The 56,465-nt window shown below is 37.8% G+C and overlaps 6 protein-coding genes across 13 annotated transcripts; 3 read left to right on the top strand and 3 right to left on the bottom strand.

Annotated features, from left to right (window-relative positions):
* Nucleotides 1–11,853: 11,853 nt before the first annotated feature.
* On the top strand, nucleotides 11,854–15,811 carry LOC106348454 (probable GTP diphosphokinase RSH3, chloroplastic). Its single transcript, XM_022704818.2, has 6 exons — nucleotides 11,854–12,771; nucleotides 13,193–13,378; nucleotides 13,715–14,175; nucleotides 14,656–14,814; nucleotides 14,896–15,229; nucleotides 15,306–15,811. The coding sequence occupies exons 1-6, from the start codon at nucleotides 12,115–12,117 to the stop codon at nucleotides 15,615–15,617; spliced, it is 2,109 nt and encodes a 702-aa protein (XP_022560539.2). The 5' UTR covers nucleotides 11,854–12,114; the 3' UTR covers nucleotides 15,618–15,811.
* Nucleotides 15,812–15,908: 97 nt separating this feature from the next.
* LOC125588337 (transcription initiation factor TFIID subunit 9-like) lies at nucleotides 15,909–16,412 on the bottom strand. The gene is made up of 2 exons (XM_048759634.1): nucleotides 16,314–16,412; nucleotides 15,909–16,160 (listed from the first exon to the last, which is right to left on the bottom strand). The coding sequence occupies exons 1-2, from the start codon at nucleotides 16,410–16,412 to the stop codon at nucleotides 15,909–15,911; spliced, it is 351 nt and encodes a 116-aa protein (XP_048615591.1).
* A 3,831-nt stretch (nucleotides 16,413–20,243) lies between these two features.
* Nucleotides 20,244–22,445, top strand: LOC106348455 (E3 ubiquitin-protein ligase SPL2). 2 transcript variants are annotated; one of them, XM_013788198.3, is made up of 6 exons: nucleotides 20,244–20,656; nucleotides 21,142–21,243; nucleotides 21,336–21,431; nucleotides 21,582–21,703; nucleotides 21,833–21,952; nucleotides 22,022–22,445. In XM_013788198.3, exons 1-6 carry the CDS (start codon nucleotides 20,288–20,290, stop codon nucleotides 22,311–22,313), a joined length of 1,101 nt encoding a protein of 366 aa, XP_013643652.1. In that variant the 5' UTR covers nucleotides 20,244–20,287; the 3' UTR covers nucleotides 22,314–22,445. The 2 variants fall into 2 exon arrangements, with proteins under 2 accessions (XP_013643652.1, XP_013643651.1); XM_013788197.3 differs by having other exon boundaries at nucleotides 20,246–20,656; nucleotides 21,336–21,506.
* LOC106348456 (nuclear transcription factor Y subunit A-5) lies at nucleotides 22,377–24,428 on the bottom strand. Of its 2 annotated transcripts, none has more exons than XM_022704960.2 (5): nucleotides 24,200–24,428; nucleotides 23,395–23,680; nucleotides 23,159–23,310; nucleotides 22,900–23,070; nucleotides 22,377–22,821 (listed from the first exon to the last, which is right to left on the bottom strand). In XM_022704960.2, exons 2-5 carry the CDS (start codon nucleotides 23,663–23,665, stop codon nucleotides 22,549–22,551), a joined length of 867 nt encoding a protein of 288 aa, XP_022560681.1. In that variant the 5' UTR covers nucleotides 23,666–23,680; nucleotides 24,200–24,428; the 3' UTR covers nucleotides 22,377–22,548. The 2 variants fall into 2 exon arrangements, with proteins under 2 accessions (XP_022560681.1, XP_013643654.1); XM_013788200.3 differs by having other exon boundaries at nucleotides 23,395–23,704; nucleotides 24,200–24,408.
* A 3,229-nt stretch (nucleotides 24,429–27,657) lies between these two features.
* On the bottom strand, nucleotides 27,658–32,080 carry LOC106348457 (polyadenylate-binding protein-interacting protein 3). Of its 6 annotated transcripts, none has more exons than XM_013788205.3 (15): nucleotides 31,864–32,080; nucleotides 31,202–31,326; nucleotides 30,957–31,112; nucleotides 30,744–30,868; nucleotides 30,419–30,609; nucleotides 29,820–29,997; nucleotides 29,508–29,729; nucleotides 29,318–29,433; nucleotides 29,169–29,232; nucleotides 29,029–29,059; nucleotides 28,675–28,928; nucleotides 28,432–28,566; nucleotides 28,265–28,360; nucleotides 28,114–28,185; nucleotides 27,658–28,017 (listed from the first exon to the last, which is right to left on the bottom strand). In XM_013788205.3, exons 2-15 carry the CDS (start codon nucleotides 31,302–31,304, stop codon nucleotides 27,985–27,987), a joined length of 1,776 nt encoding a protein of 591 aa, XP_013643659.1. In that variant the 5' UTR covers nucleotides 31,305–31,326; nucleotides 31,864–32,080; the 3' UTR covers nucleotides 27,658–27,984. The 6 variants fall into 6 exon arrangements, with proteins under 6 accessions (XP_013643659.1, XP_013643658.1, XP_013643656.1 ...); XM_013788204.3 differs by having other exon boundaries at nucleotides 28,441–28,566; nucleotides 30,732–30,868; XM_013788202.3 differs by having other exon boundaries at nucleotides 30,732–30,868.
* Nucleotides 32,081–33,286: 1,206 nt separating this feature from the next.
* On the top strand, nucleotides 33,287–35,937 carry LOC106348458 (protein Brevis radix-like 2). The gene is made up of 5 exons (XM_013788206.3): nucleotides 33,287–33,738; nucleotides 33,888–34,264; nucleotides 34,970–35,102; nucleotides 35,183–35,553; nucleotides 35,631–35,937. The coding sequence occupies exons 1-5, from the start codon at nucleotides 33,607–33,609 to the stop codon at nucleotides 35,707–35,709; spliced, it is 1,092 nt and encodes a 363-aa protein (XP_013643660.1). The 5' UTR covers nucleotides 33,287–33,606; the 3' UTR covers nucleotides 35,710–35,937.
* The last annotated feature ends 20,528 nt before the right edge of the window (nucleotides 35,938–56,465 follow it).

The raw sequence follows: 56,465 nt of genomic DNA on the forward strand, positions 1-56,465 counted from the left end.
CACACAAACTTTCTGGGAGCAGATACATCAATTTAAAATAAATACATTAAATAGTTATCTCTTATTTTGTGTTTTCTGATAAATAAATAATGTTAGGTGAATTTTTTTCTGTTTAGATATATATCTTGTGTAAAATAGTAAAAAGAAAAAGAATCTCCAAGCTTAAACAGCAAAGCGTGTACTCGTAAAGTAAATTAATATTTAGACAGTTACAGTTTCAATAGATGATATATTCTTGTTGATATATATTAATATCTTGTAATGAAAGTGTTTTGAAAAGACTATTTGATAAAATGTAGTTATGTCCGAGCATGATTAACCTCGGTCTTTTAACCGGAGTTTTTAACTCATGATTTGACATTTTTTGTTTTTTTTTTTTGTTTTTCTTTTACACGTTTCGGCCAAGAGACGGTGTTTATATTTTTTATTTAAGAGACGATTCTTAGTTTTTTTTAAAAAAAAATCTAAAAAAAACTAAGAATCGTCTCTTAATCGAAGCTAAAAACCTCAGTTAAGAGACCGAGGTTAATCAAGGTATCATGGATCTTATAAAATCTGCTAGATTAATAATAGATCAACATATGAGTAGTAAGCAACGGGCCTTAACCATATCAGTAGACATGATTAGTCTCTGATCATAAACCCATTAAAGGCCCAGAAATATTTCACCTGATTGTAAGAGATATTCGAGCGTTGATTTGATTCAACGTATTACTTGACGGTAAGATTTACCGGTCGTTTCCCAAGAAAGTAACAATATAATAAAGTTAGATTTTATTTCAACAATACTTTACTTTAAAGTAAAAAATAAACATAAAATAGAATGTCATTAGAAAATTTTTATTCTAAATTTTATTTTATTGAAAATAGACCGAGATCTAATTCCGACTGCTCCATTATTTACGAATTACGAATAGTGGAATTTTGACAGAATGTTTAATTAAAGGCCAGTTGTAATTCTCTTTGTTCTTCGTCTTCAACACAAAGAAGAGAGTATCTCATAGATAGTGCAATAGATATTTTTTCAATTCTTTGATTTAGCATGGATTAGAAAATTCCAGAAATAAACTTTCTTGAATTTAGCATGGACTTTGCATTTTGACAACGTCCAACAACTTCGAAGCTTCATCACATGGAGTATTGTATATGCTGATTGAGATTGCTGCTGGCTGTTGCATAACATTGGTGGTTCAAGGGTTTAAGAATGTATTGGTTGTACTCAAATGAATAAATAAACATAAAATTATGAGATTAAGTATACTCACGTTTCGCATGTACGTTACCTATTACGTCGTTGCGTAAAGGAGAAGGTTAAAGTTCAACGTGTCTTGGGTCATGGGTGGTGGTTCAAGTTTGCACGCTGACTCTAATCACTTTTGCTTCTAACTATTTCATTTTAGTATGAGAAAAATCCCTCCTTTACACATTTTCACGAAATGATACACTTCTTTTTACATTTAACCAAAACTATATTTGAAGAAGAGAGATCCGATACTCGTCGGCTTCTTATTTACACGTGTACATATGACCCCATGAATGGAATATCACATGTGTGCAATAAGAATACGACTTTTGTGTTTCTTAATTGATGTATTTACAAAAGTTTTGTTTTGTTTTCGACCGAAAGTCAAATACAAAAAACCAGGTGTTGATATTGTTGAGTTGCAACCGTAAGAACAGTATATTGTCCGTATATCTATTAGACGGCGATGCGTTTAATCACAAAATTCAGGCACGGCCGTTGATTTATGTAGTAGGTAAACGATTCCCAATTTCCCACAAGTCACGGAGTCCGAGTGTAGCGACTGTGTTCCGAAGATCGATGTTATGATGATCTGAGGACTGACTGGCCGGACTGTGAGAACGTACTGAATGAATTGGATGATGCTAGAAAGAGTTGATCAGAGTTCGAAAGACTTTCCGTGGGTGGATGGGAGAACTTGGATCGGCGCCTGATTAGTAGCGACTAGAGCGGAACCATGTACCCGATTAAATCTAGGAACATATCTGTTTTTGAGCCAAACAAAGCTCCATCAGTCGGTCTTACGCTCGGGTTATTGGACAGGCCGTTCGGTTTGTGGAACTCAGGATGTTCGGACAACTGGATGAAAATCCAGGCAAAGCGGAATTTTCGGACAGCGATGGTCGGATCCGGACAAGTGTTGTTGGATTCAGACAAGACGGTTGAACTGGTCAGCTAGACAGCGATTGTCGGAAATCAGACAAGGCGGTTAAGACTGTCGGCTAAGCTGAGATGAGCTGATTTAGGAGTATCAGTCTGATTTGGACAAGGTGATTAGAGTTGTCGACTGGATCAGTCAGCTCTAGCTCGAGTTTCGTCTAAGTAAAACTGGCAGGAACAATTAAAGTCCGAAAAAAGAGAAAAACTCGCGCTGGAACGCTTTGGAGCGCGGGTGGCGGTTACGGATTAAGAGCCGCATGTAAAATAAGCGGGAATGGTTAACTTGGCAGTTTCTCGGGCCTAAACCGCCCAACTGCCCATTTTAATCGTCTCCTTTGTCTTATTCCGCCATTTCTGTACGGGAAACGGGAAGAAAGAACCAGAGAGAAACTCAGAGAGAAAAATCCGATTAAGAGAGAGCTTTCGATATTTGGCAGGATTGATCAAGTCCGAGTCAAGAACGATCGTCTGTGAGGTGAATCCGACTGTCTGAACGTTTGAAGATCCGACGGAAACCGCTCAAGAGGTGTCAGAAGAGACCGAATCAAACAGAACAAACCGACTCTAAGACAAAGGTGAGTGCGTGACTGTGGCCTATCGTACTGAATCGTAGTCTGTAAATAGGAATGTTCTATGTACTGATTGCTTGTCTAATTCGAATTATCTGCTAAGTTCTGGCTTGGTCCGAACAGTCGGTTCCTTCCATCGACGCATCTGGATCAGATCATGCGCCTAGAGCCGTATTGGCCTGCTAGGGCTTGACTGAATCTGATGGCGCGCTGGCATGGAACGATTGGGTCGGCTAAGTAACTGACTGATGATAAGCATGTCCGTTTATTGACTGATTGACTCGATTGCTTTACTTGGCTGAGTGGGACGGAATGATCGCTCTCACTAAGCATACTAATTGCTTGTGCCTCCTTGTTTGGATGCAGATTAGGACTAGACCCGAAAGCGTAAAGACATAGCTTGAACGCGAGACAAAGGCAGGAAGGAAGGATGGTGGGTTTGGGTAGATATAGGATGAGATTAACATGTAATTGCCTATAGCGAACTGACTTGTTAACTCGAACCTCAGGTTATCTATTCAAATCGTATTATGCTTTACTTGACTGGCTCAAAAAGAACTAACACTCTGAAATAATTCTAAGTAAGGAAAAATATGAAAACGGCCAAAGTCTGATCGAGGAAGTCGAGCCAGACTCGTACTGATGTTACGAAAAAATGGGTCGGGTCCTTTCAAGTGGTATCAGAGCGGAGTCGAGTTCTAGGACAATCTAAGTATAGTGGGTTATTGGGGCAAACCATCCTTCCAAACCTGGCGTCTCGCTGTAAATTTTGTGTTCCGAGTCCTGATCCCAAGTTTGTTTTGACTAACTTGCCTGTGAACTTGTTGCAGATGGCAAAAAGTAACCGTAACACAAGAAAGACTGTGAATGAGACCGCTGAGGGGTATGCGAGAAACGTGGCCAGGAATGAAGCTGGTACGAAAGAGGCTCAGAATGCTGCTCAGAATGCAGCGAATTTGAACAATGCTGCAGCGGCTGGTGCTGCAGCGGCTGGTGATGCTGCTGGAGCTGCTGCTGCTCCAGTTGGATTGGAAGCCGTTTTGGCTTAATTTGTTGGCGCAAGTCTTGGCAAGATTGCATGCTGCGGCGGCACCTACAGTGGCTCCACCTGTTGCGGAGGAAGTGGAGAACGTGGTGCCTGTTGGAGAAGAGGCACACGTTGTTAGGAATCCATCTTACCTCAAGGTTATGGACCACATGCAGAAACTGGGAACAAAGTTTTTTTCGGGTGTTTCCAAACCAAAAGAAGCAGATCAATGGATTGACAGGATATGGCAAAACTTTAAGTCGATCTGTTGTCCTCTTGCTTACAAGAAGGACATTGTTGTCCACTACTTGGATGGTGATGCGCACCTCTGGTGGCGAGGAGTACCGGCTCGGATTGGTGCTGAGCATTGCACGTGGGCCAACTTTAAGACCGAATTCTGTGGGAAGTATTTTCCGCCGGAAGCATTTGACCAGCTCGAGGGAGCTTTTCTCAGACTGGAACATGGATCTATGACTGTAAAGGAGTATGAAGCGGAATTCAACAGCCTCAAGAAGTATGTTGGGTGTGAGGCTGAGTCGAAAATATCCTTGGTCCGCAAATTCAAGCGCGGACTCAGGGTTGATCTCCGAACTCGTTGTAAGATTCGCAACTATGATATTGTGGCCGAACTGGTGGAAAAGGCCGCAGAACAGGAAGCTGGAATCAGTGAGGAAGCCAAGGTGTTTGGCACAGTGGCGCATGTCCATCCTGGTAAGCATGCGGGAAAGAATCAAAAGCCGGTGAAGGCTGGCTCTTCCAGCAAGTCGAATGCAACAGGTCGCAGTGCGTGTTCGACTTGCGGGAAGATGCACTCTGGTGTCTGCCGTGCTGCTACGGGAGCTTGTCACTGTTGCAGAAGTATGGATCACAAGGTGCGTGATTGCCCTGAGGAAGATCTAAGGCCGAAGAGCCAGAACAAGGGTGCTGGGGAACGTGTGTGCTACAACTGCGGCGAAACAGGGCACTACAAAAATCAGTGTCCGAAGGACGCACAATCTGCTGGGAAGCGTCCGAGCGATGGGCCTCTGCCGGCGGCAAAGAGGCAGGCCATCATGCCGCGGGTGTACACAATCGGTGATGAGTCAATGGACCCAAGCACGTCTCGCCCGATCACTGGTGAGTCATCCTATCTCTCACCTTTACCTTAAGAATTTTTGTGTGAAATTGCTTTCTGTAGAGTAGGTCCTTAGTGTTCCAGGTGAATATGTAGGGACCTTAGTCATGGGTGGAGTGGCAACCCATGTTCTGTTTGATTCCGGTGCATCTCACTGCTTTATGGAACCCGAGATGATTGGAATTGGGGAATTCCAGAAAGAACCAGAAGAAGAAGTACGACTGGTTCGGGCGGCTGGTGGTCAGATCATGTACACTTCAGGGAAAATCCGAAACATCTCTGTGATGATCAGAGGAGTGAACATGCCAGCCGACATGGTCGTTTGCCCAGTGAAATCATACGATGTGATCCTTGGAATGGAGTGGCTGAGTAAATACAAGGCACATCTTGATTGTCATCGTGGCCGAGTTCAGTTTGAAATCGGCAATGGAAAGCTTGCCTATCAAGGGGTCAGACCGATCAATGGGAGTCTGATCATTTCAGCACTTCAAGCAAAAAGAATGCTGGAAAAAGGATGTGAGGCTTATCTAGCTGCAATCACAACTGTGGAAGTCGGACCTGATACTGAGTTGGAAGGGATTCCGATTGTAAAGGAGTATGATGAGGTGTTCGAATCCTTAACATGATTACCACCAGACCGTTCTGATCCTTTCACGATTGAACTTAAGCCGGGCACAAAGCCAATCTCAAAAGCTCCGTACCGGATGGCTCCGCTGAAATGGCAGAACTTAAGAAACAGTTAGATGAACTAATGGAGAAAGGGTTTGTGCGCCCAAGCAGTTCACCTTGGGGCGCACCGGTTCTGTTCGTGAAGAAGAAAGATGGTAGCTTCAGGCTATGCATTGACTACAGGGGGATTAACGGAGTCACAGTGAAGAACAAGTACCCTCTTCCAAGGATAGACGAGTTATTGGACCAACTCCGAGGTGCTACTTGTTTCTCCAAGATTGATTTAGCTTCGGGATACCATCAGATTCCGATTGCTGAAGAGGATGTCCGTAAGACAGCCTTCAGATCGAGATACGGACACTACGAGTTTGTGGTCATGCCCATCGGATTGACCAACGCCCCTGCAGCCTTTATGAAGATGATGAATAACGTTTTCAGAGATTACCTGGATGAATTCGTTATAGTCTTCATAGACGACATCTTGATCTACTCAAAGAATCAGGAAGAGCACAAGGACCATCTGAGAATGGTTTTGGATAAGCTGCGGGAACATAAGTTGTTCGCCAAGCTCAGCAAATGCAGCTTTTGGCAAAGAGAAATTGGTTTCTTGGGTCACGTGGTCTCAGACAAGGGAGTGTCTGTGGACCAAGAGAAGATCAAGGCCATTGCGGACTGGCCCAGACCAAGGAACGCAACGGAGATCAGGAGCTTTCTCGGACTGGCTGGATACTACCGACAGTTTGTTAATGGATTTGCCAGCATGGCTCAACCGTTGACAAAGTTGACCGGGAAAGATGTTCAGTTCGTGTGGACAGAAGGCTGTGATGTGAGTTTCAGCAAACCAAGATGATGTTGACGACTACTCCAGTATTGGCTCTTCCAATGGGCAACGAGCCATACGTGGTGTACACAGATGCATCCAAAGTTGGACTTAGGTGCGTATTGATGCAGCAAGGCAAAGTGATCGCGTATGCGTCTAGACAGCTAAGGAAACACGAAGGGAACTATCCAACATACGACTTAGAAATGGCTGCTGTCGTATTTTCGCTGAAGATATGGCGGTCTTATCTCTATGGTGCTAAGGTCCAAGTCTTCACGGACCATAAGAGCTTGAAGCATATCTTTACTCAACCAGAGCTTAACCTTAGACAGAGTCGTTGGATGGATCTGGTTGCGGATTACGACTTGGATATTGCCTACCATCCGGGAAAGGCAAATCTGGTCGCGGATGCCTTTAGCCGGAAGAGAGTAGCTTTGGCTTCAGAAAAAGACATGGAGGAACTAGTTCACATGGTTGGAACCTTACGATTAGCTGCCTTGACTGACGAATTGTAACCGTTGGGTCTTGGTGCAGCGGATCAGGCGGATTTGTTGTCCCTAGTTCGCCTTGCATAGGAAAAGGATGAAGATCTGATCAAAGCTTCAAAGAACCAGAAGACAGAGTATCAGACTTCAAACAACGGGACGATTCTGGTTAATGGCCGAGTGTGTGTTCCTAACGACAAAGGGTTGTGGGATGAGATCCTAAAGGAGGCACATCAGTCAAAGTTTTCGATACATCCAGGAACCAATAAGATGTACCGAGACTTGAAGAGATACTATCATTGGGTTGGAATGAAGCGTGATGTTGCAAAATGGGTAGTTGGGTGCCCAATCTGCCAAATGGTGAAGGCAAAAAATCAAGTCCCGAGTGGACTACTTCAGATTTTACCATCCCAGAATGGCCTTGGGATAAGATCACGATGGACTTCGTGACTGGCTTGCCAATGAGGAATGGAAAGGACGCTATCTGGGTGATAGTGGACATATTGACCAAGTCCGCACACTTCTTGGCTATCAACAAAACAGACAATGCAGCGGTGCTAGCCAAGTTATACGTGGAACAGATTGTCAGACTTCATGGTGTTCCGGTAAGCATAGTGTCAGGCCGAGACTCCAAGTTTTATTCGGCCTTCTGGATAGCTATGCAGAAGTCGATTGGGACCAAGGTCCATATGAGTACATCATATCATCCACAAACGGATGGACAATCAGAGAGGACAACCCGAACACTTGAAGACTTACTGCGATCTTGTGTTCTGGATTGGGGAGACAAATGGGATCAGTACTTGCATCTGGCAGAGTTTTCATACAACAACAGCTATCATGCAAGCATTGGAATGTCACCTTACGAGGCATTGTACGGACGTCCGTGTAGGACACCGCTATGCTGGACCCAAGTGGGGGAGCGCAACATATTTGGCCGAGATTTTGTGGAAGAGACAACTGAAAAAATTCGAGTCTTGAAACTGAAAATGAAAGAGTCTCAGGACAGATAGAAGAGTTATGCAGACAGACGCAAAAAAGACCTTGAGTTCGAAGTAGGAGACATGGTATATCTCAAAACCGTCACCTACAAAGGAAAGGACCGATCCTCAAAGAATGCTAAGCTGAGTCCAAGATACATGGGGCCGTACAAGATCCTGGAAAAGATTGGAAAGGTCGCCTACAAACTGGAACTGCCCTCATCGATGGCTCAGTTCCATAACGTGTTCCATGTATCCTTGCTGCGAAAATGCATAAGGAATCAAGAGAATATGGTTCCTGAACCACCATCTGACTTGAGAGAGAAACTTACTGTGGAGGGACGACCAGTCCGGATCATTGGTAGAAAAACCAAACCTGAAGGCATAAAGAATATCAAAATGATCCAACTAGTTTGGGACTGCGATGGACAAGAAGAAACGACTTGGGAGCCAGAGGCGAGAATGAAAGCTGAGTTTCCAAAGTGGTTTGACAAACTCACGGAAGATTCAGGAAGAAAGACTCGAGGACGAGTCTGAGCCAAGTGGGGGAGAACTTGTAGCGTCCGTGTTCCGAAGATCGATGTTAGGATGATCTGAGGACTGACTGGCCGGACTGTGAGAACGTACTGAATGGATTAGATGATGCTAGAAAGAGCTGATCAGAGTTCGAAGGACTTTCCGTGGGTGGATGGGAGAACTTAGATCGGTGCCTGATTAGTAGCGACTAGAGCGGAACCATGTACCCGATTAAAGCTAGGAACAGATCTGTTTTTGAGCCAAACAAAGCTCCACAGTCGGTCTTACGCTCGGGTTATTGGACAGGCCGTTCGGTTTGTGGAACTCAGGATGTTCGGACAACTCGATGAAAAACCAGGCAAAGCGGAATTTTCGGACAGCGATGGTCGGATCCGTACAAGTGTTGTTGGATTCGGACAAGACGGTTGAACTGGTAGGCTAGACAGCGATTGTTGGAAATCAGACAAGGCGGTTAAGATTGTCGGCTAAGCTGAGATGAGCTGATTTAGGAGTATCAGTCAAATTCGGACAAGGTGGTTAGAGTTGTCGACTGGATCAGTCAGCTCTAGATCGAGTTTCGTCTAAGTAAAACTGGCGGGAACAGTTAAAGTCCGAAAAAGGAAAAAACTCGCGCTGAAACGCTTTGGAGCACGGGGTGGCGGTTACAGATTAAGAGCCGCGTGTAAAATAAGCGGGAATGGTTAACTTGGCAGTTTCTCGGGCCTAAACCGCCTAACTACCCATTTTAATCGTCTCCTTTGTCTTATTCCGCCATTTCTGTATGGGAAACGGGAAGAAAGAACCAGAGAGAAACTCAGAGAGAGAAAAGTCCGATTAAGAGAGAGCTTTCGATATTTGGCTGGATTGATCAAGTCCGAGTCAAGAACGATCGTCTGTGGGGTGAATCCGACTGTCTGAACGTTCGAAGATCCGACGGAAACCGCTCAAGAGGTGTCAGAAGTGACCGAATCAAACAGAACAAACCGTCTCTAAGACAAAGGTGAGTGTGTGACCGTGGCCTATCGTACTGAATCGTAGTCTGATTGATAGGAATGTTCTATGTACTGATTGCTTGTCTAATTCAAATTATCTGCCAAGTTCTGGCTTGGTCCGAACAGTCGGTTCCTTCCATCGGCGCATCTGGATCAGATCATGCGCCTAGAGCCGTATTAGCCTGCTAGGGCTTGACTGAATCTGATGGCGCGCTGGCTTGGAACGATTGGGTCGGCTAAGTAACTGACTGATGATAAGCATGTCCGTTTATTGACTGATTGACTTGATTGCTTTACTAGGCTGAGTGGGACAGAATGACCGCTCTCACTAAGCATACTAATTGCTTATGCCTCCTTGTTTGGATGCAGATCAGAACCAGACCCGAAAGGGTAAAGACAGTTTGAACGCGAGACAAAGGCAGGAAGGAAAGATGGTGGGTTTGGGTAGATATAGGATGAGATTAACATGTAATAGCCTATAGTGAACTGACTTGTTAACTCGAACCTCAGATTATCTATTCAAATCGTATTATGTTTTACTTGACTGTCTGAAAAAGAACTAACACTCTAAAATAATTCTAAGTAAGAAAAAATATGAAAACGGCCCAAGTCTGATCGAGGAAGTCGAGCCAGAGACTCGTACTGATGTTACGAAAAAATTGGTCGGATGAAAGAGCCCGACCGTGAATGATGACCTGGCACGAAACTGTAAGCTTGGCCGCCAAACGTGACACGTGTCTTCTTTAGGTCCGTCCCATTAACGCAATGTGGTAATTGTGTTTGTTGCAGACTTGCAGTGATAGTTCTTCTACGAGGGTTCGTCGGTGTCCTTGTCAAAATGTGAAAATTACTTGTGAAAAAACTGTAGTATTCGTGAAGCAATAAAAGCTGGCACCTAGAAGCTGAATAAAACGTATTTGAAATTTCCATATTGTCCTTATACATCATCTGCGATATGTTCTTGTCAAGATTTCACTATGTTACTTTTGCGAAACTTATTTGCTCAATATAATCTTTGATATTGTAAGATACAGTATACCCTTTTGTCTAAGGGAATACAAAATCGAAGTATATAGCTGTCAGCTTCTAAAATTATGGAAATACAATTTTAAACAAAAAACACATAGTTCCAGAGTAAAACAACTAAACCCAATGAACACAACCAGAACCAAGACAAAAGAAACTACCATGAAAGATGGAAAGTAAGTGAAATTTTCAAAAAGAAAACGAAGAAAATGGAAGAAATCAGTAGAGTAAAAAATAACGTAAAACATAACCTAAAGACACTGATTAATCCTAATCAAAGGCTCAAAGGGGAATCGAATTCATATACTCTTAGGGGGTATATTCAACAGAGAGTTTTAGGTGATTTGTGTTAAAATGACAAATCCACTTTTATTGAAAAGTGAATTTTAAAAACTCATTTAAAATCCACTGTTATTGAACTTGACATTTTATAAAGTACTCTGAAATCCACTGTTATTGAAAATATTTTAAGTGGTAGAATTTTAAAGTTTTCAGGTAATTTAAGAGTGTTTGGTTGAAGTTTCTTAGTTAAAAAAATTAAACTCAAATCCCATAGTTTTAGATTATATTCTAAAGTGGTTTACCAAAAATCATTTTATTCTCTGCAATTCCTTAAAATCATCTAAAACCTCATTAGAAATCAAATCACCTCAAATTTTAGATTGAATACAAACCCCCCCCCCCTTAGTCTTGATCTAATAATTAAATTTGCAGTTTTACATCTCCACCAAAAATAAGCTTTATAAGCACATAGCATATATATATATTGAAATATTAGTTATAATATGAATTCTCGTTCATTAATATATAAGTATTAACAAAATTTCTTTTTAGTTTTGTGGTTAAATTTTAATAAACTTGGTAACTCCATTTTCAAAGAGTTGGTTATTCAAATTTCTCCATCTCTCTATATGTTGCTTTACAAACAAATGCGAAAACATGTTATTTTGATTTTTCCTTTTATCAACGAACTTATTAAGGGTTTGTATTATCGTTTTCCTAAACAAGAAAGGAAAAAGAAAAAGAGATTCCTAATCCATATAAACCAAATAGATTCATTGAATCAAAAAAATTCCCAACCAGACAAAAAAAACATTTAGAATCACAACGGTGGATCCCACATCCGACCATTTGCTGATTTTTTATGTCAAAAATAGATTTTTAGTATTTATTACATGAAATAAATATTCCGAGAAGATTATTATCAAGTAATAAAATTTGAAAAAAAGAAAACTAGATTATTTGCTTTGGCAAATTAGCGCGATGATTGATGAGTACCAGAAACTAGTCGGTGACAACCAGGAAATTGCTATTTATAGTTTCATAGATCACAATGGGATTACGACATTAACGAATACTAATCAGAGCTCTGCTTACTTAAGACAGTAATCGCCGGTTAACAAAAAGGGCAATTACGTAATTTGCCACGTTCAGCTTCGCTTCGATTGCTGGATTTAACGGCGAATAAGAACACGAAACACAGATTGGTTATGAAAAAGTAGGGACGAAAAAAAAAACATCTCAATTTCTCTCACAATCTCTTGGATTTTCTCAATTTCATTACTTTCGGTTTCGTCTTTGTTCTTCCCCTTTGTCTACAATTAACAGTTCCGTGAAATCAATTTCGATTTCAAAAATTGGTTCCCTTTTTCTTTAGGGTTTCCAATTCGATTTCCAAAAAAAACTGAAACTTTCCGATTTTAAAATTAAAAAAAAAAACAGAGAGATTGTTCAATGGTGGTAGCAACGACCATAGCGCTATACGCGAGTCCACCGAGCACCGTATGCTCCACGCCGCACCAGATCACCGCCTCCTGCGACCTCGATCTCAATCCCAGATCCTCATCTTCATCTTCATCTTCATCTTCTTCCACCACAATCGGTGGTCTCTCTCTGCTCTTCAAATCATCAACGCCTTCCTCCTCCTCTGCTTCACACCCATCCCTAGAAGATGAACTAGCTTCCATACGCCACGACCGAACCGAGGATCATCGAACCACCTTAAGCAGCTCCTTCTCCTATTCTCCGACCAAGTTCATCGGCTCCTCTTACCTCAAACGAGACCACCACCAAAGCCCTGTCTCCGTCCTCCACGGTCCAATCTCATCTAACAACAGCTGCACTGGCGGCGGTGGTGGATCTCTCCGTGTAGGATCCTCCAGATTGTTCAATGGTTTCATCAGGAAAGCGGTAGGCTCGTGCGTTGACTACGACACGGACTCTGTTCTCCTCGATGAGCAGCTTCCATTCGCCATGGACGATGAAGGAGAGGAGAGACGTCAGCCATACGCTCGGAATTTGCTTAAACGTGCTCAGCTGAAACACAGAATCTTCGAAGACGAGTCTGTGATCAAAGCTTTTTACGAAGCGGAGAAAGCTCATAGAGGACAGGTATCAATCAAGAAAGCTTACAACTTTTCTCTGTATACTTTTGTTTTTATTGCCATAACTAAACGCTTTACAGAGAACTAGCAATTAAGCAGATTATTTGGAGTCTAGACATTAACAAATTATTGATTTATTTTACATTTATACCAGATATTTTAATTTTCGGGCTTAGTTATAAAATTATATTGATGAATTATCAAAATTTGATATACAAAACAAAAGAAATTAGATAAATTTGTGGATTTGTACTAATAATATTACTTAAATTAACAATAACATTACTTAAATTAAAAGATTTAAACTAATTTAGATGAGTTTAAACCGATTTGATTTGTATAAATAAGATTTTGAGAAAATAGTTTCATCTAGGACTGGTTTTTAGAACCATGGTTTTTTATTACTAATTGATGGCTTCTTGAATCAGATGAGAGCTAATGGTGATCCTTACCTCCAACATTGTGTTGAGACTGCTATCTTGTTGGCTGAGATTGGAGCTAATGCGACTGTTGTGATAGCTGGGATTCTACATGATACTCTAGACGATTCTTTTATGAGCTATGATTATATCCTCAGAACTTTTGGAGCAGGAGTTGCTGATCTTGTCGAAGGGGTAAGTAAAGAAACAGCCATGGATGTGTCTTGTTGTTTAATGATTGAAAGACTAAATTTAGTTTTGTCTTGTTATTGCATTAGGTGTCTAAGCTTTAGCCAGTTAAGTAAAGCTTTGTACTTTAATGGTTGAGACTCTAATTAGGGTTTTGTTTTGCTATTGCATTAGGTGTTTTAATGTCTGAGAATCTTATTAGTGTTTTGTCTTTTTATTATTACATTTAAGTGTTGTTTTCATGGTTGAGATAGTGTTTTGTGACTTTTCTTTTATTATTGCATTAGGTGTTGTTTTAACTGTTCAGACTCTAACAAGTGTTATGTCTTGTTATTGCATTAGGTGTCTAAGCTTAGCCAGTTAAGTAAACTTGCTCGAGAAAACAACACTGCGTGTAAAACCGTTGAAGCAGATCGTCTCCACACCATGTTCCTTGCAATGGCAGACGCGAGAGCTGTTCTTATTAAGTTAGCTGATCGGTTACACAACATGGTGACACTCTACGCGTTGCCTCCGGTTAAGCAGCAAAGGTTTGCTAAAGAGACGCTGGAGATATTTGCACCTTTGGCTAATCGGTTAGGAATCTCCAGCTGGAAAGTTGAGCTTGAGAATCTGTGTTTCAAGCATCTTCATCCTGATCAGCACCACGAGATGTCTGCTATGCTCGAGGATTCGTTCGACGAAGCTATGATTACTTCCGCGATTGAGAAAATGGAGCAAGCGCTTAAGAAAGAAGGCATTTCTTATCACGTTGTCTCTGGACGGCACAAGAGCTTGTATAGTATCTATTGCAAGATGTTGAAGTAAGTTCTCATCTCCTCTTTTGCGTAAATGTGCTTCTTTCACTGAGATTAGGGTTGGGATTTTTGAACCGAACCTAACCAAAAAATTTGGTTAGTCCAGTTTGATTCGGTAGGCTTTTTTCGGAAGTTCGATTTTTGGTTCGGCAGTCAGTTACTTCGGTTTTCTTTAAAAAATAAAAATAAAAATAACCAAACTGTACCAAAAACCCAAACTCAACTAACCAAATTTCAAAACCGAACTAACCGAATTTATCCAAAATTTTAAGAAAATTAAACTAAAATATAATTTGAAATCAAAAACTTCTGTAGAATTTTCAAAAAACCAAACTAACTGAATACCAAACCGAACTCTATTACGGGTTAATTCTTGAACCGAACTAACCGAATCCGCATGCCTAACTAAGATGAAGGAGAGAATGCCTAACTAAGATGAAGGAGAGAAGCAGAATACTGATCTTGTTGACTTTTCATTTATGTCAGGAAAAAGCTAACCATGGATGAGATTCATGACATTCATGGGCTACGTTTGATTGTTGACAATGAGAAAGACTGTTACAAGGCCTTAGGTGTAGTTCACAAGCTATGGTCTGAAGTTCCTGGAAAGCTGAAAGATTACATCACTCATCCCAAGTTCAACGGGTAGGTTCTTATGCAAACACCTGTCATAACAGCAGCTCCAAAAATGATATGCTAACTTGGGTTTCTGAATATTATATATAGGTACAAGTCTTTGCATACCGTAGTGATGGGAGATGGGACCATCCCTCTAGAAGTTCAAATACGGACCAAAGAGATGCATTTGCAAGCTGAGTTTGGGTTTGCAGCTCACTGGAGGTACAAGGAAGGCGATTGCAAACACTCATCGTTTGTGCTTCAGATGGTTGAATGGGCAAGATGGGTTGTGACGTGGCATTGCGAAACCATGAGCAAAGACATCTGCTCTTCCGAGCCCTTGTGCAGTTTCCCTTCTCACGCCCAAGACTGTCCGTTTTCTTATAAGCCTAATGGTAACCAAGAAGGACCAGTCTATGTCATTGTTATCGAAAACGGCAAGGTTAGTTAGTTGCTTATAACCAAGAAGGACCCAGTGTATGTCAACTTCATCTCCTCATCATTTGCTTAAAATGCAGATGACTGTGCAAGAGTTTCCCGCGAGCTCCACGGTCTCGGACCTGTTGACAAGAGCAGGACCAGGGAACTCGAGACGGTCAATGTACAGTATCCCGGCAAAGGAAGAGCTGAGGCCACGGCTAAACCAGATACCTGTAAGTGATTTGAAATGTAAGCTGAAGATGGGAGATGTGGTGGAGCTTACTCCAGCCATACCTGATAAGTCTCTGACTGAATATAGAGAGGAGATTCAGCGGATGTATGATCGAGGGCTCGCCTTTTCTCGTCCTCACCGTGCAGCTGCTGGTACAATGGTTGGCTGGGGAAGCTAATAGATTCTTAGTCAAAAAAAAAAACAGGATCCTTGTTCATGTATGTATGTATATGTTGTTATATATAGGTGTAATGCTTCAGAAAGATTTGTTGTACCTTTTTATCTTTCTTGATTCCAAGAAAACAATGTATATAATAATAATATATGCATATATAGGCTAAAAAAAAAACTGGCTCTGGCCATGGTTCACTATGACACAAATGTTTAGCAACTGATTCTCTTGCATTCTCCATATCTTGATAAGTAACATTAGTTGTTTATGTTGTATTTCTCTACTTATTTGGGTCGTCTAGAGAGAGGGAAAGAGATCCTTTGAGGAGTTTCGGCTTCGAAGCTCTGATGTTTGTTGTGCAGGATTTGTCATATCTTCATTGTCTTCTGTTTCTTCAGGTTCTGTTGAAGCTGGCTTCTTCGAAAGTATAATTAGCTGGTAGTTTGGACTAAGCAATGTGTCCTGTTCAGGCGGGAGTGGAACACTGGGTCCTGCAATAGATTTTGGCAAAGGAATCTTGTTTCTGCCCGCAGTAAGCTCTAACAGTATCTAAACACCAACATTGTGACATAAGAAGTATCAGAAACTAATCACATCATGTCTATTTTCAGACAACACTAAAAATTAGTCATATCACATCTATTTTCAAGACAACAACATCAATAATAACATCGTCAACAATGCATGTAAAGTATAATTTACCTCTACCTCTCTTGGAGGAGGCTGTGAGAAGCGGAAACTAACTTTGGATTGAATAGCGAGCTTAACATCAGTCACAGTCGATGGTGGATTTGCTGACATGCTCTGAATAAACCTGAGAATCGGTTAACACTTGGACCACATAACGGTACCATAACTCAAGAAACTGGTTCAGCACACGTGGCTCCTAGTCCCCCACACCCATCGACTTTAAGCAGATATTTCACGATCTAAGGCTTCGACGAACTGCACCGCAGTTAACATAACAAAAATCTCTACATATACCATATATAGATATATGTTTTTATAACTGTTAGAACTACACCGCAGTTTAACCATTTGTTTCAATCCGCAATCACCTGATAAGTTTGGTGAAGTCTTCATTTGCTGAGTTGGCACTGAGGAGATACTCTATTTGCTTCAGAGACTTTGCAGTTGAACAAGAATCAAGTATAAAAGCACATGGTTGTCCTTTCGGGAAAGGGAGCTTTGGATTTAGAATTGAGTCGCGAGACTTGAGTGAGAGCAGCTGGGTTAAGCCAGTGTTCTTGAGGAGATTGTGCTCGGATTAAGCCGACGCATCTCAATGGTTCAAGATCCAAAGTGTAGTTCGTTATCTCATTGATTTAATAAAGTGTTTGGAGTGTTGTGATTGAGTTGTTACAAGAGAATCGATAGGTAAAAACTCTATCAATTGGTGCGGTGAGCCGTTCGATCGCTGCGACGGTGACAGTGAGTTCGGACCGTGTGAATCGATTCAAACGCGAGAAATTGGATCATCACGGTGGTGATTTATCTGATTCCGACGTTCGCGTGAAGTGTTAACTCGGACGGTGAGAGAATCGAAGAATCTTGTGACGTCTGGATCGGAATCAATGGCAACAAAGTGTGTAGCGATTCCAGTCTTCACAGGAGCTGACTTGCGATCATGGATTTCGTGGTTGGAGAAGTTCTTTGTGCGAGAAGATTTCACAGATGATGATGATAAACTTAATTTCGCTCAAAGCTTCATGGAAGGTGAAGCTATATTGTGGTTCCAGTGGAGACAATCATTGTGGTTGTTTAATAGTTGGGAGGCACTGAAGAAATCTTTGTGGTTGCGGTTTGGAAGCGATGAAGATCCAGAGAATATAATGTACAATACAGAAATTCAGAAAGGCTTAGAACAGTTGCGAAGAAACCTTTTGATATTCATCATCCGGTAACAAAACCACTCGGAACTGATGATTTGGAGATTGAATTGTTAGGTTATCGGAGGAGTTCACAAATTTGTGATAATCAAGAAAGTTTGGTAAAGAATACTGAGTTGCCTGTGTTTGATGGTTTTATTCCATATGGCTGGATTTTTCGAGTAGAAAGAGTTTTCAGAACTGTCCAATATAGTGAAGCTGCTAAGCTTGATTTGGTGTATGCGAGCCTTGAAGGAGCTGGACGGGATTGGTATAGTGAGGAAGGGATCAAGGGTGAATTCATAACTTGGTTCAGTTTTAAGAAAAGATTGTTGGCTCGCTTTGCACCATAAGAAAATGGTTCTCACTCAGATGTTTCCACTCACGTTCCTAAGATTGTTCAAGATCCTGTGTTGACGTCTGCAGAACACATGGAGAGTACAAGCAGTGAAGCACTTGAAGCAGCATCTGAGACTTGTTCCAATGCATTACCGGAGCCATATTATAGCGTTGTGCTGGAGGCGTTACCGTATGAAATTTGCAGTGACGGTTTATGTGTTCAGGATGGGGGAGAACCGTACATTTTACAGGTTCAAACAGAGGATGAATCGAAACCACCATCAATAGATTCTGAGTCCATACATTATGTACCCAAGCTGGTCAACAAAGAGTTTTTTAGAGATAAAACAAGAAACCATACGAGGAAGCAACGATTATCTCCAAAATCCTGGTGGTTTAAATATAAAAAGAGTATAAAGTTGAGTATAAACAGTGAGCTTATGGGTTTAGCAATGGTGAATGAAATGAGAGTTGGTTGGCTGCAGAAAAGACAGAAACTTTTGTTGTCGAAGCACAAGCTGAGAATGGATGACATACTTGGGGAGAAGATTAATGGAATGGGTTCTGTTGCCAATGATGTTTCAGAGTCTGATGTTTTGGTGCGTATTACCGGTAACAGTGAGAATGAGAATGAGAATGAGAATGCGGATGTTAGTCTAAGACAGACAGAGAATGAGCCAACTACGTTGAAGCTTTTGTCTGTACATCAACTATGTGATCAAAATTCTGAAAGGGTCACAAGTAAGAAGAAGAACAAGAGGTATCCCAAGACTTGGAATTTCAAATACAAATATGAGGAAACAGATTTTCAAAATGTGGAGATGACCAAGGGAATGGTTTCTGCTACTTATGAGACCCTTGATGCCTTGTCGAGTATTGTTAGAAGCGATGGTGCTGTTGTGGATAACTGGAGGTATGTTAGTCGGAGAAAGAAGTGGTCACAAAGTTCAATTGGTTCTCAGAGGATTTTGAGTTCTGGCCGTCAGTCTCTTGCGAGAAGAAGTGGTCACACAGTTCAATGGGAACATCAAAACCAGGGAAAATTTGATGTAACTGGGTCATTCAAGTTTACGCAAAGGTCGTATGTACTTGAGAAGTTGAATGATTTGCCATTGAATCCACTTGTCTGGTACTTTGCGATGGTTGTTAAAGAAGATTAGTTTGCCGTGTGGCACTGCTGGAAGGAGAGAAAAAGAGTGCAAATCAGAGGGCGGTCCATTCATTTTAGTCCTGCCAACGGGACCATGAATATTATGGGCTTAGAGATCCAGGCTCTTAGAGTGAAACAAGTTTTTGATACGTTGTTGCTACGTTGCTACATAAGTGTGTGCGTTTTGGAGTGGTAGTTATGTTTGGCAACGGTAGCATGGCCTTGGTAAATGCAGAAACACTCCTGCCATCAGCATCTTGGTGGGAACTTCGACAACACTATTCTGGTGTATGGCACAAATGGAGAACCAAAAGAATGGTGTTTTGCGATGGTTTGAACATTGGGGTTGCAGGAAAATAGCTTTCACGTGGTTGGCGTTCAGGTCCACTCTAGTTGCGTTCGGTCTAGATTCTGATCAGAAACGTGCATACATACACATGATAAGACAACTACAATTGTTAAGCTAGTGGTGCAAAGTAAATACTCCACTAGTAACTTCCATTGTGTGGCACCGTTGGAAGACTAAAGACCATGTGTTTTTGAGTTGTTTATTCAAGAAACAGAAAGGGGGCTCCACAGTGTTGTTGTGACAGAAGTGTAAAATGCAAGCCAGGGGAACAGCTGCATTACTTGCCAGTGAAACGATTTGCACAGTTAGAAGCTTGGGGTCAAGCTTGTTTTCAAAGGCGGGGGTATTGATAAGTTTGGTGAAGTCTTCATTTGCTGAGCTGGCACTGAGGAGATACTCTATTTGCTTCAGAGACTTTGCAGTTGAACAAGAATCAAGTATAAAAGCACATGGCTGTCCTTTCGGGAAAGGGAGCTTTGGATTTAGAATTGAGTCACGAGACTTGAGTGAGAGCAGCTGGGTTAAGCCAGTGTCCTTGAAGAGATTGTGCTCGGGTTAAGCCGACGCATCTCAACGGTTCGAGATCCAAAGTGTAGTTCGTTATCTCATTGATTCAATAAAGTGTTTGGAGTGTTGTGATTGAGTTGTTACAAGAGAATGGATAGGTAAAAACTCTATCATCACCAATTCGAAGCCTAAGCATCTCTAGGCAGATCTTCTTCACCTTCTTTTTTTTTTTGATCAACTTTCTTCTATGCCCATGCGTTAGGCTGTTAAAACAGTGGGCCTTAACGGTAATTGGCCTAATGTAAATCTTGTAGCAGCATAAACAAATTAACCCTCTCTTTAATAGGCCACTATTCTTTTCTGTAGGCCCATTAAAGAGCATGCCGCCATATGTGTATCTTAAATGCCTATATTAGCCTCACCTCCTCCTGAATTGTCAGCTTTGAGATTCAAAATTACCATAATGTCCTCGCCGGATCGTTCCGCCGTCTTCCCCCTCCTGATCGACATCGCTTTATCCTTCGACGGAGCCATCCTCGGAGTAACCCTAGCCTTAGGCGCCGTTCGCGCTGCTTTCAAGTACGCCTCCACCTCCGCCGCGTTGAAAAAAATCAAAGACGCCCCCGAAGTCTCCGTTTCCGATCTCCGATCACTGATTCGGGCGTCCGATGACCAATCCGAGACGAGCGATGATCAGGAGCGTATCGTGGTGGTTCGGGGAACGGTCAAAGCTAAGGTTACAGGAGGTGAAGGGAGTAACAAGAAGAAGAACAACGTGTTGACCTCTCAGGAGACGGGAGATAAAGCTCTTATCATTCATAGATCTCAAACTGTACGTAATACATATACATATAACATTGTGCTTACAAATTTCAGTTTCATTTTACCTAACATTTTGGGTAAAATGTTAGGTCTAAGAAACAATGATCATTAGTTACACCAATAAACACTAATCCTTTGTTGAAAATTAATTTTTAAAAAAAAAAAACTATTTTTGAATCACATAATAACATCTCTAGTTATGTTACTAACACATAATTTCGATGGTAGTAAAAAGAGTTGGAATCTCTAATTGGATGCTACCGGAATTATATTGATGGTATTAGCGAAATGACATGTATATAGTTTATATAGTTTTTTTTTTTTTGTTTTGTGTATTAATATTGTTTAGATCTTTGGTGGCGTCTATTTCATGTAGCTGACAATTATTTTTACTATATTTTGTATTAGTAGTAGTTTTTGCTTTTTTATAAGAGAAATGAATAATGGAAGCATTCTAATGTCATCTTGTTCAATTTGATATTTCTTTTTTGACAGTATGTGTATAGTGGATGGAAGACTTTGTTTCAGTTGACAAATGGTCACCGGTTTCTTCTGGAAAGATCTTTGCCCAAACAAGGAGCTGACTTCATGAGAATGGTACATTCTCTGCTTCCACTCTTTACAGACTTTTTACCTCTTGTTTTGAAGTATCTATGTATGTATTTATATTTCTTTTTGTTGTGTGCAAGGTCCCCTTTGTTATAGTGGACAACACTCAACCATCGCAGTCTAGCTTTCTTGTTGTTAACATGGATGGTGCAAGGCAGCCTCTCCCGCTTACCACTGTGTATAATCGTTTGCAGCCTATTAATTCATCTCCCTATGCGTTTCTTCAAGCCTTGTTCTTCCCTGAGTATCCCGTGTGTACATGTTTTCTTAGGACCCTTGGTTACTTGTTCTTGTCCTAACTTTTTTGATACCTTTCTTCTTCCAAGGTTGGTCTGATTGATGTTGAGAAGATATTACCACCTGGGAGAGACTTAACAGCTGTTGGCATCTGTAGTTTTAACAACGGAGTTCCTGAAATCAAATCCTGCCAACATCTTCCTTACTTCTTGTGAGATTTTCTATAAATATCCCCTTTTCTTGTTATTTCAGAGCTTCTTATTGTATCTGCCTGTTGTCGAATGTTGCAACATGCTCTCGTGCTTGTTCATGTATAAATCTTTTTGATTAATCTTTACAGATCAGAGATGACTAAGGACAAGATGATATTAGACCTCGCGGAGACTACCAGTGTAATATTCTGGGGCGGTATTATCATGGGATGTTTGTCTGCTGGCATCCTTGGCTTTGCTGCTGCCAGGTACTTAACTAGTGAGACACACATACTGTTTTGTTTGGATTCTAAATCCGTTTACTGTCTTATCTTCAGGGCCTGGAATAGATGGAAACAACGGCACCGTGAAAGGGAACAGCAACAGAGACCAGACGAGCAGAGACCAGAGCAACCCATGGTTGCTGATGAAACAGAAGATGAAGATGAGATTCCGGATGGAGCACTGTGTGTGATCTGTGTGACACGAAGGAGAGTTCCTGCATTCATTCCCTGTGGACATGTAGTATGCTGCAGACAATGCGCCTCAACCGTGGAGCGTGAGGTTAACCCTAAGTGCCCTGTTTGTCTCCAGAGCATTAGAGGATCTATGCGCGTGTATTACTCTTGATGAAATGTTTAAATCTGTCTCACTTGTGTATTTGATAAGGTAATGCTACTTGTAAACTTAAAAGAGAATCTGAAAATGTTATAACTAACAAAATAGTTTGATGACAAATGATATGAAAGTTGCTTCAATTTATAGAGTTGAGATTGCAGATGATGAAAACAGAGAGTTTTTGAAAGTAGAAATTTTGTAAAGAAGCAGTAACAGTTTATAGCCAAGGATGACTTCCCAGATTGGCTCAAGTCTCTGACATGAGAGCTGAGACATGGTGTGTTGATGGATACCCTGAGAATCTGAACGGTGTGTTCTGGAACATGTTGTTACGGTCTGAACCGGAGCTTGGTGTGGTCGAGCTCTTTGAGAAACCTTCTCCATCTCCATTTGCCATTTGAGAAGAAGAACAGAGTGATGAGTTTGATGATTCTTGAAGCTTCTTTGTATTGAGGAAACGTCCACCAGAGCCTCTAGCTCTCTTTAAAGCATGAAGATGGCGAGACTCATGAAGGTACGGCTGCAAAACATAACAACCTTTTGTAACTCACTGGTAACTAAGATCTTGTGGTGTTTTAAGCAAAAGGAAACATCATACTTTACGGCTTTTGATGAGTTTGTTCTGAGCTTCAAGCTTAGCACGATGCTTCCTGCGACGAAGAATGGCATGGTACTGTTTTGCATTGACGAATATTGGTTCGTTCTCTTGAATGTTATGAGGCAATGGCACTCTTGGAGTAACCAAACCCATCATTTCCAAATGCGATAGCTGTACACAAAAACTTCTTCCAGTATAACTAACCAACGCCACTTAGACTTAAAATCTTTGAAAAGGACAAGACTATACGGTAAAGTACCGTTGGTTGCGATGCATATTCAGGAGCCAGGAAACCATTGAAATGTGATGTTTCAGCACACTGAAGAGGCCAAGATGGTAGACCACAAGCAGAAGGAGGAAACACAGGCTCTTGAGACACTATCGACGAGGTCGTTGTTGACTTATTATAACCTACTCAATCAAAACAAGTATAAAACCCACAAAAAGGTTAAGCGGTTTTACAAAATCTCTACAAATCAAGTTTATTTGTTTGACCTGAGAGATTGGTATTAGCAACAATGCTGTTGCATCCATAATGGATAGGTTCTCCAAAGCTTGCAGCTTCACCACCGCCTGATTCTCCAGTAGATTGCGTTGAGGAAGAATCTTGATTTTGCAGCTGCAAACTCGAATGTTTCATCGAGCTGGGGAGTTGTGTAGTAGACATCATCATCATGTTCTTTGTCAAGCTGAAAGATTGAGATCTTTGAATGTTTGAGTTTTCCCAAGTAGACCCAGATGAATCTTTGCTTTGGAACACTTGCATTGTCTTCTTGATAAGCTAATGTTACCAAAGCAAAAAGGCCTGTCAAGAATCATTTTGGTCATTACCCACAAAATCAACAAATCTAAGACATGCATGGATCCATGAAGTTTATAAAAACTATCCTAATATCCAGATTTCATGATCAATTTTGCTTAATGATTTGAAAGATCCAAATTTGGTTAAACAGATTGGATTCACTAGAACTCACACAGAAAGCATAACATGCAAACCAATATGTACACAAAAACCTTTACAAAGAGAAGCTATATTGACAGATTGTTAACAAATATTGCTGGTTATGAATAGAAAAAAGAGCTCATCCACACACGAACCGAGTAGAAATCAATTCTCTTTAAACTTTTACTGATCCAAGCAAACAGAGAGAAAAGTGGGCAAGAGAAAGCAAACTGATTATGTTTTAAGAATTGGTTATAAAAATGGTTATTTATTTATATTTGATCATCAGAATCAGAAGTACAAATAGAGCAACCAAATCATTAACACACTACCAAAGAAATGATGAGAGAGATAGACCTTTGGTGTCTAGATTTGGTAAAAGATGGAGAGAAAGAGAAGTTAAGTAACAAGCTGGAGAAGATGATGATGCATGTCTCCTTCCTCAAAACATGGCTGTTTCTTCTCTCTCTCTCTTCCTCTGTCTCTGCAAATAAGTGTATTATTGGCTATGGCTTAAAAGACTAAACCTGTCTCTTTTCACCCTTTTTCTTGTCTTTGTTTTTTTTTATCTCTTCACATATACCATTTTATAGAGACAAAACTTAGCTAAAGATTAACTTGGTGATCTTTTTTTTTTTTGCAAAGTTAACAACTGTCTGTGCGGTCAATCTTGTTTCTCTCTTTATTTTATTTAAAATTTATTGTAGACAATTAAATTATACGTGAAATAGATTTTTGGATCACTAATTTAGCTTTTATTTAATTTATTATTAGGTTTTGGTTTTATTCAGTATTTAATGTGACGCATCTATAATTCACTGAATGTGACACATCTATAATTTTGAGTTAAATATATAGAAATATTTAAATAATAATTAATTTTTAGTATAATAATATAATTTTGTCATACAATGTGTACATAATTTCTATAATATAATAAATAAATGAATATAGATAATTCATAAATGATAACATAGAGAACATAATATTAAGACAAACAAAATATTGAAGAAAAGAAACAATAGTTTTGAAAAACATAAATGACACCAGTTTTCATTGCCACTCATAATCTTGTGTGGCAGCTACACTTGTATGTTGTAATTAATTTTACTTCACTATCCATCAAAAATATGTGTGACTTGAAAAAAATGAATGGTGATATATATATTTATGAAAATATAAACCCAAATATAGTTAGCAGTTATTATCTTATTTTCAATTTTTGTTTCTAAATGGAAATGTACATGTTACAATTAACTTAAAGTTACTATACCATTTAACAAGCCATGCCACAATTTAAAACAAATTACCATTTTTTACAAAACAGATATAGTAAAAAGTTTGCAATATGTAGATAACCATAGAAAAATATGTAGTAGATACAAAATAGTTTTGCAACGCATGTATAATTAGACAAGATAAAACTACGTATACAAATTTGCAGATGATCGTACATCGACCATTAAAAATAAAAGAAGTAAAAAAGTGTTTGTTGAAAAAAATAGAAATGAAACCATATACAAAATACTCATTCTAGATTTTAAAGATTGATGTTTAGGATGTTCACACGTATTAATAAAAATTAAATATAGATTTTAATTTATTAATTTTTGTTACTTTTATTTGCCTTTCAACAAAGTTCTACTCAATCATTATTTACCAATATGGATCATCTATTTTGAAGAGTCTCCCCCGAAATGGAGGATCATCATTTTGCATGGATTTTCTGGTATATACGGAAGGGTAGAAACAACAAATTTTTTAGCAATTTGGTTATAGATCCGAGAGATACTCTCAAATTGGCAGAAACTGAATCGTTACTTTGGGTGGAAGCGCAAAATTCTCAGAATCAGAGAATGGACCACACTCGGTTACCTGCAATCCCAATTATACCAGGTAGATGGTGTTTTACGGATGGATCCTAGAAAAATCAGGATATATATTCAGGACAAGGATGGTATAGTACTCTAGAAGTTTATGATGGACTAATGGGAGTAAAGAATACAAGAGCGAGTCAGTCGAGTCGCCACTATACTCGAAGATAGAGGCTCTCATATGTACAATGGAATGCATTAGGAACCTTAGACAGTTCCGGGTTACTTTTGCAACGGATTGTGCTCAATTGGTGAAGATGGTTTCGGAATCAGAGGAATCTATACGAGTCTTTGCAAGCTATTTCGAAAACATAACATTTTTGAAAAAAAGTTTCAACAGCTCAGAGATTATTCATATACCACGAACACATAACTCAAGGACGGACAGTCTCGCACGCAGTGCAAGGAAACAACCATCGTCTGCCGTTCATATGGATGCAGAGCTACCAGTGTGGTTTGCAGAATCTATATGAGTCTGTGTACGTTGCTGACAAAAAAAAAAGTAAAATATATTAACTAAAGGTAGATCATCAATTTTTTTTATTTATAAAAAAAATTAAAACATCTAAACATTTGTATAGGGAGGAAGTATATCTTATGTCATCCATCGCATAATAGCTAGTCTACTACATGTTTTTTAAAGAAAGTTTACTACATGTTTTGTGTAATTTAAAAAAAGTTAGAAACATTGTTTTGTGTAACTTGTATGCCAAATGTAACCAAGTGATAGTGGTCGGGTGGTAGTATAGCGTTCCAGTGTCGTTAAACGAGTTGAGTTCGAATCCGACTATATTTAAATATTTCTAACACGTAGTCACCGTTGATTTAACATTTTCTCTAGGGAACGGTGGACCCTTTTTTTATGCCAAATATTTTATCCATTTAGCTAAAGTGAATAAGTGTTGCTTTACATATTTACTTTCGTTACACATTTTTTAATATAAGTATATACTACGTTGTTTCTTAACAAATGCGAGATAGAGGTCGTATTATTTTATACATACTTTTTCGTATCTCTTTTTCTTCCTTAAGAACGTTTGTTTATAAAAAAAGTAAAAGTATAAGTGGAAGGTTGTCAACATCTCTTTATGGTGCAATCAATATCGCATTCAAGTGAATAATTTAAAAATATTTTAATTTTGTAGTTGGGGGTAATTGAAATTTATTACAAGTCAAGCAAAGCAGAGAGCCCTTTGTCAGTTTTCTTTTTTCACATTTCTTTTTTTTTTTTTTGGCAACCTTTTTTCACATTTCTTAATGCAGCTTCTCCCAACACAAGCAATGAATCCTAATTTGGTAGTTTCTGCTCTACATTTAATCGACAACTCTGAAAATAACAACCAAAAACATAAAGTATAGAGAAAATAAAGAAAATTAATAATATAGGAACGTTTCTATTTTGAGATGAATATTCTAGTTGAATAAAATGACCAAAACATTCATAATTCCATAAATTGAGACTTAGCACTGTAAACTTTTGTCGTTTATAGAAAAAATAAAAACGAGCAACTATCATGCTTCCAAGACGTGACATGTGTCACAACCTAACATATCATATCACCGAGAGAATCTAGAAGTTCTTAGAATCAATAATTAGATTTTTAACCATGTTTTCAAACTTTTAAATAATACTACTACTATTTGAATAAACGACAAAATTAACGTGTCAGATCTCCCCTAACCTGGATTCCTGTCTGAAACTCACCACGACAAGATTAATTGTAATGATTTTATACGAAAATACGAATCATGTAAGACCAACAAAAGACTAAACCCATTATCCTAAAGCACTCCAAACTAAAACATTACGCTTTCAAACCCAATCATAGACGCACTACTTTATTACCTACCAAGTTTTAACACGTACATGTAAGATTGAACAGTAATCGTCGATTCGTAAAAGATAAAAATACATCTACTATAATTAAAAAAGAAAACATGTTTGCCTACCTAATATTTCTTTTTCAATATAGAAAGACTCGAACATAGAATGTCATACAACTAAAGACTTAAAGTTTAATCAGAGAAAAGAGTGAAGAAAAAAGTGAGATCAGCACGAATCTAAATCTAAATCTTGTCTAATCAAACATAAACAAACAAATCAATATCACACGTGTTCAATTCTTCTCTCATGGACCATCAAACCATTTATCAAATTTTTAAAAAAGAAAAAGAAAAAGATTCGGTGCTGGAAATAAATTAAACACCCCCAATCCATCAGAAGATTATGCAAAACCTTGTGCCACCCATCCATTGTTTGGTCAAAAGCTAATAAGAGTCTCTTCCTTTATATTGCATCTCCTGCAATTCAAAATCAAACATGTCAGCAAAATCTAATTCTTTTGAGCAAATTTATAAAAAGAAAAAAGAATACACAATGGAAGGTTAACAGTAAACCGGTTGGTATGGCGGCGGCGGCGGCATAAACAAAGCCGGTCTCTGCGGACCAACCATCATCTGTTGTGGGTACTGTTTAGAAATTGATATTCAAAAAATTCAGTCTTCCAATAAAGAATTTTTCGAGTCGATGGCTCTAATAGCAACAAACCTGTGGACTACTTGGAGAATAGTAAGTTTGATTTGGACCAAGCTGGGGTGTATTGTTATACATCACTGGATGTTGTCCAGGGAATGCTGCTCCCATCTAACCAATTTCAACAGAGACTTAAGCTTGATTTAGAGGTAATGAGTAGATAAAAGAGTAAAGAAAGTTACTCCGTATACAATGTGTATTCCAGGCATCGGCGGAAGGGGAGGGTAATAGAAAGATCCTTCAGGAACTGGAGACTGAGGCCGTGTAGCTGTTGGAGATGGTTTGAAACTCTTTGCGTTGGGGTTTGGCTTAAATTCCTGAATCAGACCTTAAGCTCATTAACAAATTGCTTAAGAGTAAAGCCCCACACTCTACGCTAATTCCTACTTGTGTTAGATACATAATCAAAGCACGGCAAACAAAACCTTGGCATTTGGGTTGAGGGTGGATTTTTCTGAAGAATAAGAACCAATTGAAGAGCTTGGTGATAGCATTGGACGACTTGACGGTGAGGAAGTTGCAGAGTTTTCTGGATTTCTAGAAATGGAGCTTCCAGGCCGCCAACAAGAGCTCTCAGGTTTCGCTCTGTCAGAAAGTCGACCGAGTAGTTTTCCATCAGTGGAATTTTGCCTATCAGAAGCTCTCCATGGATCAGAGGTTGCTGCATCTTCATTAATATCTTGAATGCACATTCAGTTGGACATATTCTATGAGTATCAACGTTTAAGATGCATGGAAAGTATATAGAAATGATAAAGCTAACGTGAAGTTGCACATACCTTCAAGACCAGACACTGATTCCATGGACGGCTGTGTTAATACAAATTAAAGGCAACAGAACAATGTTAAAAGTCGTGGAACATTATAAGTTCTAAATGCAATTACGACTAGATGCATTAAAAGAGGTTAACTTAATTACCTTTCTATAATGGGTAGCCTCTACACTTTTGATGTTTGTCTGCTCACCAAACTGGCTCTCATTCCTATAAGGATGAACTATCAGAAAGCTATAAATCAATAAAACATGTGTTGATAAAAAGTGCATGTTTCCAAGGAAAGAAAAGAAACCTGTTATTGTTGCCCGGAGCAGGAGTAACTTTTGATGGCTGTTCGAACATAGGCTGCCGAGCATGCATATTTGAGTTCGAGCAGCTCTGACCTACGCTAGATAGACTGCCACCCCCCTGTAGGACCAACAAATGGAAAAATCACCGTATATTCTCCTACAAACTACTACCCGAGAAGAACCCAACCGTACCCATGATTCTTCATAGACCTTGCCATTGCCAGTTGAAGCAGATTTCATTCCATCAGAAGCAGTTGAATCACCAAAAGTCAAATTATTACGGCAATTCAACAAAATTTCTTCTTCTTCATCTTCTTCATAACCCGAATCATCAAATCCATTCACTGGACAGACCGATGAGTATTTAGTTTCCTCATCCATATCAAACTCTCCACTAAGCTGAAACCCTCTTTCCTGTGCAAGATGATTGCATGCATGAAAAATTATAAATTAGAAATGTTCCGACAATGAAGCAAAAAAAAAAAGAAGACATCCCTAATTCACCTCTGCTACGTGAAGATCTCGGGTATTCTCACCCTCGATCTCTCTTGCAATCCTCAAGGCTTGCTCTTCTAGCTCCCTCGTCCGAGGACCTCTCTCGAGTTTTGTTGTATACAATTCCTCGTCAAAAGTGCTTGTTACGCCAAACAATGTCTTATTGACCTCAAACTGATTCCAGCCCCTATGATATCATCACGTATGAGAGATGTTGTTTAGCCAAGAAGAATACATAGTGAAAGAACAAGATACGAGCAGGCTGAAACCAAGGAGATGAATTGAACCGAGGGAAATAAATAAATTGCTACTTATTAGAGTCAAGAATCCGGAACCAAAATAACACAAAACTCACTTTATAAAAGAAAAAAATCAAGGTAACAACAACAGAACTACGTTCACAGTAACAATCTCTCCGACGGCCTTAAGCTCCTAAACACTGTCTAGCTTGGATGGGTTTCACAACCAAGACTCCATCTCGATATAATAAAACTTAAAGGCAAAAGGAAGAAAAGAAACAGAGATACTAAACAGTTCTCTCTAAGTCAATAAATAGAGTTCCTAGTTAAAAGGAAAAACATCATAATTAAAAGAATAGGTGTCACTACCTCTTCCAAGGGTCATCAAACACATTCTCCAGATCTGAACAATCTGGAACATCTTCATCAGGTACCCAACGTTCAAGCTCTCTTCCCAAATCAACATGAGTAGACTGTGAGATAGAAGAGTCTGTCAACAGCTCTAAAGGTCTCTCGCATTGAGCTGAATTTGAGGCGTTATCGCTGTATACAGGAAGGTCCTAACACCAAAAACCAACGACAAAGAAATAATAATGTCAATACACCAAGCACTTGTAGTCTCTCTAACACATTGACATGAGCATATAAACTTAATCCCATCCACAAAAAAAAGAGTAAGCACTTTAGCTATAACTTGCACAACTTCATCGGCAGGGATAATGAGTATCTTTGAAGGTGGCTTGCTGACAAGCGGGGAAGGGGGTTTCATTCCTGGTAAAGTACCTTCCCTGATCAAAGAGGCCATTTTCAGAACAATTCCTGAAAGTTTCAAAGCAGGTTTGTAAGTGAACCAAATAAAAACAGTGACTTTCTTTCTTGTTATAAACATATCACAAGGTCCCCTCACCAAAACTGTTGTCCACATCAGCAGCATGAAATACGGCACCGTAAACCGACCCATCTTTTAGATGAACTTCAACACGGTGTCCGATATGGCAAGCTGCGAGATACTCAAACGGATAACGAGAAGAGATATCCACAGTTCCAGCTTTCCCACCATTCTCTGCATCAACAAACAAGAGAAAACGCAAGACGTGATGTTGATGCTAAAATCGTAATATATCCTAAAAGAAATGTATACAAAAGCAGTACTTTTCAGGGTGTGTTGCTTCATCTGCTGAGCCTTATTCATCCCTCCTGCTTGGTGTTCAACTCTTCTGTATGGATATCCATTGGATAGAGGCTGGCTATTCATTGCTTCCTTAACCTGTTCAAACCTGCAAACTGAAGTGAGTCGAGAAACTAATAATATGTGGACAAAACCAAATACTCGATAAGATGCTAAAGAAAACTGTTGACAATCAATTCAAAAACTTAATGTTTTATTTGTCAGTTCTCATGGGACAATGAGCCTGATATATATATACAAATTGGTCTACAATTCACGTTATTGCTGGCATCGAAACTCGGCATCGAAGTCAATAACATGATATAGTATAGTCAACAATAACGTATATGGAAGATTAAAATCTGCTCTAACCCCTGATTAAACATATGACATAACTAAAATTAGCAATGAAAAAGGCAGATTAAAGGTTCGGATCCAATCGATGAATCATCTCACGTGACTCCTATTCACTGTTAAGAAAGAAACAAACTTTCCCAAGGGTTCATGCAGAAATCTCCATTACACATAGTAAAAATGCACCAACAGAAACCCTAAATCAGCCAAGTCAATCACCAATTTCTCTGCTAAGGATTGATTTCTCAGGAACGTAAAGCAACAGAATCTGAAGATAGAAGGTGATGATTACCTCAATAAGCTGAAATCGACGGCCTTAGAAGGACAATGCGACGCAGAGAATTAGGGTTTAGCGGGGAGAATTAGGGTTTAGCGGGGGTCAACAATGAATCTCAGGAGAGGGAAGGGAGAAGACTGATTTTTTATTTATCATCTTTTCCCCTTTTTCTCGCTATTGACAAAAATAAATAAAATAAAAGAAGAAATCGCTGTATATTCGTCGAGGAGGGGTGTGATCAGGTGCGGAGGAGCATATGATTTTTCTATTGGACCTTTTTCTTTTGATCCGTTCATACTTCTTTGGGCTTATTGGGCCCCTCACAATTTTTGTTTGCTTTTTTTTTTTGGAAGGGGGGGGGGGGGGGGATAAATGTATTATTATTAATCAAAATTATTACAGAATTTACAAAATCAATTTTTACCTTTAAAACTGATCTTTTATGAATTTTTTGTTTAATTCTGTTTCTTCATTCTATATATTTTGTAACTAAATCTCCTTAATAATAATAGTATACGAAAAGCTTACAAAAACTGAAAAGATTCACCAATAAATTTAAGAGACTATTCTATATGAATACTTCACAAATAAAAAAATATGGACTCATTTTAAGAGATTGTGATCTAGATTTTATTTGAATGATATCAATTTTTCTTTTGAATTTTGTAACTATTAATTTCTCAGCTGTGTATGTTAAAGTATAGATAATCTTTACCAAAATATGAATAATTTCCACATTAAACAAGAACCAACCTTTACATGAGCTTTTTTGTTTGATGATGTGAAAGTTGTACTTGGAGCTTTTACATCAAACTCATACATAATTATTAATCAAAGGGCTTAAACTTTCAAGGAGAAGAAAAAGGTATTATGAGGTTTAGGTGGGAAACACTTGTAAAAAGAGTTGTATATTATAACTATACTTCAAAATTTTAAATGCTAATGCTTACCAAGATATTAAGCATTTTACAAATTATAAAATGCTATAAAATAGTTATTGTATATTTTATAATGCTTACTAAGCATTAGCAGTATAACACTTAAAGATAATTAAAACACTCGTGAGATATTATGAGGTTTAGGTGGGAAACACTTCTAAAAAAGTACTACTATATATACTCTATAAACTATAAAAATATTAAAATGGTAGTGCTTAGTTGCACGCTCTAATCACTATCATTATAAATCAAACTTTAAGAGCAATCATTTTTCTCCCTTTTTCCAGATTTTAAGAAGGAAATATTCTTCATTTGTTGTCACCATAAACATAAACATAAAATGATTAAAGACTTAATAATGCAGCCATTACGCCGTTAATAAATAATTAAAGCACCAAAAAGAAAAAGAAAAGAAAAATAAGTAGGCATGTGGCACAGAGGATCAGTAGAAGAAACACAGTAGACCACACTTCATGTGCTTAACTTTATTTCTTTTAAGTTGCAGTCTCCAACGAACTCAAATCCCAAATCTCAAAGCTTCTTCCTTCTTGAGAGAGAGAGAGAGAGAGAGAGAGAAGAGAGAGACTGTGTTTCATTTTATTCATTCTCTCTGTCGCTTGAAGCTGCCTTAAGGACAGAGGAGAGAGAGAGAGTTAATGCGAGATTGATACTTAAAGACTGTTTCTTTCTTTTTCTTGTCCACTCTACAGATCTCGTGCCCTGATTTAACGCGTGCGTAACGGTCATATATTCTCAACAGCCGTCACCTCTTAAATCGTTTGCTTTCGATCTCAGGCTCGTGTTATAGAGAGAGAGAGAGATGCTGACGTGTATAGCGTGTACGAAGCAGCTCAACACGACCAACAATGGCGGATCTAGACCCCAACAAGAAGACGACGAAGAAACAGAGACGCCTAGGACCAAACAAGCGACTAAATCTCTGACGTCACAGGTAAATATATTAATCTTTTTTTTTCCCACTTTGACTCAAACGGTCTTAATCCAATTTTTTTGATCTGTAATAACATTTTTATTCCTCAGTTACTCTCTTGTCTTTTTGTTTCAAACCATGTGACTCTCTTGTTTGCTGTTTTCATTCAGCTAAAAGACATGGCAGTAAAGGCCTCAGGAGCGTACAAAAGCTGCAAACCGTGTTCCGGTACATCAAACCGGAATCAGAACCGGAACTATGCTGATTCGGATGCTGATTTGGATTCCGGGAGGTTTCACTACGCGTACCAGAGGGCTGGGACTGGAGCCTCGACTCCTAAGATTTGGGGGAAGGAGATGGAGTCTAGGTTGAAAGGGCTTTCGAGCGAAGAAGGCACACCTACTTCTATGAGCGGAAGGACGGAGTCTATAGTGTTTGTGGAGGAGGATGAGGCTAAGGAGTGGGTTGCGCAAGTTGAGCCTGGTGTTCTCATCACGTTTGTGTCTTTGCCTCAGGGTGGGAATGATCTAAAGAGGATCCGATTCAGGTAAAATTGTTTCTTGCCATGTTGAAAACTGATAATAAAATGCTGCATATAATATATATCCATTTTATCTTGACGTTAAAGATGATACTCAACAGATAGGCTGCTTCTGCTAATCTTATTACCGTGCAATATGTGTTACTTGCTGATCTGATCTTGGAGTTAGAGGATTGTTTTCTTGTGACAGCCACATGAGTAGTACCATTGTTTTATCTATATGTTTTATTAGCAGCTTTTGGGTAATGATGAGAACATTTGTGTCCTCATTTGCTTTCCTACCCTGTTGGAAAGTAAATATATCCTCACCAGACTATAGATAGGCAGGGCCTGGCCCTGAGATATTGCAGGGTTGTAGGCGATTTAGTAAAAATTTCAATAACTTATTTTTTTTTTAACAAATTTGGGGGCTTATATCTATATAATTTTCTTTAAATATTTGGGGGTCTAGAGGTGAATGTTTTATTTGGTTTTGCACAGGGTCGTTAGATAGACACACCTAAACACACAAAATGAGCCTTACGGCGATTATAGGTTTGAATTTGGCTTGTCATGTCTGGACTTGCCCCCCAAGATTTGTATATCTAGCTTTTGTTGATTCTTTCTATAGTGTCAGCTGCTGAGCTTTTGTGTTACATGTTTGGCCTTTGCGCTAAGCTAACGTGTGTTTAACTGAAGGTGACATTTTAGTAAGTTTTTACTTTGTTGCAGTCGTGAGATGTTTGATAAATGGCAAGCACAAAGATGGTGGACAGAGAATTCCGAGAAGGTCATGGAGCTATACAACGTGAAGCAGTTCAATCAGGAGAGCGAGCCACTCCCAACTCCTGCATCCGAAGATGGGGTAAATGCTACTTCACAAACCAACTCTTAGCTTCAATAATCATTCGTCCTAAATAGATTCTTGTAACAACCTTGTGTCAGGGCTCGCAAATACAGTCGGCTAAGGACAGTCCTGTAACACCACCACTCAACAAAGAGCAGCCTCGAGGAATGGGATACTCATCATCTGACTCACTTGATCACCAACCAATCCAAACGCCTAAGCGTTATGACTCTGCTGGTCTTGCTTCAACACCAAAGCTCTCTGGCATCAGTGGGAACAAGACTGAGGCATCATCTATTGACGGTGGTTCTGCTAGAAGTAGCTCAGCAGATGAGGGGTCCGAGGAGGTCTCAGTGAGTAACGCAAGCGACACGGAAGCTGAATGGGTGGAACAAGATGAGCCTGGTATCTACATTACAATCAGAGCTTTACCTGATGGTAGCCGTGAGCTTAAACGTGTTCGATTCAGGTAACATTGTTGGTATTATTGCATGTATGTATTATCTGTGAACAGATTGAGACAGTGATGTTGTTTGTGTTGTGTAGCCGAGACAAGTTTGGGGAAACACTTGCGAGGGTGTGGTGGGAACAGAACAGAGCTAGGATTCAGAAGCAGTACTTGTGACTTGATGATAGATTTACTAAAGAACAACAAAAGACTTTCTTTTCTACTTTCTTTTCTTTGAACAAAAACAAGTGATTAAACAAAGTTTATGCGATTAATTTATGTTTAGGGACCTACTTTTTAACTAAACATAACTTTTTTAAATCTACTTGCAGCAATAACAAGATGGATGTCTTTACCATGTATAAATTATTTTTATTAGGAAATCACGATGGAAAGTTTAAATCATTATATGGAACTAATATTTTGATAGACGTATTTATTTACAAAATATGCTATCATAAATTTTCTTTTTAAAATATTCGAGGTAGTGATGTTATTATTATTCTTAACTAGTTTATTCGTTAATACCTTTTTTAATATAAATGTTTATTTTTGTTATAATTTTTTTTTATACAAATTCATTAAATTTCTATGTGCATATATGTATTAATAATTTGGTTTGAAATTTTGATTAATCACTAAATTTGCAAAAACATAACAAATTTACTGCATTGTTTTCTAAATATATAAACAAAATATGATATTTTGTTAATAATTAAAATAAGCATTTAATTTGTATCTAATTATATAAAATAATTTCAGAAATACTTGTATGTTTTCTCAACAAATTTGGGATTTAGGGTACATATGTGGAAATCATAAGATAAGACTTTTTTTTAAAAAAAATTGGTAACTAATATTGTAGTTTATATAGTAGTTTGCAACATTTTTATTATTTTTTGTTAAACACTCAACAACTATTCAATAACATGTTTATTACCTGCTTTCTTTCTACTCTGAGCACTTAAAATGCATTTCCTCTTATCTCATATCCAAATTCTAGTTTGATCTCTCTCTCATATTCACAATAAAAGCATAACTCCTGTGAAATGTCTAACTTGGATACAGGGCTTGGATACAGTATACGCATTCGATTTAGAGAAATGGTTTCATTGCTATAATCCTTAAGACCTTTGATTTACATGGAGGTATCCTGAATCTATAGAATGAACCTGACTAATTTCCATAGGAAAATATAATTTATGGATATATTTTTTTTTGGATATTCAAATAAGGCCGAAAACATAGTTTTATATCCACGTGGCCACAAGATAAAGTGTAATAATGTGCTTTTAAATCCGGATTACTTAGCAATCCAAAGTCCGTCTACCACTAAACCACAATTTTTAGTTAAAAATCCTCACCATTTTTAGTTAAAAATCCTTATGACCTTTCATTGTTTTCTTTGTCATTTGTATATAGTTGTTTTACATATATGATATATGTTAGGTTGGTTTGAAATTTGTCTGGAAATATTAGCAGATAATAACTTTTAAAATTACTGTATTTTAATTCAAGGATAAACTGACATTTTCTTTCTTTAAGGTTTATATTTTCAAATCTTCTGTTATTTAATTGAATTCTGATTGTTGTTGTTGTCATGCAGCTAAAACTCATGATTCAGGTAAAAAATGTTTTTTATCAAGGATGTGTTTATTAATTTTTAATGCATATTCAGTGTAATGTGAATATGGAAAAGAATTGATTGTTCTTTGTTAATATGCAAACTGAATTCACGTGTGTCTGAAGCAACTAAATAAGAGAACTATAGTAGCTCTGTTCTTTTACAAGACGCGGACGCAGCGGCTTGCGGCCAAAAACTGAACATCAAAATAAACAAAAAAATGGTGGAACATTAATTAAGCTGACGCTGCGATTATTTTGGCGAAGGTTTCCGGTGTCGTTTGTGACGCTGTTAAAAGTAGCGGCAGTTAGATAGTCGCTGCGATTATTTTTGATAGGCAAAAGCACCGCTGCCGGTGTTGCTCTCCAGATGCTTGAACAAAAAAATGGTTATACATTTGGCCGTAAACCGCTGACGCAACGTCTTGTAAAAGAACAGAGCTAATATCAGAAACAACGAAATTTTGTTTATAACTATTATTTAAAGTTGCAATAATCCTGAAAACTTCTTACTTCTCCATCATTTTGTATGTTTTTTTGTAGGGTCTGATTAACAGATAATAATGGTCAATAAACTATAATGATATTGGAAAGTTAGAATCTGATTTACATCCCCTATATATTACTAGAGAAACATTTGAAAAATTATAACCTGTATTTTGTATTAATTAAAAAAGTGTTCAGCTTAGTTGTCAGTTAATTAGCATATTAATTAGTATGACGTCGCAGCTCCATATTCGATTGAAAAAAAAAAGTTGGTCCAAAAGCTATGTAATAATTTCGCTAGGATATATTAAATATTGGAGGCACATTACGCCAGCTTACGGTTTTGATACCGAGCATGAGAAAAAAATCATTTAATGGAGTAACTCGGGATATTAATGTGAGATTGGTTTAGTAAAAGAAAGAAGACTAATTTTTTCCAAAATGGCAGTAATGCCCTTAAAATTATAATTTTTTTAAAAAGATATATATTAAGTTCGACAAGGGGGATCGATCGATCCCACTTTACAAGTTATAGTGGATCGATCGATCCAGATCATTATTCAGAACAAAAAAAAACGCGAAATATATATTGATCGACGTGGTCCATTTCACTCGATCGGCGAAGGTCGATTTACACAGATCGACCGATCTGTAAGAATAGATCGATCGATCCCGTGCCGAGGAAAGAATCTCAAATCGATTTTTTTGGTTTTGTATGATTATATCCGGATTGATTCCCACTTGATTTGAACCGACCAAGCATGATTTCAACTAGGGCTGGGCAAAAAACCCGGATCCGAAAAACCGAACCGAACCCGATCCGAAAAAGTAGTATCGAACCCGAACCGAAATTGATTAAATATCCGAATGGGTTCAAAATTTTGGTATTTAGAGAACCGAAACCGAACCCGATCCGAACCAAAGTATTTCGGGTACCCGATTATATCCGAAATTGATTTATATACCTATATATATTAATTATTTTTAGATTTAATATATATTAAGAACATCAAAATATATAAGATACTTTTAACTTATCCAAAATACTTATAAATATATACAAATAGTCAAAGTAACATGTCTAAAATAGCTAAAGTATACTCAAAACACCAACAATACTTATTGATTTTCAATCCAAATATTCAAACCAAACCAATTTATATGTTAATTTTAGGTATTTTGACATATGCTATTCAAATTTATATGTAATAGATTGTTTTGTTTATAGATTTTGAGAAATTTAAAGTATATAATGAATTTTAAAAATTTAAAAATAATTTAAATGGGTTATCCGAACCCGAACCGAACCCGCAAAGATCCGAACCGAACCCGAACCGAAATTTAGAAATACCCGAATGGGGCTGAAATCTTTGAACCCGAAAACCCGAAACCCGAATAGACCCGAACCGAACCCGAATGGGTACCCGAACGCCCACCCCTAATTTCAACTCTTTAAACTCGATTTCTCTGGGATGAAAGTGAATATTCTCAAATATTCTCAAATATTTGAATTTCTAAAAATAGGAATTTGAATTTCTAAAAATAGGACACGCCTCTTCAAGAATGTTCAATCGACAACAACAAGTAGCACCCCTTTGAATTTGAATTTCTAAAAATAGGATATTTTTCTCTGGGATGAAAGTGAATATTCTCAAATCGATTTGTCGCTTTTTTTTGTTCCTTTTTCGTTTTTTTTTTTTTAAATCGATTTTTTAAAAAAATATAAAAGTGAATATTCTCAAATATTTTGTTTCCATATTTTTAGGAACTGATTTCTTATCCGTAGAATACAACTAATATGTAGAAATCAGTTTCTACAGTTTTTTAGAATTATAGTAATGTTTAGAATTTGATTTCTACATGTTTTAGATTTATAGTAAATCTGTAAAAGTCGGTTTCTACATGTTTTAGAATTAGATTAATGTGTAGATTTTGATTTCTAAGAATTTTAGAATGGTAGGTTAAGCGCGGAATGTGTATTCTACATATTTGTAGAATACTCCTATTTACGTAGATCACGTATTCTAAACATTGTAGATTCAATGAAAAAAGTAGATTTCATTTTCTACTTCGTAGAATGTCATTTCTACATTTTTTAGAACATAATCTGAAATTTATAATTTTTACTTTTTTATAACTGGAAAATATACTATTAAGTTCATATAGGTATTTTAACAAATGTTACTATTTTTCCAAATTTTTTTTGTTTGTAAAACTATTTATTAAAATTATTTTCATAAATATTAAAGGGTATTAAAGGAAAATATGACACAAAATATAGATTAGTCTAAAGGGACATAGTTACTATTTTTTTGCTCTAAAAAACAGTTTTCCCTAAAAAAAAATCAAAGAGCCACCGCTTTCTACGACAGAATTATAAGTGTTGCATTTGACACAAAAGTAGCTATGCCCCATCACATCTTCACAACTCAGTATGAGATAAATATGAAAAATTATATTTAAGATGCAAAAACATGGTCAACTATCTACGATATTTCGTATTATATTTAAAATGCAAAAACATGACCAACTATCTGATTTTGATAGGGAGGATTTTCATTGTATTACAAAAAACATGTTTGCAAACTATCTACGATTTAGTAATTTGAATTAAGGGTATTCAATTCAGTTAAAACCGGACTAACTAAAACCCAACCAAATCGAAATAGAAAAATTAGTTTGATTTGGTAACACCATATAAACCGAATAGATGTAATTTCTAGAAACTGTGGTATATAGATATGGTTCATTATATAAACCGATCAAACCATATAAACCGAATAAACTGATTAATTAAAATATAGTAGTATAGTTTTATGTAAATTACATAATATAATTATATACATGTAGTTTATTTTATTTATATGATCTTGATATTTAAGACGTTAAATAATTGACATATATTTGTCTTAAATTTAGTATATTATTAATCATTTTTATTTTCTTCTTATAAATATGCAATAACTATAATTTATTTAACAGTTATTTTTAATAGTTAAATATAATACAAAAACCTTCTATTTAAAAATTAGAGTAGTATTTAATAAATTTGATTTTTAATCATACAAAATTAAATTGACAAAATTAGATAAATATAGTTTAAGTTTTTTTTTGGTATAAAATTGAATAAACCGAAAACTGACAGTATATAAACCGAACCGAACCAAAATAAATTTGATTTTAATATGGTTTCTAATTTTTATAAACCAAAATATCGAAAAACCAAACCGAGACCAGACTAAAATTGGACAAACAAAAAATAGACATCATATAAACTGAACAAAACCAAAACATATATGATTTTAATATGATATATAATTTTTATAAACCAAAATATCAAAAAACTGAGCCGAAACCATACTAATATCAGAATTGAACAATACTGCTTTGAATATATGATTTTTATTTCTGTATCACCCCACGTCTCATCCTAGTTGTAAGTTTATTCGGTGTCATACATGTTTTGTTTATGTTCATCTTTTGGGCTCTTCTGGCTTATGTCTTTGTAAAGCCTGAAGTAAAATGAATATAATTTGTAGTTTCAAGGTATCAAATAGGAAGTAATATGCCCACGGGATATTTATGGGTCCTTTCGTTGTTGTTTTTTCAAAAAAATTCTTAGGCTTCGATAACTACTAACCCAACATCATGAGGCCCATCTTAACTTAAGCCTGTTCCGTAACACGCAGATGATCTATGAAATTTATCCAGGGAAAGTAAATAAAATCGGCTTATAAATTTCCTTTCTTCCATTTACTTCTTGTTGTTGGTCATATTCCAGATGAATTTAAAATATTGCAGGAAATATAAAAATATCGTGAATGATTATAGAAACACTCGTTTATATTCATTAGAAGTTTTATCAAATTTTAATGTAATTCAAAGTATAATATGGATACAGAGAGCAATTGATGATCTGCTAATATGCATACTGGCGGAGCCACATGCAACAACATGGAGGCAATGAACCCAACAAGATTAAAAAAAATAGTGTAACTTAAAGCTCAATCTATATGATGTCCCCATTCATAATTATTTTTTGCTCCATACCTTTTTTTTTGCTCCCAACAGAAACATTTTCTGCCTCCGCCAATGCCGTGCATGTGTGTTTGAGTCAGTCAAATAAGAAGATCATGTTATTACGAACAATGAAGGTTGCTTCTAGCTTTGTTGGTAAGTTGCAATAAACAACTTCTTACTTCTCCATCAATATTTTGTTTTTGTTGTTAGAAGTTCTCTATGAGTTGCTATTTGCTTATGTATAGATCATCTATTCTTCTGCAGGCTGTTTCGTTATAAAGCTTGAAAGGGAGTCACACATGATTATCAATTCTCTTGACCATGTAATGCACTCGTCCCTACTCCATATACCATCATCGGTGCCCTAGTTTTTTCTTAAGCTAAAAATCATTGTGCAAAGTAGGAAGAGAATCTTATAATACCATGTGCTTGGTCGTTGTAGTGTTATGCTTCTTTTGGTACCCTGTTCTCTTTTTTCTCTTTTCTCAGTGAGAGTTTTGGGGATTTGAGAAAAGAGAGACTGATGTTTTCTGAGTGATGTTTCAAAGAAAAGATTGAGTTGTCATTGTTCTTCTTTGAGTTCTGTGTCATAATTTTCTTTTCTTGGGATCCCCAAACATTTATTTCATATACTAACCCGGATTTTCATAAAGGAACATTGGTTCCTGAGATTGACTAAGCTTTCTTCTACACTAAGAATATATATGTACCACTTCTTAAACTAAATAAACATTGTTTGATTATAACTTTGTAAGCTTGATTATCTTCTTGATTACTTTGAATTCTAGTTATCCTTTTGTATAACATTTCACACGAAATTATCATGACAAACATACCAAGAAGAATATAATCGATGGTGTGGTTGACATTTATGGAAAACTGGGAGTTGGTTTTATTGAATCACAAACAATCTTAATAAGAAGTTCTTTTCTTATTAATCAATCCAAAGCTTTAAACTAAGCTCAATCACTTCACACAACCCGTGAGTTGATTCATTCATCATATGTCTCAATATATAGACATTACACTTTCAATATTTCCTAAACACTTTAGGTTTAACATAAATCAATATTTCCTAATCCTTACAAACTTCCATATCACTCTAGGATTAGGTAGCTTCCATCTCAAGTTACTTCAAGCTTAAACCAACATTCTCTCCCTTAAGCTTGATTTCATCTTCACCCACATCTTGCATTCCAGTTAAGGTCCTCATTTCCTTGAAACGAACTCGACTTAAAGACTTCGTAAGGATGTCAGCTCTTTGTATACTTCCCGGAACATGCTCCACTTCAACTTGATCATTCTCAACACATTCTCTTCTAAAGTGAAACCTTCTATGAATGTGTTTGCTTCTGCCATGAAAGATCGGGTTCTTAGTAAGCGAGATTGCAGACTTGTTATCAACCTTTATGATCACCTTCTTGCAAGCATTCCCCACGAATTCACACATAAGTTCTTGAAGCCATATTGCTTGCTTCGCAGCTTCTGTGGCAGCCATAAACTCAGCTTCACATGATGATAATGCTACAATCTCTTGCTTCTGAGAGCACCAAGTTATGGAATTGTCACCGAGATAGAAAATGTGTCCCGTTGTACTCTTGCCGTCATCCTCGTCAACGTTGTGTGAGCTATCGCTAAAACCAACCAGTTCTAGTGTTGTTGCTGCTCCGAACCGTAAGCCTAGAGAAGTAGTGCCTTTTAAATATCGTAACACTTGCTTAAGAGCTGCACCGTGTGACTCTTTAGGGTCTTGCATGTACCTACTGAGCACACCAACAGAGAATGAAAGATCAGGCCGTGTGTGCAAGAGGTAGCGAAGACATCCTATACTCCTTCTGTATTCCCTCTCATCGATGTTATTTTCTTGTGGTGATTTGGATAACTTCACATTCATGTCCATTGGTATATGAACTGGATTACAATCATTCATACCGGTTTGCTCTAGTATCTTTTTAGCATATCTATCTTGGGATAGTACGATTGCTTCATCCTTTTGTCGAACCTCAATACCCAAGTAGTAAGTCAATCTACCAAGGTCACTCATCTCAAACTTTTGAGCCATCTCCCTTTTAAACTCCATAATCGAACTCAAAGATGAACCCGTAACGAGCAAGTCGTCAACATACACACATACGAGAAGTAAACTTTTCTTCTCTGTTTTTCTGTAGAGTGACGGCTCTTTAGAACATCGAGTGAAGCCTAGTGACTTCAGAATCCCATTGAGCTTTACGTTCCACGCCTTAGGTGCCTGCCTTAGTCCATAGAGATCTTTATGTAGCTTGTATACTTTGACATCTTTGCCTTTGACCACGAATCCTTCTGGCTGAGCAACGTAAACCTCTTCTTTCAACCCTCCATGTAAAAACGCTGTCTTAACATCGAGATGATGAATCTCCCACTCCTTTGATGCCGCAAAAGCTATGACCATTCTGATTGTTTCAACTCGAGCCACATGGGCAAAGACTTCATCATAGTCTATTCCATGCCTTTAAACGTATCCTTTTGCTACTAACCGCGCTTTGTATTTGCTAACACTTCCATCTGCGTTCCTCTTTATTTTGAACACCCACTTCAAACCAATAGGCTTGAAGCCTTTTGGTAGATCCACAAGGATCCAAGTGTTGTTCTTCTCGATTGAAGTTAGCTCTTCTTCGCACGCACTTACCCAAACTTTGTGTTCTCTGGCCTCATTGAAATCCCAAGGCTCGTTGTTGATCAGCATTAGAAGTATCTCGCTTTCGACTTCAGCCATAAGAACGTAGTCGTCCACGTAAGAAGGTTTAGTGCTTACTCTGCTTGATCTTCTTGGATCAGGTTCCGTTGATTCCTCTTCGTCTTCATTGTTTTCATCGTCTACAATTTTTTCGATACTCTCTTCATCTTCGCTGATATCTTGAGATATCTCTCATTGTTTCTTAGTGGTAATATTTCAACTTCAAACAAGCCTTCTTCTGATCCAACTTCATTACTCCAGCTCCATTTCTTTTCTTCCTCAAAATACACATCGCGGCTTACCACAATTCTTTTGCTCTTCGGGTCAAGCAATCGATAGGCTTTAGAGCCTGGTTCAGTCCCTAAGTGCACCAAGATTCTCGATCGATCGTCAAGTTTCTTTCTCCCTGCGGCCTCTGTTCTAGCATAACAAACGCACCCAAAATTTTTCAAATGGCTGATGTTTGGCTTCTTGTTCCTCAGCGCTTCGTACGGCGTTTGTCTTAGTAAAGACCGTGTCGCGAATCTGTTAATCAAATAGGTTGCGTGCCTGACTGATTCTCCCCACAATGCATTCGGTACGTTCATATGCTTCAATAGACTTCTGGTCATCTCAAGGAGTGTACGGTTTCGTCGTTCGACGACCCCGTTCTGCTGAGGAGAGTACGTAGCTGTTGTGTGTCTTACGATACCGTGTGTTTGACAATAGCTTGTGAATTCTTGTGACAGGAACTCACCACCTCTATCTGATCGGAACGTCTTTATAGTCGCCTTAGTCTCTTGTTCAGCAAGCTTCTTAAAAATTTTGAATTTGCTAAACGCTTCACTCTTCCTTTGAATAAATATAGTCCACATATATCTCGAAAAATCATCGATCAATACGAACACATAGCGTTTTCCTCCTGGTGTTTGAGGAGTGATGGGCCCGCAGAGGTCTCCATGGACAAGTTCAAGTAGATGAGTAGCTCTGTATGAGGTACTCTGAGGAAAGGGTTTTCTTGTTTGCTTACCAAGCAAGCAGGATGCACAAGTCTCTTTCTCGATTGTTATGTCTGGTAAGCCAACAACCAACCCTTTACTTATCATTACCTTCATTGTCTCGATGTTTACATGTCCCAGTCTGGAGTGCCATCTTGATGAGTCGGTAGGTGCCGTGATTTGTAAACATTGAACAATATCAGCTTTCAAGACCACTTTGTATAAGCGGTTCTTTGTTCTTGAAGTCTTGATCATCAGATGTCTGTCACGATCAAATAGGATAAGCAAGTTATCTTTCATGCTTACTTCACATCCTGCTTCGGTGGCTTGCCCCAAGCTCACTATATTGCTTCGTAATCCAGGTATGTAATATACATTGCTCAAGGTTTTCTTCTCGCCTCCTTTCAGCACAAACTTGATTGAACATTTTCCCTTTATATCTATTCGTGAATCGTCTCCAAGTCGAACCTTTCCCGTAATGCCTTTGTCAAGACTATAGAAAAACATTCTATTCCCACTCATATGATTGCTAGCTCCATTGTCGAGGTACCACACGTTCTCCATGTTCTCTTCGTCCTCAAAAATACTAGGTTTCACTTTCTTTTCATTGAGATAAACCACTTCATGCATCATCAATTCATCAGCCTCTTGTGTGTCTTCTTCTTTCTTCTCAACGGTTTCTTGCAGCTTAAGCTTCGCATCAGGACACTCTGAGGCGTAGTGACCGAGTTTATCACAAGAGAAGCATGTAATATGACTCTTGTCTCTGTTTTGTCCTTGCTTATATGCTTCCCTTTGTGCGTAGAACTCCCTTTGTGCGTAGAAGCCTCCATAACGTCCTCGGCCTCTTCCACCTCTCCAATTACCTCGTCCTCCACGTTCTCTTCCTCTACCATAACCTTCTTGCTGAGCTTCACCGCTAGCATACATCAGTTTACCGGTATCATCACTCTGTTCTTCCTCCTATTCACCTATTCTTTCCTCATATGCTTTCAACCTCCCAATTATATCTTCGAAACTAGTTGTATTGAGATCCAAAACTTGTTCAAGTGATTCCACCATGTGAATATATTTTTTCCTTGGCAAACTTTTCAAGAATTTCTTCACAAGCTTTGGTTCTTCAATAACCTCTCCAAGGGAAGCTGTTTTTGATGAGATTTCGGCTAGCTTGCCGATGAAGGTATCGATTCTATCTTCTTCCTTCATTTTAAGCTTGTCAAAATCTGCCATAAGTGTTTGCAATCGAGCTTCTCATACTCTCTCGGCTCCAACGTGTCTGGCTTGAATTGCATCCCAAACGGTTTTGGCTGTCTCGAGGTTTCCTACCTGTAGCGTTAGGGCTTCAGGTATGGATTGGAATATCAAGGCGATAGCCAGATTATTCTTTTTTTTCATGTTTTGAACCGGGATCGATAGTCTCCCAAACTTCATTGACTTTAAGGGCGATCCGCATCTTCATAGCCCAGACGGTGTAGTTAGAGGAAGTTAACATTGGAAATTTGATGGACGAAGGTCCGGTTCCTTTGCTGCTCGTCTCGATCTCATCCTTGACATCGGCCATGATGTTTGTGTTCTTCGCAGTGTCATGCTCTCAGTTTCTGATTTTTAATAGTATGGCTCTGATACCAATTATTGAATCACAAACAATCTTAATAAGAAGTCATTCTCTTATTAATCAATCCAAAGCTTTAAACTAAGCTCAATCACTTCACACAACCCGTGAGTTGATTCATTCATCATATGTCTCAATATATAGACATTACACTTTTAATATTTCCTAAACACTTTAGGTTTAACATAAATCAATATTTTCTAATCCTTACAAACTTCCATATCACTCTAGGATTAGATAGCTTCCATCTCAAGTTATTTCATAAAACTGGTCTAGAATCTTAATCAAGTGCCTATTGGTCCGGTCCTCTTTCACTTACCCTTTTTGACAAATGATTGCTCTCTATGGACTTCTAACTACTTGCCTTGAGTGATTTGGAGTAACTAATACTCTTTCAACTTTTTACCAAAGGTTCAGTAATTGTTTTCTTGTCCTTAATGATATGTGGTGCGATCGTAGGAGTCAAAGCTACACTAATTAGACTTATTATTTAGTGTCTTGCAAGCATTGGCTAGGGATTATCTTAGCTGAGATTTGAGAAGCCTATAGACTAGGACGGGTTCATCAATTAAGGAGTTTAGAATTTGATTAGGCGACACTATCTTTTTAATAATGAAGCCTATATAAGGGAAAATGATGGGCAATTAGGCTTTTCTTGACCCCATCTTCATTAAGAAATGTTAAAGCTATATGTAATGTTAATTTAACTCCAATTCACTTCTATATATATGGAGTATTTATTTAAAATATTTCTGAAGGAGAGTATAATGATTAGGATCAATAAATATAATACCCTAAATGTTTAATCCTTAAACCTAAAATTAAATTGTTGAAATTTTGTTATGAAAATTTTATATATTAATTACGTCTTATTAGTTTGATTACAATGGATTCCCCTTTTACTGCATGCACAAAACTCAGCATGATCGTACGAGAAGCTGTCATTTTCTTATAACTGCAGTCCACACATGCGTACAGGCTCTGCATCTCAGAATAATTTATTTCTATTTTTTTTTCAATATATCAGGAGAAGAATAAATTAAGGAAAATTGAAAAAACGAGACATTTTGAACTTTTATTTGTTTGACTTATGATATTTTGGGTAATTCTGGACGTATTTTACCTTTTTTTTATGGAAAAAATATTAAACTGAATTTTAAAAATGTTAAAAAATATAAAAACTATTGGAAACATAAGTATGACAATATATATGTTGAATTTTTTTTTTAAAAAAAAGTGGAATCATATTTTATTTTATCTTCTAGCTACAGTTAGAATACTCAGTATGTTTATCTACTTAGCCTAGAAATCGGATACTAAGTTTTATACATAGATATATTCAGGGTATACAACGTAAACTAGTCTTTCTTATATATTCTAACACATCTATAATTTGAAACGTTATAATCAAGAAAAATGTCTTCAGTATACCTACAGCTTGATAACGACATATAACCACAACGCAGTGATATACCTTGTCTATATTGTGTGTCATAAGCTATTCTGCCTTTTACGTTATGTGGCGCTTAAGGAAAAATATGTTTCTCATCTACTCTATTGTGTTCTGCGTAAGCTAGGATATATATTCTAGGAAAATCTAGGAAAATTCGGAAAATATGGAAACTTCCATATTCGGTTAAAGATGTTTCCTAACTAAACTAAATCTACCATAAATCTTTCAAAGAATATTTTCTCCTCCTCCTACTCCCACGATCTTTTCCTCTTCGTTTTTTTGTGTTTCTTTCTTCTTTATCCACATAATCATCTCTTCTCTCTATCAATACAACATAGTTCTAATCTATGTTAAATCTGGTGAATGGATGTCTAGTTGCAATGAAGAGTGGAAATCTCGCACCATAACTTCTCTTTCAATCTCTTCTTTTATGCATCATCTGAATCATGTGATTGTAATTTGAAGCTGATATTTAATGTGATTTATATGGTTAAACATCAAGGGTCCTTAGCTCTATGGTAGAGCAAATGACTGCAGATCAATAGGTAACCGGTTCGAGACCAGGTGGGCCCTTCTTTATTTTTGCTTCTCCATTATGTTTTTACTCTGTTTCAGGTTTGGATTTGGAATTCAGATACAAGCACTAAAGCCTAATGTTAGAGGATCAATGGCAATAAAACTCAAAGGAGAAACACATAAAAATGCTCAAAGAGCTTATTAAACGATAAAAAAAGCAAAACACTAAATCCAGCCACATTCTCAGACCACAGATTTTCATAGCTGATAAAATCCATAAACCCGTAACTCTGTGTAATATACGTTAAAATAAGCTGCCGTGCTTGGTCGGGTATTAAGAAAGGATATCGCATGTCTAAGACCTTATTTAAAATTAACTGCAAGTGGCTTAATGGGGCCAAATACAATTTCTGTTCCTTACACCCGTAACCCTCGAAGTGATATAATCTCCTAATCACCTGTACGTGCTTCTCCATGCACTTAGTTAGAGGCTGTGTGTGGTTTAATGAGACCAAACACACTACATGCTCTATACTGAAAACAGCAATCATAGCATGCCAAGACCCTAACCGAGAATAGAGAAAACCCAAGAACCCAAATCCATACCCAAATTTAAGATCCTGGCAGTTAAAAGATAAACAGGAGCCACAACCATACCCCATAAATGTTTCTCTTAACAAAATGAAGACAGAACAATACCAGTAACCAAAGGAAGATGTTACCAGACACTGCCGAGGATCCCTTATTGATGACAGAACCAAAACATGCCAAAACTCCAAGTAAGAATGACCCAGCCAACTGACACCAACAATATGAAGTGCATTCCAATACTTGAACAACTCACAGAGATGGACATAACAATTAAACAACAATGCTTATAATGATTGTATCTGAGAGACAGCAATAACAGCAACACAAAGAGCCAATTTTAATCCAAAGTTTGAACTTAAGGGTTTCTACCCTTAACCATAACATCAGAAATAAGATAAAAAACAAAAGAAACTCAAAGGAAAAACCGATAAGAACGCTCAGAGAGCTTATGAAAACATATAAAAACCAAGAACAAGAAACCCATGACTGCTCACGAAACCTCTCAGCTTCACCGCTTTTCATGACTCCAGACTTTCCAATTGTAAGAGTGATGCTAAAAAAATTGTAAGCACATCTCTCTTTATAACAAACCCAGTTATCCAACTCCCCTCGCCAAAACACTCGTTGAATCTGAGATTGTGACTTGATGAAGTCTGAGCTCCAAATCCAATCAGAATATTTTGGTAATTTCCCAGATCTTTCCATACCGATATCTCCTTTTTGCGAGACAATCCTTGCGACCCCGAAAGATATTTTCTTGCCAAATCTCCCTGACTCTTCTGTATATTTCGGATCCTGCCCTCGTGATGATGCTCTTTCTGATTCCATAACAACCATTGAATCCATGGATCCCATCGTTGAAGAACCATTGAAACCCTAATTTGTTTTCACCGTCGCCGTCGCCATCGCCATCGAGGAGGAATACTTTCTATTTTCTTATTATTTTATTCTATTATAAGAAAATTACAAAATATTTTATTTATTAGTTTTTAATTAAAAATTGAATAATTTAAGGGTATAATGGTATTAACATTAATCTAAATCATATTTTCCTAAATAATCTTCTAAAAATCTTATTGAGACAAATCTAAGTTCAAAGTGTCCTTTTTTCCAATTTTTCCATAAATTAACATGGCATATAAATTATATACAGAGAAATATAGATACAAGATTCTAATTTAGAATGTCTAGTAGGCACTCCGCCACTCGGATTTCATTTTTGTTGGAATTGACTATTTACAATGTTTGCATTTCCGAAAAAAAAAGTAAAAATATTAACAGATGATTTGTAGTTAAGACTCGTACCACTGTAGCCTGGTTGCCTAATGCAGACGACTCAGCATTTTTTAACATTTGCACAAAGAAAAATCTAATTTAGAAAAAATAGAGAACTTACATTTAATAACTAAGAAAAGAAATATTCACCAATCTACTTTCGTCTTTTTTTCTCTCTTTTTTTCTCTCTTTCGTCTCCCTTATCTCCAACTCTCGCGGCGGCTCTGTAACTCCGATTGACCGGCGCGTGGCGGCTCCGATAGCGCCACCGCCGGTCTAGTTCGCTTTGTCTCTTTTAGGTTGTAGTTTGTGTAGCCATGACTTTTGGTTTGTTGGTGTGTAACTTTACCTCTGTTTTGGGAGAGACTCGCTCACTTCAAATCAACTTGGGCTTTCTGATTTGGTTGGGTTTTTGCTACAAAAGTACCGGATCTATCGATTTACGGTGTAGTTTAACTACCAAGGCTTTTGTTTTCGAACCTCATTCTAGATCTATTTTGCCCGGTTGATGTGGTGTTTCTTCTTCGCCTCTGGGATGGTCTCTTCTTTGTAGGTGTAGGCTGTATGTGTAGAGTCTGTTGTGGCTTCCATCTAGTCCACTCTTATGCCGTTCTTGGCATGTGCTCGTCTTCCGGATCAGTGGGCTTCGCCCCTAGCTGTCTGTTAAAATCTCGTGGAGATTTGTTGTTTTGTGGCTTCATTCCTAGGCTTTCAAGGGTTGATGAAGACCTAGCCGCTTTCGAGAGTTCTCGTCTGAATCTGTGATTGATTCTAACTTCTGGTTTATGAAGCCTTGTTACTTGGTTCTTGAGGTGTTTCCTCATTGTGCTAGGAGGAGGTGGTTTAGCGGTGGTCTGGCCGAGGGCATTCACGTTAAACAGCTGTCATAGATTCTCTAAAAGCTAGTCATCCCTGCTGTTGTTGTTAGACTTTTTCTGGAGGGTTAGAAGTTTAGTTGCTTGTGTTAAGAGTGTAGTTTGCTTCGTTCTTGTTTGCTACCCCGCAGTGGGTTCTAGTGTCCGGAGATATCTCTGTCTTCTACCGGTTTAGCTAACCACGGAGAATCATATTATCCGTTGGTGTTGTATGATCCTACTTTGGTTTAATAAAATATGTTGAAGGAAAAAAAAAAGAAAAAAAAAATTCACAAACTAACCAAAGTCCCACCATTTTCTCTTTTTATCTTTTTCTCTAAAAAAACTAATTTTAGTGTGTTTTGGTTACTTCACAAATAACCCCAAAAAATATAGACATTATTCATGCTATTATGTATTTTGACTATAAGTGCAAGAGTTATTGTCTCAACTATGAAAAGTGTTCTGAATATAAGAAAAAACTATTTAATGTTTTATAAGCATGTTTATGTGCTTGCACGTTAAGCACATATCTTGTGAGTATCTGTATATATAGGGTCGTTTCGTTTGATCTAAGACAGGAATACGAGATTGAATAATATATACAAGTTAATATATTTCGTGAAAGTAATGGAAAAGTCTATCTTTATTCATAACATAGAGGTTCATTATATAACAGATTACACCGTTATAGATAAATGGAAAGAGTACAAATCATAATCCAACTAGGAAAAATGAAAACATAAAGACATAAGAAAAAAGAAAAGTTGGATGGCTCTCTCTTTCTTGGGCCACTGATGATATAATCTCTTGGTTATGAGTCATCAACAATCTGGTTCATAACACTCCCCCTTGGATGCCATAACCATTTAGAGCTTGTAATGTGCTTTAATGTTGCTTCATTAAAACCTTAACAGGAAAACCCAATTGGGACAAAACCATGGTGAAGGAAAAATAGTACAACACACATTACTCCCCCTGATTTGGACATTACTGAAGGTCCCTTGGACCTCTCCAATTTTCTGCAATCTGTGGGTGATGAAAATCTTGGGCAGAATATGCTTCGTCCTCGAACATGATAGTTGGTTCTTCTTTACCATCGGCCATGCCACAATCTGATCGAACATATTGAGTCATCGACCTCAATTACACACACACGAAATCTTGGATGATGTTGCTGTGATATGCGTGTACCACCATGTGTAAAACATAACCTGTCTGAAAAACAAATCAACAAAACCAAATAACCCCTCTTTGGGATGGTTAGTATAAAATAAACCAAAATCAAAGGCTTGTTCAACGTCCTTCTTATGGACCAAACAGATCAGTATCTAAAACAAGACTTCTGCATCGTCCATCTCAGGACTAAACGGACTTCTTTATCGTCCACCTTTGGACTGAATGGATCAGTGTCCAAAACAAGTGATCTCACGCCCATGTACTAGATAATGGGTGAGACTGGTCCATATTAAATCTTTTGAGTACCTTTTTTTTGTATATACTCTTTGATGCACAACGATTTCATTGTTAATGTACTCAACCTGTAATCCCAAACAAAACTTTGTTTTCCAAGATCTTTCATCTCAAACTCTTTTTTGAGATATTCAACTGTTTGGAAAATTGTATCCAGAGGTTCCTAGGATATTCAGATCATATACTTTGATGATTATCAATATTGTTCTCGAGAACTTGATGTTCTTTCAGCTCAATACCCTCTAGTACTTTTATTATCCAGTGGACCATATAAATATGCAGTCACTACATCAATTTGCTGCAAGTTTAATTTTCTCTCTTATATAACCAGACTTATGAGAAATCTAAAAGTAGTTGCATCCACCACATGGGAGTATGTATCCTCATAATCCATTACTGGTCTTTGTGAGAATCCTTGTGCAACACCAGCTTTATATCCCACGATTTCTATTCCTCACAAGACCCATTTATATCCACTGGTTTTAACATCATATGGCGTCTTAATCATATGGCCAAATACGCCTTTCTTCTTTAAACTATTTAACCCCACGTTTCCATTCAATCAAATCTGTTCTACGAGTGCGCACTCTTATATTGACGTGGGTTCATGATCCTCGCTTATATTCGTAAATTCAAGTGCTACCTTGTATGCAAATAAATCATCTTATGTCGACATTCCTTATTGGTTCCATTATGTTCCAGACATGATATAATCGATTGAGATTCATTATTATCAAGACCTTTAATACTTTGCAGCTTGGCGTCCCAAGCTACATTGTTTGGTACATGTACCTTAGAGCCAGTCGGCCTTATCTCCATGTCTGGGATGGTTTCCTTAGTAACCTCGGATTTGGATTTTGATTATCATTCTCTGCACATTTCTTTTGTTTCCGAGGATTCTTATCTTTTGGAACCTATTGGTCTACCATGTTTCATACGTTGTCTAGACTCTGTAGCAACTTGACTGTGTCTCTTCTTGGACATCAAATTCATTGGTGCTTTACAAGCTGGTTTATATATGACTTAGTCATTCTTTTTTTGGGTCAGCAAATGTGTCTGGCATTTGATTTGCTAGCTTTGTATATGTATAATCTTTGGACGTCTATTTCACATTCTTTAGTCCGAGGATCTTGCCAAGACATTGATGGTTGATTCCATTCTATTTCTTTTACCATTCTTTTACCAGCTTTATTATTTTTCTCCTCCTGGTCTTAAAATAATCCGTGTACCTGGCCTCAAATATAATCACCCATAGTTGGCTCAAAGTACTTTATTATTGTGGGAGAATCATATCCAACATATATCCCCATCCTCCTTTTGAGGTCCCATCTTAGTTCTCTGTGGTGGAGTAATTAGTACATAGACAGCACATCCAAATTTCTTATGATGGGGTATGTCTGGCTCTTGGCCCGTTAATAATTGTGATATGGGATATCTATGCTCACTAAATGGCCTGATGCGTATGAACTTAGGTGCATGTAAATTTCGTGTGGCCCAAACTGTGGATGGGAGTTTTGACCTCATAAGTTATGGTCTATCAATCAGCTATGTTTTAAAAGATTTCGGCCAAGCCGTTCTTGGAATGGACATGTATCACAGAATTGTCCACACTTACCCCCATGGACATACCATAATCATTTAAACGCTTGGGACATGTATTCACCAGTATTATCTAGACATATAGTTTATTATGAAAAAGGGGCTCGTAGCCGTTTTACTGGTGATGGCCTAATGAGTTTCCCTTGTGTACATGCTACACACGTGAGATTCTTTGGGATAACTCTTCTTATCTTTTAATGTGTGTCTTTTGAATATCAATTTTCGCATCATGTTTGGACTAGGATGGCCAATCCGGTCGTGCCATAAAGTGTATATTTTCGCAGGCTTTTAGCCTCTATCATACTGATCTATGCATAGTCTAGGTCAGTAGAGAATGCATGTATAGTCTTTAGGACTTATTATGACCTTGGGTGATTTTATACATATATCTGAAGGAACTATTTTTTTCCTTCCCCCATTGTTTCAATATGGAAACAATTCATTCTTATATCTTTAAAACTCAATAGGCTGCTCTTGCTCTTAGAGCTGGGTGAATATAATGCATCACTGATTTCTAGATGCATACCCTTAGGCAATAATATATTAGCCTAGCCATAGTCTTCTTTCAGACTGGCGATACCTGCTTTAGTACTTATATTGGCGTTTTTCAGTGTACTCATATAGAAAAATCATTCATTCATTTAATCTAAGCAGACAACGTAATAGAAATAAATTCAAGGAGATAAAAATTAGAGAAAACATACAAGCAAAGCAATCACACAAGTTTGATGTCGAAATCAGATTATCAACTTGATTCCTTTAGGCAATCATAAGTCTCATATTCCATAAGATCATCTTGATCATGTTCGAAATTATTTTCACCATCTTTATAGACCAAGTGGGTTTCAGGATTCTTCCCTTTCAGTCTCTCTTTGATGGAGGTCACAAAAATGTTTGAGAGTCCTTCATATCTTAGCCCAATGGTTCCCCATTCCATATCTATGGCACAAAGATTTGGTCGAGCTTTGTGGTTTAAAGGATATACCACGGTCTCTGCCTCGACCATGGCTCAAATTAGGTTAATACCCAGGGCCTTTGCCATAGTGGTTCCCACGGCCAAATGTATAATAGTGGCCATGGCCACGTCCTTTCTACCCTCCACGGCCATAGCCGTGTGGTCTATCATCCTGGACGTGGTTAGATTCTTTCTTTTTAAACTCTCTTTGGGAGTCCTTCATTATGTTTAGCTTTTCATTTTCCTTATGTCTTTATGTTTTCTTTTTTCCTAGTTGGATTATAATTTGTACTCTTTCCATTTATCTATGACGGTGTAATCTCCTATATAAGGAACCTCTTTGTTATGAATAAAGATAGACTTTTCCATTACTTTCACAACACGTTATCAGCACGAAGCTCCCTAATTCCCTGAGTTCTAAAATCGACCAGAAACCCTATTTTCCTTTTCTTTCTCGTTTTGAAACCTTGATCATCATAAACCCTAATTTTTCTTTCTCTCTCGGCGGTTACCCTCTCATCCGATAAAGCCATCCGATATGACCAGTCAATCCGACGACCCGATAGAAGCTCAGTCGATCCGACGATCCGATAAGTACCCAACTAGACGATCTGTTCGCATCCTGACGTACCGACGACCCGACGATCCGATTCGGCACGTACCAGCTCGCGAAGTTCTTCTCGATTCTTGGTGGTCCGTTCAACCCGTTTGGAGGTTAAGGTAAACATCTAAACCCTAAAACCTTAAAACTCCAAATCAGGTTCTAATAATCCGATAAACCCTAAA

This window comes from Brassica napus, chromosome C6 (assembly GCF_020379485.1).
Source record: "Brassica napus cultivar Da-Ae chromosome C6, Da-Ae, whole genome shotgun sequence".
NCBI classification, from domain to species: Eukaryota; Viridiplantae; Streptophyta; class Magnoliopsida; order Brassicales; family Brassicaceae; genus Brassica; species Brassica napus.

Coding starts and splice junctions, on each gene's coding strand:
- LOC106348454 (XM_022704818.2), top strand. CDS start 12,115: ATGGTGGTAGCAACGACCATAGCGCTATACGCGAGTCCACCGAGCACC. Junction 13,379..13,714: donor TTGCTGATCTTGTCGAAGGG/GTAAGTAAAGAA, acceptor TTATTGCATTAG/GTGTCTAAGCTTAGCCAGTT. Junction 14,176..14,655: donor ATCTATTGCAAGATGTTGAA/GTAAGTTCTCAT, acceptor CATTTATGTCAG/GAAAAAGCTAACCATGGATG.
- LOC125588337 (XM_048759634.1), bottom strand. CDS start 16,412: ATGTCAGCAAATCCACCATCGACTGTGACTGATGTTAAGCTCGCTATT. Junction 16,161..16,313: donor CTCCTCCAAGAGAGGTAGAG/GTAAATTATACT, acceptor GTTGGTGTTTAG/ATACTGTTAGAGCTTACTGC.
- LOC106348455 (XM_013788197.3), top strand. CDS start 20,288: ATGTCCTCGCCGGATCGTTCCGCCGTCTTCCCCCTCCTGATCGACATC. Junction 21,507..21,581: donor TGTTCTTCCCTGAGTATCCC/GTGTGTACATGT, acceptor TCTTCTTCCAAG/GTTGGTCTGATTGATGTTGA. Junction 21,953..22,021: donor CTTGGCTTTGCTGCTGCCAG/GTACTTAACTAG, acceptor TCTTATCTTCAG/GGCCTGGAATAGATGGAAAC.
- LOC106348456 (XM_022704960.2), bottom strand. CDS start 23,665: ATGCAAGTGTTCCAAAGCAAAGATTCATCTGGGTCTACTTGGGAAAAC. Junction 23,071..23,158: donor AATATGCATCGCAACCAACG/GTACTTTACCGT, acceptor TTTTGTGTACAG/CTATCGCATTTGGAAATGAT. Junction 22,822..22,899: donor AACTCATCAAAAGCCGTAAA/GTATGATGTTTC, acceptor TATGTTTTGCAG/CCGTACCTTCATGAGTCTCG.
- LOC106348457 (XM_013788202.3), bottom strand. CDS start 31,304: ATGAATAGCCAGCCTCTATCCAATGGATATCCATACAGAAGAGTTGAA. Junction 29,060..29,168: donor AGGCTACCCATTATAGAAAG/GTAATTAAGTTA, acceptor GTATTAACACAG/CCGTCCATGGAATCAGTGTC. Junction 28,186..28,264: donor ATTCTCCAAGTAGTCCACAG/GTTTGTTGCTAT, acceptor ATTTCTAAACAG/TACCCACAACAGATGATGGT.
- LOC106348458 (XM_013788206.3), top strand. CDS start 33,607: ATGCTGACGTGTATAGCGTGTACGAAGCAGCTCAACACGACCAACAAT. Junction 33,739..33,887: donor CTAAATCTCTGACGTCACAG/GTAAATATATTA, acceptor GTTTTCATTCAG/CTAAAAGACATGGCAGTAAA. Junction 34,265..34,969: donor CTAAAGAGGATCCGATTCAG/GTAAAATTGTTT, acceptor ACTTTGTTGCAG/TCGTGAGATGTTTGATAAAT.